A 62,066-nucleotide genomic window follows, 5' to 3' on the forward strand; every position below is an offset into this window, starting at 1 on the left:
ACTTGTATCAAACAAGGTATCGATACCTACTCGGTATTGGTAAGGTATCGAGTACTTGTACATAAACTACGATTTTGCATATTTTTCAAAGTAATTGTATTGTTTTTTTCCACAAAAAAATATGCATTTTTACAAGATTATTTATCTTTTAATCATTTTTCAGACAAAAATTTAAGACAAAAAATTATTTTTCTATAGTAGTTGACTTCAAAAAACAATAGAATACATTTTTTACAAGATTAAAAGATAAAGTTTTTTTCATATAAAATCAACTTAACAAAATAGCTCCTTTTTTGTTATATTTCCCAAAAACTTGAACTTTTCCAAGTGTTTTCCCGAAAGGCGGTTTCGAGATTTTAATATAGTTCTCTCTGTTTTTGTGAAAAGCCTCTCGAAAGGAACAGATGACCCAACAACCGTTATGTATAGACGCAGCGTTGCCATTGAGAATTTTCAGAAAGTCGAAAAAAGGGTCACCATATTATTTTTGCTTTTCTTTACTAGTAAAAGAATAAATTTTTTGAATTTAAAAAGAAAATAGTGGGACAAGCTTTTCACAAAACAAGGTTGCAAACATAATACACATAAATCGAAAAGACTTACATTTCCCTAAAAAGTTTTAAGTGATGCATTTTTTCATACTTACAGGAGTAAATATTTTTTGATAGCATGGTTCTGTTAATATTTCCTAAAAAAAAGTCTCTGAAATGGCAAAGGTCGAACATAATTTTGGAAAAGGGTAAAAAATCAAAGTTTTCAAAACGTTGGGTCAAAGGGTATTTTCGCTCAAAAAAGATCAAATTGCCCCTTTAATCGTACAACGGGAACACTGTATAGACGGGCTTGCTTATATAGCTGCGGAAATGTATTGCGCCTATCTTCCAGTTCCTCTAATGGGTTGCTTTTCAAAGAAGATGCTGAAGCACAATAAGTTTTGCGCTTCCGATACAAGTACTTTTTTTCGATACCTACTTGGATCGCAGTAAAAAGTATCGAGTACAAAAATACTTGGTAAATTGAGAAAGTATCGAGTATGTACTTGGATTTACTTGTATCGATTTATCCCTAATTAGGACTACTGGTGAAATCACATAAAAATAAACGCCCCAATAACTTTACCTCTGAGGTGGTGTGGAAAAAAGTTTTGAGTAGCTTCTTCTCTTTCCGTTGCATTGGCAGATTGTAAAAGGCATATGTACATAAAATATACTTAACCCTGGAAGGTCATCGTTATTTTTATAACGTCGATTCGACGACGGCATTTCTAAAAGGCGTTATTAAATTAACCTGTGTATCAAAACTTATTTTGCACAGGATGATTTGTTAAGCGTCGCTTAGAAGGGTGACAAATTGCGCAATTTTTTTGTTTCTTCATCGGTATAACTTTTGGTTGCAATCATCGTGTATTATAACTGCACAAGTAAAATATATAAACAAATAAAAAAAAAAAAAAACTTAAGAAAATTACTTTGAAAACATGAACGTAACACATACACAAAGTTCATCCTTCGTCGTTTTGACTACGCACATTTAAGAAATAAGTACAATACAAACAAAGGAAAACAGCGATAACGGTAAAATAAAAACTCGCGTCGTCGAAAGACGAACCATGACCTTCCAGGGTTAAATGAATATCATTAGAGTACCGAAGTTTATTTCTAAAAAACAAATTAAAGAGCCACTTAGAAAATATTAGAGTGTATACGAAGGATTTGCGTCTATTATTTAAAAGCTGAAATAGCTACCTTAGCGTAGCAAGGTTCAGCAGGAGCAGACTACAAAGTGTTGCAAAAAAGACTTCAATTTCTAACTGAATCTACCCATTGACCACTCGCTGACCAAGTGATGCAACAGCTCTCCTACAATGTGTTAAATAAATATTTGTCATTTGTCATTTGATGTTAATAAAAAATGTGTGAGCTTGTATTCAAACAGAGCCTTTGTAGTTTCATATGGCCATTGAAAATTCTACTTGCTCCTGCTGAGATCGTGGTGCTGCTAAAACTCGATCACTGCCTCGGCCACTATAATGGTCATTCTTGCGTAACTCAAACAAGAGCAACGAGAAAACCTGCTGATAAATAAATAAACAGCAACATTAATTAAAACAATAAACATAGAGCACACACGGGACCAGGTAGCCAGCCAGCCAACCAACCAACCAGCCAACCAGCTAGACCTTTCTACAATTTCCACAAGCCATTTATGCATTTTCAAGCGCTTTTGGTCAGTGCAATCAATGCTCAATAGCTTTAAAAGTTCATGCCTTTTTATGTACACAATGTATGTATGTTTGGATGCAAGTTTGTATGTTTCACACATTGTAGACCAGACGTAAGGGAACATTAATTTTTCAAGTGCCAAAGTGTGCATTTGTTTATTTGTTTGTGTCACGCTGCTGAAGCAGAGGCAGCAGAAGTAGCAGCCAGCCATGGCAGCCTCTCTGTTCGTAGCCCCGTGGTCATTGGCCTCCACCTGCTACAAAATGCAGGCGGTGCAAGCAGAAGACTGGCAACAACAATGCTGTTGCTTATTGTAAACAATGTGCTGAAGTAAATTTTTCATTATTTCTGAAATTATTTATTTTTGTAGGTAGTCAGTTGGCATGGATGCACTGTTGAGTGCGCCACAGCGTCTCCAATTTGGTCGAAAGGAATGTTCCTTTTACGATTCCCTGTGTTCGACTTTGTATTCGCTTTAAAAATATATATATGGTTTCTTCACGTATGATGTGATGCATTGTCGCTTTGGCAAATTTTTCTCAGAATTTACAGGCCAAGCGATTCGTGAAACCTTCTTGGTGACTAAAATCGACGACTACGATTTGTAATTGAAATAATTCTGGTGCTTTTCAGTCAACCGCCTGTCGAAGTGATGATTCTTGAACGGGTTTTCCTGGGTTCACATCCTCGCTTAAAGCTTACAAGTTTTGTTGATATCAAAAGGTTTCGCCCAATCTATCCTGATCAGGAACTTCTGGCTATATGCGTGGTCAACCATCTCAATGCTGATGCCAGAATTTGTGGCGACCTTAAGGGTTAACATATTAGGGATGGTAGGCACGGTAAAACCGGTTTTCCCATGGTAACGCTTTAAAATCTGTGCAACGTGCAAGTGCTTTGCAAGACTTCGAGAATCCCCCTATTTTTTTATATTGTTTTCTCTACAAAAGTCTGTTTGAACTGCCGGCTCGCTCCACTTACCAGCATATCGTATGCTAGTTTGACAGCATTTATTGCGGCTATTCATAAATTTTTAGCCGCATAACATTTACGAATATTTACTCATTTTATTGAGTCTCAAATGTACATACATGGGTGCATATCTATGTGCTCGTAAGTGCAATATGCCTCAAAGCGTTTTCTAAATTTTAATGGCAAACAAATATTTGGTCAGCTTCTTGAGCAGCCAATATTGAAATCATAAAAAATAAAAACCCAAAATGCAAAAAAAAAGATTTAAGTTATTCACAAATATGCATTTGGGAAAATATTTGTTAAACACATCGGTGTTTTTTTCTGTTGCGCTCACTTGCATCTCTAATGTGTGGTATGCCACATTAACGCTTACGCATAATTTGAAGTAATAGGCAAATATTTGGGAAAAATTGGAAAAATATTTTCCTTAAAATTTGCTTCGGTTTTCGGCTGACACAATTACTTAAATATTTGGAAGAGGCGCCTATGAGGGCAGTTCACTAAAGCAAATACATTGGGGGGGAAATTCTGAGTTACACCAGTTATAGTAAGACCTGTTGACCTATGGAATTCTCATCATTCCCACTATAGCCAATTTTACATTAGTAGATGGACCCGGAAAACCTTCCCACGGTCAGTTAAAAGCGCAGTTAGTCAACGACGTAGCGTAAACGTAGGTTGGCGTACGTAACAGCATATCAAATTTATTGTTGATAGAGAGAGAGAGAGAAGCAACGGCAACGTCACCGCCATGCGGTGGTGAGTTTTCGCTAACACGCGAATCCCATAAGGTAGATCGTGTCTGCGTCAACCTACGTCTACGTTACGTCGTTGACTGTTTGAGCTTTAACTCAGCACAACGTACGTCTACGTTTAAAGTTAAAGGCGGTGCTGGATTCTTCCTGCACTACACGTGAAACCAATATATGTTGAAAACTCTGGATAACAGTTAAAAGTCATACCTCCATATTGAAGAAAACATCTACATGCAGAACAATAACATCATAGAGATTACTTCTTCTATGGAAAAACTTTCTCCGAAGTGGGCTTAGAAAATTTCATGCCATTTTCCTTCAGCTACCTGCAAAGAAAACTAAACAAATTCCGGACCACAGATCTGTCTCTTTTCCTTTTAAAATTCGCCAGATTATGGTCTACAGGAAGACAGCGACTGAACAGAAATCTTTCGACGACAAGTGTGTGCGAGGAGAGACGCCTCGATAATCCATCACGAAAAAGTTCCTTTTATTTCGATACTTCCGGGTTTTCTATAATGAAAAGCTGAAAAAATGTCTATCATGGCTACCAACAGTACATGGAATATATATTCTGAGAATCCGGTAATCCCTGGGTTCACATCTCCGACAATTTACAATAATCTGGACGAAGTTGCGTTCAACGGTCATATCCTTACCTAATAAATATATATTCGATAGTGCGAAGGACGATGCACCTATATGTCAGAGGGTCTCAAAGCCATGTTCACTCGGACGCAACGAATGTGCTGCGTTATTATGAGACAGAATAGTATAGTACAGCGTAAGTTAGCTCTTTGGAGCAATTCAGCAATGAACCAAGGACGTTCCAAGGACCAGATACTCTATTCGGCTTTAGGAAGATAAATACAAATTGGAAAGCATGATCCATGATCCATGAAACCAGGGCTCCAGAAGTTTTTGTCTCTGCTAGACCATTGCAGACGCTTAATTTGAAGCAGTAGGTACTATAGCTAAGGGATTTTGTACGAGACTTTCAGCTAAGATTAAAATCTAACCATTCTGTACCAAGAACCGTAATTTGCCGTTTTGGAAGAGATTGGGCAAGTTGTTTGCCATCTGACAGCTCAATATGTACATTTATAGTATATAGATAAGGTTAAGCTCATTGTGACACCACTGAGGGAGCAATTTGTTTATTTTCCTCCTTTAATAGTTGAGCTACCGACTGAGAATCTTCGCCGAGTTCAGACAGTTTAAACAATCTAAAAAGTACTTGTTGAAGAAGCCGTTGCGCGTTTTGGTTAGTGCGGCAGTGGCAAACCACCTCTTCCTGGTCTCTGCAGATGTAGCAAAAATCGTTGGTTGGTAGCCCAACCATGATATGTGATAGCCAGGGAACGCTGTAAATACATTTTTGCCCGAATATGTCTGGTAGTATGGCTAGTGGTTGGCACAGTTCACCTGGTATTTAACTTCTCGATGAGTTCAGCATTTTATCTGTGTTTGCAGGAGGCTAGAGGTATGCTCGCATCTAGAACAGAATGGACTTCGGATGCTGCCGTCTCTCTCCTTGCCAGCTCGTTGGCTGCGCAGTTGCTCCTATGTATCTGTGCCTGGGGACACAGGAGTATTTTGATGCCAGCAGGTTTAAAATGCTTCCGCATTCTCTGGCTACTTTGGACGCTGGTCTGTTCGTCCGTTCGATGGGAGAGATATTTATTCTTATGGATATACTAGCACTTTTCGGAGTCCGCAGACTGCCTTGGTATGCCAGAATGACTTCTGCATGAGCTGCTAATAGAAAAAAATAATGCAAAAAATCATTCACTAAGGTTCATAGCCTTTATCCGCGACCTGAGCAGTACAAGGCAGATAAAAATACGGAATTTTTTTTTTAGCTCGACGAAATACTTGAAATTGGAGAATGAAGAGGGATCCGTCAGCTATAACAAATATTCCAGCCGTGCTGGTAAATTGGCTACCGCTTAAGCTTAAGGGAATTAGAGACTAAATAGAGTATCTTATGTATCGAGGGGATTTATAAACAACTGGGAATATCTCGTGGACATCACAATGACACTAGCTATGGTTAAATTAATTTGATGATTGCTACAGTGACAAAGCTTTTTAGAAAGATAAATATGATTCCATTTTGCGTTGTTGGTGTTTTCGAACAAATTCAGGGACTTTTTCAACATTTAAGAATAATAACCGTAGGTCAATGAAATTGTCACTTAATGCATATTGAATGAAATTTTGATTTTCAGTTGTTGCGCTGTAGAAAACAAACCATATTTAAAAATTTGTTTTTGTGAGCCTCCCTTCTTTGCAGTGTATTTCTGCAATTCCTCAGTAAATATACAATTTGCTGCACTTTCTAAAGCAAATTAGGTAGTTTGTTTTACTTTCAAACATAAAAAATTGCCACATACTTTTATGGCTAAATTTGCAAAATGTCTATAATAATTTTTTTTTTATCGTTATGGTTGTCAGCTAGTCGCAGAGTTCGGTAGCGGTGAAATTTTGTTGTAGAGAAATCATGAAAATTTCATTATGAAATCTAACAAAGTTTGTTTTGCACCGCTTAATATTTTAATTTTCATATTCGCTAAATTAAGTAATAACTTTGTTTTATAGTCTGTTGACAGATTCATGGCAACAAGTACTGAAACAAGTGCGTATGAAAGCAACACCGTTTTTAAAAATAATACTTGTCCACTAATAGTATTCCTCCGCACCTTCTATTCAAAATTAGTCTCTAGCAAAAAAGTGCCACCTTTTGACCGCAGTCACTAGAATTTGACTTTTTAAATTTTGCAAGCAAAATATCGAATTCCTTCAATACTTATTAACAAATATTTTTCATATTTAATGAGCTGCTATTACTTCCAAATTCCTTGCTGACTTTATTTATATTTACTTATATTTATTTTATTTTTTCGATTGCCAATAAAATGTCCATTAAAGGTAACCCGCTTCAACTATACACTTTGCTCTTGCTGGCCGGCTACCACTTGCAATGTTTGCCAGAGTCGTGATCGTGAACATTCACTCACATACGATCAACCAGCGAAACAAGCAACCATGCAACTAACCATTTTAGCTGACACTTATGACACTCTCATTAAAAATTACTAAACGTTGGTAACTAACTTAATGTGATATCAATTACGAGTAGATAGCTCGCCAAGCGCAGCACATTCATATTCAAGTTGGCCAACAGGCGAATATTGATCGCTTATTATTGTTAGCGTGACAGTGAGGTTGCTTGCATGGGAGCTGTGTCGCCGCTGCTGATCTTTGATGGCAGTTCAAGGAAAATGATTTCTGCACACAGATAAGGTGAATTTAATGCAGATCACTTCTGAGAAAATTTTATTTTGTTTATATTATTTTTTGCACACTTCGCTGTGAAGCGCTCCAATTAACTTATCATAAGCGGTGGGAGATGAAAGACTGGACATGTATGCATGTATGTATTCACACACACGTACTCGTATGATAAAAAATGATGAATGTCACATTAATGATCGAAAATTCCACAAAGCGAACAGGAAGCTGGCTGAGAGGAAATATTCTGAAGGTATAAATTAGACTCGGCAGGCACTGTGCGAAAGTATCGTTAAAAGATCGATGTAGAATACCGAACTTATTGGAATGTATATCTTCTGAGCAAGAATGATAGAATATACAAGATTGCGCCAATCGAGCTGAGCGCCACCGAATATAACGTCATATTAGTGAATTAGTGAGAGAATGAGAGAGTAAAGAATAATTTTGAAGAAGAAGAGAAAGAAGCGAACATGTGGTGCGAAATAGTGAAGTAGAACTAGGTACTCTTAAATTTGAACGTATTTTCGGTACAAGTGCATTATGTTAGGTACGTTAACGAAAGGGTGGATGCTGTCAAATCTACAAAGAGCGGATTAGCGGTCCGCGGAATGCACCACCTTGGTTTCGCTGCATCGTGTCTTCAGAGTGGATTGAAAAAAACACGATCTAGGCGAGGTGAGAAATATATATGAAAAATAAAAAAAAAAACATCAGGCGAACCCTTAAATTCGAGAAAGAAAAACTCGAAACTGGCAAACATTGTTTATAGAAAGATTGTCAGTTCAGCTAAAGTTTTGATATTTTCAACGTTTTTGAGATTTTTCCATTTAAGTATGTGGCCTCTTTGTTTTGTTGAAAGGTAGCCAGGTAGCACTCTGCAAAAATAGGAGTCGTGCTACTCACCAGAAGTAAGGACACTAATGAATAGGATCTTGGCGTGAGAACCCCCTTACTACTCAGCCGTCGATTTTAACAGCTACCACCACGGTTACGTTCCCATTCAATAGAGTAAAAGTTGGAAGTGAGGTAGTGCCATTTTATGCATTGAAGAACCATTTGAAAACACTTCACATAATGCCGCTGAAAAGGTATGTAGTAGAGATGGGCACGGGGCTATATATTTAAACCCGATCCCGCCCATCCCGAAATTAGATTTTTAAGTCCCGAACCCACCCATCCCGACGTTTTTCAGAATTGTACCGCGGGTCCCTTGGGTCCCGATATCTATCTCTAAAGCAGGCTACAAACGGACAACAAATTGGAACGATCGGTTGAGATTTCAACGTGCGTGGCCTTGTTTGCAAACCGATCGAAGGTTGACAAAAATGTTCATGTCTTTCAAATTAATTTTAAATAATGAAGATAATAATGAAATATCAGGCATCATCCGATTATTTAGTTTTGCTTTGCTGTTCGTTTTCGTCTCAATGAAACATTAAAAGTGCATATTTCAAACATCGTTTTTAAGGAAGATTTTGTGCGGTTTTATCGGGAGTGTCGGGAAAGGATTTCGGTCCCGCCCCACCCTCCATATTTTTACAGATCGTCCCGATACCGCCCATCCCGGCCAATTTTAAATCAGTACCGTGGGTCCCGCGGGTTCCGCGAGTCCCGCTATCCCGCGCCCATCTCTAGTATGTAGCTGCTCCAGTCCTCAGACATGAGAAGAAATTCTGCGAGCCAGGTTGAAAAAAATGGCATCTGGAACTAATTTGATTGAGCTAAAGACCAGAAGGAGTTGAAATGTCCCCTATCTTAGCTTTTTAACAGATAAAGTAGGAGGTGCGAGGAACGAAGCTAGGTGCAACTTCCAAAATTATTTCAAAACCTATGGAATGGTGGAATTAGGCGGCCATTTTTCCTTTTACCAGTAGGAAAATATTTCCCAGATATTCGACCTGTGTGTGTGCTCCAGAATGGAGGAAGCTTATAGAGTACGATGTCACAAAAGCCACATTAGCTTTAATGGTATGGAAACAGCTGGACGACTAGTCATGAGGATGCATTTTTTTTATCCTGCGGTGGATATAAAGAATTTTAATCAGGCCAATGCTAAAATATGGTGCAGTTGTATGGCCCAAAAGACCACCTTCAATAAAGATATGCCCTACCGGCTGCAGTACTCCAGCCTATCGAAGGTATGCGCACTTGTCCTACTGCCCACCATGGAGATCCTCATCCTCAACTTACATAGTGTTAGACACACAGACAAAGGCAGAGTGATCTCAGGAAGATTGGGTTCCAAAGAAATGAAATGACCAGCAAAACAAGTTTCGAGATCGAACTAGAAAGCAGGGAAGCTTAGAAGCAGAAATTTACAGAAATCACATTTCGATCTTCCCACGTGCTACGGCATGCTAAGAAAATACGAAGCTAATAACTCTCCCAAAGAAAAACTTGAAAGTGTTGACATATAGGGGATTCACAAGATTTGTTAACCATCGTAAAATCTTAAGCTTAAGGTTTTTTTATGTAAAATAACGGTTAAAATGGATTTAGAGTATTTCTTACTAGACCGAAATGTTTTTAATCTGATAAAAAAATATAATTTGGAGGTGAGAGGATCCTAAATTTAAATGAACGTCAGGCGGCACTCAAAGCTCTCTCATCCTTCGAGGTCAAATCTACCGCTATCAGCTACTGTGATGGGTACCATGAGCAAGCGGATAAGTTAGTCAGATGGGCTGCTACTTCGACCCCGTTAGGGGCTAAGGTTCCTTTCAGTATGTTCCAGCACTATAAAGGATGAGCTCAGTAAGGAAAATACCAAACTAAGGGAACAGCACTGGCACAACATCACGGTTCTTTGTCAATCTAAAAGCTTACCAGGACGGTGAGGCCATTTTGCATAGAAAGGAGAGGAACGTGCGGCATATATGGCCCAGCTATGCGCACATAAACTCCTTACTCCCGGGATATTTTCTGAAACTTGTGGAATCTCTAAGGCTAGCTGAGGTGTTATGATGAGCTAAGACCACAATAGACCTACTGACCCCATTACTTTATCTATCAGTCTAACCCGGAATCTATTTGGTTTCATGAGGGGTATACAAGGTTCTGCGTTTGAGGGCACAATAGGCCTAAGGTCGCAGTGAACAACCTTGTTTCTCTATGATTAAATCAGTGAGAGGCGATCATCAGGACGAATTTATTTACACAAAACTCATTCAATCAAAAAATGTTTGGGTACACGCTGTGACCATTGGTAACCATCAGTTGTTACCACCTTTCCATGGTTGTAAGTGGCTTTGCCAATTAGAAAACCCCACACTCACACAAATGGTTTCACAAAAAACGGCCAACAGAAGAAACTTATTAATCATGTTTAAAACAAATTCAATTAAGACAATTAATACATTAATAGCTGCATAATGCAAATCCATTTAGAATTAGTAATGTACACTCATACACTCGTTTGAACATATGTACGTCTACGTGCTTCCTTAATGAATAGCTATTCATCATTGTTCACCATTTACGAGTAGACTTCGCATTGATTTGTTGCATTTGCATGTCAACTGTCAATTTGGCTTTGAGGCATGTCAAACAAGCTGCTTGCATACAAAAAAAAAATTACAACACAACATACACACATGCATATATAATACACATGTGTGTATGTATGTATGTATGTATGTATATACATATTTGCATATGTAGGACGCTTTAATCATGCACTTAACAATCGTTGATTGGTGAATGAACCAAAGTCAAAGTGGCTGGTGTAGACTTCCGGCCGTTCGTCGGGTTTACTAGAAAAAATTGCATAAGTATTGGCAAGGAGGAGGAGACGCTTGGAGGTGAATTTTTCATACTGCACATGTATGTATGTACTATATTCTCCTGCAGTGCTTCTAAACATTTTTTTGTCATTTCGTTTTTCTCCTATCCCACACCACNTCGTTGATTGGTGAATGAACCAAAGTCAAAGTGGCTGGTGTAGACTTCCGTCCGTTCGTCGGGTTTACTAGAAAAAATTGCATAAGTATTGGCAAGGAGGAGGAGGAGACGCTTGGAGGTGAATTTTTCATACTGCAGTGCTTCTAAACATTTGTTTGTCATTTCTTTTTTCTCCTATCCCACACCATGCCACCTGCACTTTCCCCCAAAACTTCGCGTGTGGTTTGTCTATTTGTCGCACAATGGTAATTTCTTATTTATTGCATTACTGCTGCTGCCGCTTCTGCTGCTGTTGAGGCAATGCCGCTGTATCTGCATAACTGTCAATGTCAAACGAGCTGTCATTGACAGCACACAACAGCTGAGTGCGTGCAAGCGATCATGCGTGCATGCGTAAATGCGCTGAGTGCGTACCCCGCAGAGATGCAACGTCAGCGTCAGCAAAGTGCAGCAAGCATTAGTTAGTGTACGTATGTATGTGAGTGCAACTGTATTTATGAACCAGACGAATTCTTACGTCAGCAGCGCCTTCTTAGCTAAATTTCTCTATGAACTTTAGCAGATTTTGTAAGAGGAACTTTGTAAAGAACTTTAAAAAATTACATAAAAATTCAATGGCTAATTCAGCTCTCATGCAACTCCATCTGCTAACATTTTGACGCACATATGTATGTATGTACATACTATATATATTTATGTTCGATATGTAAGTTTATACACTTCACACCTGCCATCCACTTTTGGGATAAACTCCGCCAATTAGGAAAAAGTCACGTTCAAAGCAAATGTGGCGCGAAAATAAACTACTATTTTGAAAATACTTACTAAGAATCACTTAATAGCTTTTTCGAATTTCTGATGCTATTTTATTTGAAAATTTTTACAGCATGTGCGGTTATCCAAAAGGCAGCATGATAACAGCCATCGGGAGTTAAGAAAATGTACTTCACGTAGAGTATAAAGTGGCGATGCTTAAGGTGAGTCATGAAAGACTTTTTTCAATTAAATGAAATCGAATTAATCATATGTAGACTTCAAAAGATTGTAAATAAAACAACTCTGTTTAAGTATAAGGCAAAGAGATTTAACAATCGACCTCTTTGTATTTATTTAACAAGCAATTAAATATAGGAAATATATCCGGTAGCTTATGACTTTCGTGGTTGAAGGTGTTGAATATGGTTTTCCAGGAATTTTGAAAATAATCATGAAAGAAACTCATCAAATAAAACTACTGATCAAAGATCAAAGGAAAAATATCGCTAGCTGACGTCCATGTTGTGATACATATTCCAATTATCAAATTCCTTTAATTCAAGAAGAATTTGATTTTCCAAACAGGTGGCAACCCTCCTACATGTAGTTGAGAACTAAGACCCTTATCAAAAACCTTCCGATTTATACCCATATTGTAGTAATTCATTTAAATTAAATTAATTTAATTTTTAAACGGGGGGCAACATTTGTAAAACAACTTAATAATATTTTAAATGTTCAGTCTGAAGGTTTGTTAGCAATCTTTCATTTGATACACATATATTCATTTCTCAGTTAGCTTGCGAATAATTAATTTAAATTTGGCTTTTCGAACAGGTGGTAACCCTTTCCAAAATACTTTCCAACTACAAATTTTTTTAAGCCTCTTGCCATCCATTCTTTAATATAATTTTCAAATAAATAATTCTCTTAATTCAAGTCGAATTTGATTTTTTAAACAGGTGGCAGCCCTCCTCCATGAATATGGAATTGATTTTATATACATATGTACATATTCATATGTATCTATACCAAGCTCGGTATGCGGTATGAAAATTCCATTTTATGGGAGGTGCCTTTCATATAATATAAACGGGAAGCTATGAAGCAAGAACTTACCGCATTATTGGAAACGAAGTATTTGTAATTTCCCTTGCTTCCTATATCAAAATATGATTTTTCACTACAAGCTAGCGATATATGTACATATTTATGTATGTTGTATTATTATTTTTTTATATATCTAACTCATGTAAGATCGCATCCATTTATTTAGTTTCTACCTGCTTTGACCTTAGGCAGCATACACAAAAAGTTTTTACATCATTTGAATGGAGTTAAAACAGAAACGACACGGAATGTGTTTGTACTAGAAAATTATAATTTAAAAAGTGAAAGTATTTAATCAAACTCATGTTTACTTTATTAAAAACGTGTCTTTTAGAGAATTTCTTTGTATACTTAAGTTCAAGTTGTAAATTTGATTTGTTATTCAATTTAAATTTCAACATACTTTTCAATAATTTGGATTTTTACTGTCCATTAGCATACACATTTTTCGAGCTTTCAAGTATTATCTACCACACCTCAAGAGATACTCTTGATTTAACTTTTGTTATGGTAAATACTTATAACTTAGCGGCTTTTAAGTGTTAAAAATAAACTAAATCAAATTAAATACGTTAATATGTACGATAATAGGAAAAAAATAAAAATGGCAAACACTGAAAAAAGGGCTTATGGGAATTTGATGTTAAAAGTATCATCATTCGACTCTTGTTTTCTATTTTATCGTTAGCGTCAAAAGGCAAATTTTACAGGAAAGACGTCCGTCACGCTAGCTGATCCACTTTTACAAACATTAATTTAGGGGCTCACTTGGGTTCCAAGAAAATCGCAAAAATGTATGGTTCAGTCAGCGTGACGTCACACTAACTACCCATCCAATAAAATTTCTTGGAATACTGGTAAATATTCTTCAGGAATTAGGTGCTATTTAAGTGCGTTTTAGGACCACCAAAAACACCAGCGAGACAACACGCCAGCTGACCCAAAACACATTTCGGTACCCATAGAAAGCACATAATTCCTCAATAATATGTATTTATCAGTAAATTTGTCATGGAATACCCCNGCGAGAATTTTTCGGAAATCGAGTGAGTACCTAAATTCATTTCGGTACCCATAGAAAGCACCTAATTCCTCAATAATATGTATTTATCAGTAAATTTGTCATGGAATACCCCAGGCCTCTTTTAATGGTTTATACGTTAATCTATATAGGAGTGCATAAGTAAATCACTGCTAACTATAACCATCTTATAAAGGAGTTTATTTTCCTCACATTTTCATTTGAAACTAAATTTTCCCAGAATTTCTCTAAGTGCTGTCGATGCGCACTTCCTTCAGAATTGAAGAAATTATTGATCAAGTTTCCACAATCTTTTGTTTGTGCTATAAGACAAAGTGCATTATTGATAACATACGAAGAGGAATAAACAATTTCATTTATTTATGAGAAGATGTGATTTTTTTGTGTGCTTTTTTTTGCCTATAACACTAATTTATTGCCACATAAACAGCAAGTAAAAGAGCTGCAGCAGCAGCAGCAGTAAAAGACGCAGGAAAACAAAACTTCAAAGTGACAACAACAGGTAAATTCTCAAGCGATCTGGCGCATCGTTGCAGCGCTTTGCTGTGCGTTTTCTCCTCTTATTTTGTGGTGTGGCAGGTTTTGGCAGCAGCGTATGATTATTAAAGTCAACGTACTATGTACATGTGTAGGTACAAGGTTCATATCTTAATTGTCTCGGTTGGCCAGTTAAAATAGCAATTAACAATAAATTTATTCACAAATTTTTATCTAAACTGGCCGCTTGATATGCATCATCATCTCAGCGTCATAATACGCACAAACTCACAAGAACAATAACATAAGTGAGCTCATGCAAATGCTTACGCCTTTGAAAGCGCTGAGCCATGCATTCACTGTTCACCGTTGCAGTACAAGTTGAGTGAATAGTGGAGTTTTGGTTGTGCTTTCGTGTTTGTGTTGCCAGAGGCGCAAAAGTGGCAGACGTCGTCACTACATCATCACTCAAACGCTTCACGGCAGCGCCCCTCTTTGGCTACTAGGCGGTCTTTTTCTTTTTTTGCTGCTGCTGCTATTGCATTCACCTTAAAAGAGGGCTTGTGCACTTGTAGCGCACCAAAATGTACAGTATTGAGGTAAACTAAAGTTTGTGGCGCGGGATATTAAGACAAATGATGATGGAGGTCCGGAAATTTTCCCCTTTGAAGGAGTAAAGGAAATTAAAGGATACTAATACTTTGCCACGATTGCCTTGGGTATCTACATTCATTTATTGCTGTCTACTTTTAAGTTAGTTTTAGTTAGTTTATATTCACAAAATGGGAAATACCCCGTACGAGTTCCTACGATGATTTTCTACCAAACTTCTTTTTTCGATATGAAATAAAAGATTTCGACTTCGGTTACAGCCCTGAACATCCTGACACGGGATAATAGTATAGGGACATATGACTTTTGCAGAAGATCCCTAAAATACCAATACCGCATTAAGAATCTTATCGATGATTCTTTTTAGCCTACGCGAATGTACTAGTCTTCCTTATGGTTAATCTTGACTTTAAAGTTCTCGCATTTACCGGCCACGGATATTCGAGAATTTGTCTTTAGTCCACCATCCTTTTAATACTCTATTAGATGCCAGCGATTTATGACATTTCTTTACATTTCATTGGTGATTTTCATCTGCATAGACCTCAGTTTCGAAGACATGCTGACGTGTGGTAGAGGATTTTACAGCCTGGTCCACATGATACTCGAATACAGGTCAAAACCTAGTTCTTCTCTCATTATTTGAAATATCGCTTGTCGGGTGATATATCTGACTACTCCGCGGGTTGATGGGACCTGCCTTTCATTCTGCCGTTCACTTGTACACCGCATCGCGCGTATGCCTCGGAACTTATAAAATATATAAAAAGTTTTGCTCATCACTGTGAATATGATTCTTGCGCTAAAAATATTTGTTTCTTTGTTGAAGTTTTGTTGCCATATTTATTTGTTTTGTTTTTTTTTTTATCTCCATAGGTTATTTTATTTACATACCAACACACATACCCCGTTTTGTACTTGTAACATTTCAGCCTTTTCGTCCACATTTGTGTACATCTGAATATTTGTGTGTGTATGCAATCATAGAAGACACTGTGGAATCTGCATAAGAATGCAGTCGTCCGCAGTTGGGCAGCCATTGATGACATTCGAGATTCGAAAAGTTGGAAAGAATCGCCTCATTCCCGTCTCATACCTTGCTGAAGTGGCTTTGTTTGATTGCTTATCGATCGTTGCACGTTGTCGTCGATGGCATGGCGCTGAGGTATGAGTATGTTTACAAGTCTACATACATATATGCATGAGTAGAAAGATGTTCCATCCATCCCATTGTTTATTTACAAATGTTGCTGTATTATATTTTCACTTCAAGATATTTATTGCTGCGGCAAATGTTTACAAGAAACATTTGAATTTTTGTTAGCCAATGTGCATTGAATGAAGTGACCATTATGATGTTGAGCTTAAATAAAATTTTCAACTTTCCACATTACAAACATATATTGTCAGCTAGTTGCATGTTATTATAGTCATTTACATACACTTCAAAATGCTTCCAAAAACATTTCACTTAATTACTGGCTTACAACGATGACGAAGGTAGATGATCTTCTTGACACATATGTATGTATATACATACGTAAAAATTGAGCCCTAACCGCCAAAAAAAAAACGGCAGCGACATATTTTTTAAAATTACTAGATGAATTTCTGCATCAAAAATAAAATTTTGAAAAAATGTCTTTTACGTATTTTTGGCAGTTAGGGCTCGATAATGTATGTATGTAAATATGTATACTCTATGAATATGGGCGAACTGTGATAAAATGTTGATTTTTGTTTTAAGGTTATTTGTTGAGGCTTAAGACTTATTCACTTTTAGTTTCTTTAAATTTGTGGATTCATCCTCATACAGTGCTGCATGGATCCTAACTAATGTGACCAACCGTACTTCTTGCGGAAGCACAGTACTTCTTTTTGAGCCGTTGCACTTCATACTTCCCAGTGTACTTTTTTGCAATTTTTTGTAAATGATTTACTCTTAAATATATGTATGTGTAAACATGCAACCCCATAAACTCTAGGTTTCCCCTTTTCAAAAATGCATAAAAAAGAAACTTTAATGGAGATTTAAGTAAACGTCATAAAATTTTTATATGTATTTCACAGAGAAGTTTGACCTGTAATTTACAAAAAAAAAAAGAAGAAAGAAAGCAAGAAGAAAACAAATACTTATTTCCCGAATAATTAATTTTTACGACTTGTGAACTATTTATTAAAAGAAAATAATAAAAAATATTTGAATTAAAAATTTAGCAAATTTTATTGAAGTTTTAGTCGTTAAACTACACTAAAAGAATTTTTATACAGATTATAAAAATTGTATATCAACCCTTCTGCTGACTAGGTAAAAGAAAAAGCATGAACTTGGTTTTAAAATCATTCCTGTTAATGCTAATAAGAAGGGATGTCGGAGTCCGGCAACTCTGGCAACAGTCTTTCAACTCACTACATAGCGTTTTTGTGTCTGTCTTTTAACAATATTTTTTCTAAAAATTAAATTAAATAAAAAAAACTTTATTTTTAAAGCAAAAAAATCTTAAAATTAAAAGAAAATTAAATTAACAACGAAAAAAGAAGTCCATGATAATTAAAAGAAAAGTAAATAAAATAAAATCAAATTAAAAAAAAGAGTAAATAAAACAAGTTCCTAAAAATTGAAATAAATTAAAAATAAAATATTTTTCTTTTTAAAATATAATTTAAAAATTAAAAGAAAATTAAATTAAAAAAATGTTTCTAAATTTTAAATTAAATTAAAAAGACTTTCTTATTTTTAAAGCAAAATCTAAAAATTATTGGAATATTATAAAAAAAAAGATTTCACCAAAATAAATTTTTTTTTTTTTTAGTTTTTGGAAAAATTTTGGATTGTGGTACAATAAAGTGCCAGTTGCAAGTGGCTAAGAGTTTTTGTTGATTTTTAATAATTTTTTTCGCTAATATTTCGAGCACATCTGCATGCTAAATGGGAAATAAAAGCGATCTCTTTGTTTCGGGTAGTTTAGTGAACACGTTGCTAAAATGCATAATGGCCTGAGCTTATGTGACGATTTCTTTCCCTATTGTCGGTTCATTGATAGTACAGTTCCTGGTCATTAGGCCTTTCAAAACGTGTACTTTTTCATATCAACTGGGATACGTTCTCTCTTCAGTAGTTTTGATGAAACATGAGCCGAGGTGCTTAAACATTAGCTGAGGAAAAAATGCTGAGATAATTTCATTCCGTGACTCTGCAAACAGTTACCTCAATAAGGGCCATGCCCAGGACCGAGGGTTGGCGCTTAGCCAACTTAGAAGGATCCTTCAACAGCCTACAGTCCGTCCGCTAGCGGTAAGTAGGATCTTGCTATTTTTTCCCTGGGCAAGAGAGAAAAAAGTGGTTTTTTAAACAATTTTCTGGAGCTTAATGACTGTTTTTGTTGTTGTAAATTGTGTTTTACCTAGTCTTCTGCGTACTCAAAGTTGAACATTTACTTATACACAAAGTGTGTTCGACCACTTTATTATTTTAACGTTGGAGCTTTAGTACGAGCGGTAATTTTTTTTTTTTTTACACTTAACAACAGTTAAGTCACAAGTAGCTGCATTAAAATTCGGCAGCGCTTGAAAAAGTTCAGATTAACTTCTTTTGTTTGCGCAAATAATTCATAGCCGAGTGAGAATTTTCCATTAAATATTAAAATCTCACACTCTTACCATTGCTGGCAATAAAGCCAATCTCATTTCCTTTCCGCTGCTACTTGTTTAACTGTGTATTTTGTGTGAAGCAACGAAAAGTTAATAACCCAAAAAGGTAATGCATCTAAATGCGGTCTAATAAGTACTGTAGCTGTTAGTTAACGCATTGACTGCCAGCTCAGCCGGTTATTGATTGCTTCTATTTCGACTTGGGGGAGCAACCAGCTCAGTGCATAGAATATTTTGTGCATTCTCAAACACTTTAGTTGGTTTTCGATATTTTCTTTCTTCTCTTTCCTTGAACTTACAAATATTTACACACAATTTTTAAGTGTTTCGTTGATTTTTCACTGCACAAAGGTATTTTCAGTTAGTTTTTACTATTTTTTTTTTATTTTGGTTTTTTGTTTTTATTTGTATTTGTTTGTTTACACAGAGTTCAAGCGCGATTATTGAAGTAAATATTTCTGCGTGTAGTTCAAACAAAACAGTCAATAAGGTATGAGCGGCGTGTGAAGAGGGCCGCTCTATGGCCATTGCACTGCTTTCGAGTGGTTAAATAATAATTTGAGCGGAGCAATTTCCTAGAAACTTGACATACTGTTGGCGCTGGCTTGGATAAAATTTTTGTTAACAATAGCCAGCAGTGGAATGCAGGTGAATCTATCATTTGGCGTTTGTTAATATTTGAAGGCCGGTGACTTAGTTAGTCAAAGTGTTAGACGGTTAGTTGGATAATGTGTCAGGCTTTTGAACTCACCTCTTCATTGTGTAAAGGGGGCGCCTTGTAATTTGAGGCTCGTTGTTTGGAGTTACTTAAACGTTTACATTGCGTTCAATTCGTTATCAGTCAAATTCTTAATTGATTTTTCCTTGTATTTTCGCTGAAGTTCATTGACAGTTTTTATGAAGAAATGATATTGTTTGTTAAGATAAGATAAGTTACTAAAAATAGTGTTTGAACAAAAAAAAAATGTAAAATAAATTCTTGGTACGTACAAATTTTGCTCGGTCAGTAGCCGAGCTTCCTGTTCACTTTGCGATGTGTATCTTAAACTTGCCGCATAAAACGAGAGATCTAACGCCACCTGCGAACGACCGATGGTTTGCTTAAGAAGCTTTTTCATGGCCAAAATTCACTTTGAGCTTCGCTTTTGCTCGCTGAGAGCAATCGCTCTTTGAAATAAAACACTTTGGATGTTGCTTCGATGCTGCCGGAAGGTAGTGGACACCTCTTAATACTAGATTAACCCAGCCGATGAATAAACAAAATGAATAAAACATATTTTTTTCTATTGATTTCGATCCATCGAGCCAAACATTATTGACCAGCTCATCAAAAAAAAGTTATGGTTCGGAATTCAAAATGAAGCCTAATGAGCTTAACAATAATTTGGTTTTGGCTAATGCCAGTCTCAAATAAAAACTTAAGCCTCGCGCTGGTGTAGGCTCGGCAGATGGGAACAATATTATAGGGTTTTTTCACTTAATTATTCTATAAACAGCACAACAGAGAAGATCAAAAGAGATTCTAAACCTAACACCGAAGTAGGGAGTCTAAACTTATCTAACCAATTTTGAGAACATCTTCAGAGAGCGCAAGGCCTTGATTTTCGCTTGGCACTATTTGAAGAAGACAGCTGCCTCAACCTAAGCTGAGCTTGAGTGTTTAGGTTAGTTTAAATTTTTTTTTTCACGATCCAGCCTAATGCACATATTGTATCATAAAATCCAGCCGTTTAATAAATATCTGAAGTTTAAAAAAAAAATCAAGAAATTTCTTAATTAAAAATTACCCAATNTTTAGTTTAAATTTTTTTTTTCACGATCCAGCCTAATGCAAATATTGAATCATAAAATCCAGCCGTTTAATAAATATTTGAAGTTTAAAAAAAAAATCAAGAAATTTCTTAATTAAAAATTACCCAATAATTGAGCATCCATTTAAAAAAAAAAAGTCGGGGCCATGTATTATTCAAATTGTATCGATTGAAATCCGATAAGGATTTTTACGATGTCGATACAGAAGAAGAAAGTTACGAGATACTTGTAGATATAAAAAAAAATAAAAATAAAATACCGGTAAAATAAATTTAATATTGATTAGCCACAACAATTTTTGTGCTGTAAGCTTTCATTGAAGAGTTATTAAAAAAAGCTTAAAATATCTAAGAAATATTCTCCCACTTCCACCAACAAAGCACACCTATTGTATGCAACAATAACAATAAAAATCAGTTCCTAAGAGTATTAACACCCATATATTAACACATTTCTCAACTGCCTCATCGTAAACCGCAAATTAGTTTTGATGCTTTTGTTATAACTCAAGCAATTAACTAATCTCTGAAAAGCATGAAAACTCAAGTCACAAACAAAAACAAAACAACGAAAGAAAGGGACTATGGAAAGCGTTTTATGATTACGCATTAAAATTTTATTGGAATTTAATGCAAATGCTATAAAATGCATTCTAAATAATATGAAAACAAGCTCGAGCTTGCAAAGAGCAAACGAAGACGTTGGCGAAGCTTCAGCAGAAGCAGGAAAGGCGGCTGAGTTTAAAAGAAAAAATATTCTAAAGACAAAATTTATGTGTATGTACCTAAGTAAGTGTCTGCTGAAGATGAAAAGTTACTTTCCCACAAATCTATAATTCCGTAACGAATTGCTTCACCGAATGCCAGCAATGGCAGCTGCTACTACAACAACACAGAAATGAGCAACACACAATTGCAGTGGACATTAGGGCGGGTCGAACAACACAAGCCTCAGAAGGAGATATTTTAATGTAGCAAAAAATAAATTTAGCAAATTAAAAGCAAGTAGCATCAATATTTTAATCAATCAATAAATTAAGTAGGAAATAAGGTTTAATTGATTAAAATATATTACTTACTTTCAATTTGCCAAATTTCTTTGTTTATGATTTTAGGAAGGGGAATAAGTTCCGAATTTGATCTACACAAATCGTTGTAAAAATTCGAAAATTGGTATTCCAGCTCTTATTTTCAATTTTTCAAGCTCATACCGCAGACTGAAGATATTGTCGTAGAGAAAGAGGATTTATTTTCTAGAACAAGGGATTAAAATAGCACCTTTTAAGACCTACATACAAAACTTTCGTATCAAACATTTTGTGTTTTTCGACCCGCCCTACTGAACATACACAAGTGCATGCGACTGTAGACTGCTTGTTGTTGTAGTTGTTTTCTGGTGTTAACAGTCGGAATCGTTGACGCATGCAAAAGGAAAAGTAAATAGGTATGTATGTAAACTTGAAAATGTGCAAGCGGTAAAAAGTGTCGGCATCGAGCTAAGTAAGTACATATGTGTTGCATGTAGGGTTGCCAGATTTTTTATGCGCGAAATCAGTACATTAGACTTTTTCATGCTAAAAAAGTACTTTTAAGTACATTTTTATTCAAAGAAAAATTATGATTGTACGTAACAGAAAATAATTTAAAACGCCTGAGTTCTTGTTTTTAGCAATATTTTGGTATATAAATAAAAAATATGTAGTTCATAAAAAAAAAGTGTTGTTCATTTTAAATGAGTGTACACATCATTATGCACAGGAGCCAATAAATTATTTTATATTTGGGTCATTCCATTGAAAAGAGGAAAACGAAATAAATTTTACAAAATCAGTAAATTGAGAAAAAGGAGTTGTAAGTTATAGGCAAAAGCCATTCGAATATTCAAATTTGTTGTTATTAAACTGAAAGTCAGTTTCGAGATAATTAAAAACACTCGAGAAAAATGTAAGCCTTCTTTTTAAATAATTTAAGCTACATCATATTATCGCAACTGGTACGTAACGACCCGGCGATGTGCCCATAAAACGATTGATCTTTTTGTTGTATTAATTTCTTGGGCATATCAAACATTATCTAAAACATGTCAACTATAATTCAATTTATTCTTCTTATTTTTAACAGTACAGTTTAAGGAAGTTCCAACGTTATGTAAAAACCTTTAAAATACTAAAGTATTTTGTTTGAATAGAAAATTCAGTACAAATCAGTACAAATTTTGAAAAAATCAGGACATTAGCGTACTGATTGAAGAAACGAATAAAATCAGTACAAGAGTTGAAAAATCAGTACTGTATGATAAAATCAGTACGTACTGATAAAATCAGTACGTCTGGCAACCGTAGTTGCATGCAGTAAGAGTGTCTTGGAATGTAGGAAAAACGTCTGCCGATACTGAAAGATATAGTTTGCAAGCGAAAAAGATTATTTCAGGGAAAGCGAAAAATATTGCAATAACGAACACCTAAGTTGTATGGCAGCTATATATGAAACTTTTTCTTGGTAGAGACTAATTAAAACCGGTAATCTTAGAAGGAATTTGTTGTATCTATTTTCAGGGCACTGTTCCAAAAGATCTTTGCTGAGGGTATGAGGGCCATCAGACCATTATTCCTATCGTCAACTAACAGATTATTACGCTCTGAACTTTGTTTGAATAAATTCTCGTTTTAACCAGTTCAAAACTGATAGATGACAGACTAAATGAAAAGTAAATTTTTAAAGTTTTTCTCAAAACTAATGAACATTTTTGAAGGATCTACATTAGAATTTTTGATCATATGTATTTTACCATACCTAAACAGCAATAAAATTTCAAAAATTTTACTGCCAATAATTTCTCTAAAAGCGGTACCGTTGCGAATTCCTGATACTTTCGGAATGCAACATGACTTCTGTGACAGTCTCCAATGGCTTTTATATAAATAAATTGAAAATGCAAGCGTCATACATACATATGCCTACAGTGAGTTTGAAATTAAGCGCAACAATTTTGCTCAAGTCATTTGTCAGACAACATTAGATAGATACTAGTAGTTGACGAGCAACAGCGCATGCGCACAGCGAGGTGCGAGAGTAATTGACTTGTTGCACCATGCAAAAGAAGTTGGACAACCAAGTATGAAATGAAATGAAAAAATAAAAATTAAAATTAGCCTTTTGGTATTTCCATTATAGAGAGCATACTACAGGCTTCCAGGAGGCCTACTAGGTCTGCATAAGGTGGTCAAGGATCCTAAGAGCACACTAAACCGTATAGCGGAATAGGTGTTTTCAGTAACCTCCATGTCCTGTTTGGAACCGGGTTAGATTCAGTTCCACAATCAGTGCGAATGTCCAACGTCCTTTTGATGCATTCTCTTAGTGATCATGTTTTTTTTTGGAGAAGCAGCCTTTTCATGGTTTTCGCATTACCTTCAAACTCTAATCTTCGTTGCTCAACGTCGAATATAGATGTTACTACCCCTGCCTTCTACTACATACCTACGTGATCCGCCAAGAGTGCATCCTCTATGCTTTTTCTGTTGCGTATTAAGCATGCGGATCGAAGCTTCATTTGTCGTCTGTTTTTACGCCCGGGAAATTTGGGTTCCACGTGAAAGTGAATTAGTTTGATTGCTGCTGCTGTTGGCGACTTTCCTAGTTTATTTGACCAAAGCTTCTGCTCTAATTTCCATCGAGAAATAACTCAATAATAGTTAGGATTTCAGATCATTTCAATAAACCTGNTTTGGGTTCCACGTGAAAGTGAATTAGTTTGATTGCTGCTGCTGTTGGCGCCTTTCCTAGTTTATTTGACCAAAGCTTCTGCTCTAATTTCCATCGAGAAATAACTCAATAATAGTTAGGATTTCAGATCATTTCAATAAACCTTAGGATATTCGCCTTCATTCATCTAAATGAGGCGCCTACTTACTTAACCGATTTCTTCGGAATTTTGTCGGGATGCGGAAGCAGGAAGTGCCACATAGACGCAGGATATAGGAATTTTACTATCCCATGTTTGGGAAGAAAGATGCAGTCGAAACTAATGAGATTGCGGCGTTCGGGTAGTTTGCGGAGTTTTTCTAACTTTGAAGTAGTGAAGGAACCAGTATAAACACTACCAACAACGTCAGCCTGGAGATCAAGCGAAGAACAACTTTAGCCAACAGGTGCTACTTTAGCTTTTAGCTTTAAGGACATGGGCATAGAGAGGATGCTCCGGTGAAAAGATCCTTCGACTCCGAACGACAACGAAAGAAAAGGGCACGGACCAACAAAATGGAATGACCAAGTGCAGAAGGACCTGTTTGCACTCGGAATGAGTAACTGGCGCAAATTCGCATAGGAAATAGGCAATTGGAGAAGCATTACGCTCTCGGCCCAAACCGACAAACGGTTGTCGTGCCAAATAAGAAGAGAAGAAGAAGAAGTAGCTGATAGTATGCCCGACACTATTTCAGATATAAAAATTTGTGTGCATTAGCCAAACCGCCAAAAGCACATATACTTACACACATAAATTAATCAATCAATTTACTGACAGCCTAAAATTGGCAATAGCATTTAACTGCCTGCAGCTGATAGATAAATTAAAGAGCTGACAAAGCGATACTCGCTACCGATTGCCAATTCGAGAAGATCTGCCTCTAGCATCCTCCACCGCACAGCAGCTAATCTCAATTGTTTGATTTAAGTGGAATTGGTGATAACTGAAATTCATTGCTTTTTAAACTTTATTGACGAAAAGCAAGAATAAAAAAATGAACAGTAATAGCTTTTTTTTGATTAACACATAAATTAATTAATTTATCGATGATGCGCCGTAAAGCAATAACGAATAATTTCTTCTATAATGAAGTTAGGCTATGCTGTAGAAGTGGCTGGCGGAGGTGAGTATGCTTGAGCGTGGCGCAATGGTTATTGGGACGGGGCTTGTGGGCTGAAAGCCAATATTTAAGGAGTGACAAATACTTTTTTTTTTTGTTTGGGAGAACAATTTACCTTGGATAGTCAGTGGAAATCTGTCGACCAAAGAAAATATAGTAATAAAAAATCCGGCCGTTTTCCATAACTAGGGGAAAAAAGTTCGGCCTAAAACTGACATGTATGTTACAAGTATGCATTTATATCGCTAAGTGTGATCACTAAAACTGTTGTTAATAGCTAACAATCAGCATGAGTAGACAACGGACAGCAAGCAGCGACGATAAGCAACAGTCAACAGTTGGTGAAAAGTCAATTGAATATCGATTTTTTATGATGCAGTGGGTTGTGCATACATATGTACATATGTACGCGTCTACATAGATAGTTTTATTTGAGGTATTTATGTTTGTATGTACTTCGAGGGGAGACAGGCAAAAACGCCGATAGTTTGGCGGCAAATAAAGTTGTTTACAACGTAGATTTATGAAGCTGTTTGCCAGGCCTACCAAGCTTCCAAGTATCTCAAATAGGCAGCACACAAAGTACAACAAAAAATTGACCAGCTGAGCGCTTTTTTCGGACACTAACCAATCATGATGAAACTGCATGTCAGGGGTTAGGTAGAGGGCGCTGAAGAAAGTTTTGTTCCAAATTGGGTTACAGCATTGCAGTACATTTACGTTCATAGGTGAACATATATGTACATATGTACATTACGGTGCATCACTCTCCATACAAAAAAAAAAAAATCGGTACTTTTTATTATATTTTAAAACTTCCGCAAAAATATTACGCACTTCGGAAAAATATTAAGCTAAACTTAATTGAAAATACGTCCTAAAATCGCTATAAAATGAATAAAAACTAGTCTTTAATAAAATTAGTTTTTAATAATATTGCTATTTTTTTTAATCACCCGCAGATTGAAGATGGCTAAAAGGTCTGCATACAAATGTTTAAAAATTTTATCAATGGAATCAAAATAATTAGATTTTTGGAGGTATTTTCAAATTGGTCTGACTTCCGTAGATTTTAGTATTTTTTTGAAATATTTTGGCGTAGGTCTTAAAATGTGACAAATTTTATATTTTTTTTTGTGATGTATCCTAATGTGCATACATAAGCACATGCAAGCTTATGCATATGCAGCGAACTCTTAAAACTCGTTAATAGATAAATCCATTGCACGTTTGACCCATTAAACTGGTCAATATTCGTTTCGCTCTGTCACAATAAAAGCAAAGAAAAAAAAATTGGGCACATATGCGCCAAAAGAAAAACTTTGAATTGGGATGAGAAGCACAGCTGGAGCGCATTTTATTTGATATTTTTTAGTTAATTAACAACATATCGGCGATTGTGTAAGGAAGCATTGCTGTAGATTCGGATGCCAGATATTTTTACCCTGTTATCTATCATCTAGGTATCTTATTACAAATTAAAAATGAATTTGTTGTCTTAATTTTGTTGGATAATAAATTAATGTCTGCATCTAAAGCAGTATTTTTTTTATTTTCAGTGTTGACTAAAATTCTCGCCCAGCTTATGAATACTATAAAGAAACAAACTGCCATGCAAGCAAATACCTATGACCACCAAAGACTTGAGCGCGAGTTCTATAGGTCCGTGTGTTATCTTATTGAACGTTGGCCTTAAAGCCACTGTTACCGTTGTGCGACTAAAGTCGAAATTTCGCTCTTTTTGAGAGTCGAAGTGAAAACAGATCAGGTACTCTTCCCCAGCTAATAAAAGATTCCGAACTGGCTCAAGGCTAAGCTGGATGGGATGACCCCTCAGATGAAGCGCAGTACCAAGTATCTATAGTAAGGCCCACACGGCCTTACGGCCGGCGAGGTATTGGTTTGGTGGAGAGTATTGGAGAATACAACATTTCTTAATAGTATAGGACTACAACAAAGGCAGGCAGTGCTCTACACCTTTGGTGCATCTATTGCCGGCGGACCTATCGGCCAAGAATATAGCGTACAAAACTGCTACCAGACTTACAGCTACGGGCCAGTTTGTGTGCAGGCCTTACGTCCAAAGTAATATAGGGCCAACTTTAAATGGCCCGATTGACTATGTGACCCCGGATCTGCACTTTGTAACGAACTTCGAAGCCACCATAGAGGTCGAAGGCTGGCGTAAAAGCATGAGGAGTGTTGGGTCAGTGAATGTGTATACAGACCTGTCCATGATCCGAAAGGCGCAGCATTCGTGGAACAAAACGCAAGGTGTCCAGGGTTATGTGCAGAACGTATGACATGAAGCTGACGAAGTGCCTCGTTTCCCTCAAGAGAGTGGACGTCACTGGTGGATGTTCTAACTGGTCATTGCCTGCTGGCATCGCACGCCTTTAAGCAGGCTCTGACTAACGATAAGATATGTAGAAGATTCCGAACGAGGGAAGAGGCAGTGGAGAATATACTCTGCAAGTGTCCTGTCCTTATCAGACTGCAGACTGCAGACTGTTCTTATCAGAATGGAGCAGGTTTTCTACCTTATCTGGAAACCGCCATGTAGGGTATAAAAAGGTGTTCCAGTTTGCCAAGGCGACTGCGATATTCTTCAACAGTGCTCCTGGTAAGCAGTGATTAGCAGCATGTTCCACTCTCAAATATTTATTTAATTATTTTAAAGGCGGAGGAAGAGAACATACTATTAAAGAGATACATAGCATTTTCAATGTATCAGATCATAAATTATTGCCACTTTGTGACACGATATGGAAGCGGAAATATCATCTTTTGAATTAGACATTTCTCATTCAGTATGGTAGGCATTTTGAGATTAGAATCAAAAAATTAACCAAACTTTGAACGCGGACTTCAGATTGTGGTTGGGTGACCCGAAACAAGTTTAATAGTTTCATGTGGCAGAGAGAGAAAAAATTTGTTGTAGGAATGGTTTACTGTTGTACTCCTAAAAGATCTCCTATAAATATTCTGCCATTGAAGATCGTAAATGAATGCTATTTAAAGCATATCTGTAAACATTTTCCAGAACAAACATATAAAACGATATAACATATTGCCATTTTGCATGTCTAGAAACTACACATGTATGACCCACTCTCCCCTCACAAAACACACCTCTGCAGCTACGTAGGCGACAAAGGCACCGATCGTATGTTCGAAAGTGCAAAAGTCGTTGTAATCGTTCGGACATTCGACGACACAATGGACAATTGTGTTAAAGTACTAAACAGCAAAAAGAAGGGAAACAAACAAGCAGAAGACAAAAAAAAGAAAAAATTTACCCAATGGTCTTGTTAAACCAACAATAGTAAAAAAACAAACAAAACAAAGAACGAAGCATACTTGTGTAACGTTCTCGCCTCGAGAAGAGAGGGGCTGTTTTTTTTTTTCACTTAATGGCAACAAATGGCGGCAACACTTGAAGTGTTCAACTGTTTCGCCCATTCCCGCGCAGCCTATGGGGAAGTGGGCAGTTTTTTGTAGTGATCGTTTATTATGCGAGTAGTAATAGTAGTAGGTACCGAGTTGTTCTTATTATTTTAGTTATTGTCGGATTTTATGGTAATGCTCGTAAATATGGGCACGCGCGCTAATAAGGACTTGTACACACGCGTTCAACATGCATGCTGGGGTTGTGTTTCCTCCTCATCGACGATGCTTTTGTTTTAATGGAAAGGCATGGGAAGCCAGCCAGCGTTGCACGATGGTTTGCGAGTGGTTAAATATTGCAAGTGGAAAACTAAGTAGAGGTATGTATTCTTAAATACGAGTATAATAAAGATATGCGTTATATTTTGAGTGCAATTTAACTTTTGCATATTTATCGAAACAATAGAATCGAGTGATCTCATGAAACTAGCTCTATAGTTTTTTCAGATTTTTTTTAGTCTGTTGAATCTTTGAAAAGCCCACTGTTCGGCGCTTGATCGGCATAGTATATTTATTAAAAAAAAAAAAAACAAAATTGATTTTACAAAGGAGTTATGAAGTATATTTACATATACATACGTAAGTGTTTCAGAAGAGCTTATTGGCAATTGACTTCCCCGCTATTTATGATCGTTAAAGGTAAGCATGTGTTGTGAGTGTTTATAAGCGAACGCCGATGGTGCTGTAGATTAGCATTTGCATACATATTTATGTATGTATAGATGTACATAGTATTTACATATGTATTTTCTACTGGCTGTACAAACATGCGGACCTTTTAATGGAATAGGAGTCCTCTCAATTGCAAACTCGGGGGGAAATAAGTTTATTTCTTTATGAATTATAACCAATTCACAAAAGCAACTTAAGTGAAAAATGACTTTTACTTTTTTTTTAAATTTAATACGAAAATTCTCAGAAAGGAAAAACCATTTTTCACTTAAGGCGCTCGTAAACGTTGAGAGTAAATGCCTTGAGAATAGGAATTCACTCTCATTCACTTGAAATCCCTTGAGAATAGAAATTCATGCTCACCGTCTATTTTATTCTCAGCTGTACACATTTTGAGATGCCTAATAACGCAATTACAGGGTTGTGTGATTTTGAATTAGTCAAATCACAAATCCATAAATCAAATTTATTTCTGAATTGGAAGTTGCAGCAAAGCCTAAATAAATTTTATTTGTGACTTCATTCGTCAACAATAAAGAAAAAAAATTTATTTCGGGATTTTCGAGACTTCGGATTTTCAGGATTTTCTGAACTAATTCGGGATTTTTGGGACTATTACGGGGTTTTCAAGATTTTATGGATTTATGAAACTACCTCGAGATTTCGTGAATTTTTTGAACTATTTCGGGATACCTCGGGATATTTGGACTATTTTGAGATTTTTGGGGCTAATTCGGAAATATTGGGACTTTTGAGAGTACTTCGACATTTTATGATTCTGGGGCCTGAATAACCAACATTTCGAGGTAATTTCGTAAATCCCGAAATAGTCCCGAAATTCTCGAAGTAGTCTCAAAGAACCCTAGAACCTATAGTCCCTAAAACCCTTAAAATTTCGAAGTGTCGAAAATCCCAAAGAAGTCTCAGAAATCCACAAGTGCTCTTGTAAATTCCGAAATAGTCCCGAGAATCCCGAAAATCTTGAAGTCGTCTCGCAAAAGCCGAAATATAAATATCGTACAGCGCTGAAACCGGCGTGTCTCTAAAGCAAACTTAACAAGGAACGATGGAAATTCATTCCAAAATAAACCATCTTAGAAGAAGTATTTGACAAAATTTTCCGAGCCCGATAAGGTTAGTAAAAGTAATTAAGCAGCCGACAAAAATTAAACGCTACTACCAACGTTTCCTTGCAGCTGGAATCGTTTTTTCATTTGTGTAGAAGGACCCCTTTTTCCTCATCACGTCTGATATCCACTTATCCCTATCTGGCCGACCGGTCGTGGATTTGTTGTTAGAAGGCGAGATAGGAGCATAATAATCAGCTTCGATGGGAAAGGCGCTGATCACAGTTAATTTGTTTCAATTGATTGGTACTACAGGCTTTGGCAAACTTCGTCAATTGAACAAAGCGCAAAAGCGGTCCAAACTTTGAAAATGGTCGTTCTGCAAGATGCATTTAGCGTATTACGTATTTTTTTCCAGTCAACATAACCGGTCATTTGAGTCAACAATCAGCCCTTTGGTGCGAAAATTCGAAGAAACTGGGTCGGTGCATAGCGCGACGAGTGAACCAGGTCGCGTCAACCTAACAACAAAAGACCTACATATGTATGTTTATACGCCTAAAAATTGAATTGACACAGAACTGAAGCCTAGAGACCGCTTTTAGGACCGAATAAGTGCCAATTGGCCGCTTGAACAACGAGCAGTTGATATCTAAACGGATATGTTAACAAGCAAAACTGCCGCATTTGGGATACCGAAAATCCAGGGGTCATTCGAGAAGAAACTATGTACCCAAAACGAATCAGTGTTTGGTGTAGTTTTTGGGCTGGCGGAGTCATCTGCCACATAGCGCATAAAACAATGGTCTCAGGATGTATTATCTCACGAAACAACGAGTTCAAATGTCCGCCGAGATCTTGTGATTTGACATCGTTGAACTTCTTTCTCTAGGGTGGTTTCTCATTCATTTTAACCTTAGCCACTTTGCCTGCTTACTTTCCACTAAAGGGACGGCGGTTTAGGTGATATGTATTTGTTGCTTCTCAAGAAAAACAATTAGCGCTTCATAAATTAGAATTGCAATAGATTTTTCCCAGCCAATTTAATACTGCGAAATTGATTTGTTTCACTTCAGAAACCCAACCGTCCACACTTCCGTAAATTATGCATTCTAATGAAATGCAGCCAATTTCTATGTGCTCTTCACATGCTATGTCCGCCAGGCCGCCATGCTACATCGCAAGCACGTTGGGCACGTTTAGCAATTTTAAAAATTTCTTCCTGCCCTGGCAAAAGAAGAAGCTGTATGTAAGTAACTATTTATTCGTAACTAGCCGACTTGACTGCCGGAATTTATGTATATACGAGTAGTTGCACCAGAAGCTGCAAAGACTTTCACATGGAAAGTTCTTTCAACTTCAACCAGCTAACTAGCGAAGTGGAAATCGATCCATATTTGGTGCTGGTCAACGATCTGACTGAACTGTTAGTTGGTGAGGCGTGCACATCAGTTCAGTGCCGCGGATCACTGACAGATCGATCGCACATTTGACGCGCTCACACGTCACTGAGCATATGTTGTACTTTGGAATGGTGATGGGAACGGGAATGGGAATGAGAGAGTGTATGTGATTGCGTGTGTATGCACTTCTCACTGCGATCGATCATTTTGTTGGTTACCGCGAAGTTGTTGGCTGGCAGGCAGGTAGGCACCATATTTAGCAGCAATGCTGCCAACAACTATATACTTACTTCCACCGACACCACCCCAATCAACGGTATAAACAATATCATCTTTGGCGTGCACGACTGGTAAGAATTGCATTGCCATAAAACACCGACAACAACAAAAGTGGGAATAAGTAAAAATGAAATAAAAAACCAACGAAAGAGAAGCAAAAAACCAACGAGTAATAAACAAGGAATTGTAACAGTTGCGGAAGACGTATGCAATTTTATAAAAAGTAAAAGAATAAATTGAAGAATGTGTTTGGAAAAATGCACTTTGGTTGGAGATAAAAAGCGGATGAACTCTGCACAGTAGAGCGTTATATGAAATTAGTAAATCAAAAGAAGAGTTTAGCTTTAATTTAAAAAGGCATAGAGTGAAGTGGTCTATGAACTGGGTTGTAAGTTCTCTTCCTACCTTAAGAGCAGATGGATGTTACCCTGAACTGGAATGCCTATTAAAACATATAGCGGCTTTAGAACCCTGGTAGGCCGATATAAAAATTAGAAATTTATTAAGATACGCTTTTTGCATGTCGCTTACGCCGTTCCGGCTACGAAACGCTACCAATGAAGGAACCATTTTTTTTTTGTGTAGGCAGGAGTCCGAAATGACATTTAATCTTACGATGTAGGTTCTTACCGCGCAATGCGCATGCAAGCTCCCTTTCGAAGTCGACGGTTTCTGCATTGCTAGGATGTGAAGATTTTTAGAACACCCACGTTGCAAGAACTCACCAGAGTACTTCTTCCTGGAACCGTGAACGATCCCAAAAACGATGTGGAGTTTTACTTATCCTTTCTAACGCAACGTGGATAGGTGCAGGAAGTGTCGTGAGCGGAAGATCAGGGAAACTTTACAGCATATTCTGTGCCGATGTCCCGCAATATCAAAAACACGACTAAAATGTTTAGCAGCCCACAAANGTTCCGGCTACGAAACGCTACCAATGAAGGAACCATTTTTTTTTTGTGTAGGCAGGAGTCCGAAATGACATTTAATCTTACGATGTAGGTTCTTACCGCGCAATGCGCATGCAAGCTCCCTTTCGAAGTCGACGGTTTCCGCATTGCTAGGATGTGAAGCTTTTTAGAACACCCACGTTGCAAGAACTCACCAGAGTACTTCTTCCGGGAACCGTGAACGATCCCAAAAACGATGTGGAGTTTTACTTATCCTTTCTAACGCAACGTGGATAGGTGCAGGAAGTGTCGTGAGCGAAAGATCAGGGAAACTTTACAGCATATTCTATGCCGATGTCCCGCAATATCAAAAACACGACTAAAATGTTTAGCAGCCCACAAATTTGAGAAGTTAGCAGACATCTCAAAAGTAGAGCTGAAATTACTACTGAAATTCGCGAAAATTGTTGATGTCTACTTTAACGTTTAAAATCGAAATCCAATTAACAACGCTTAGGACCTAACGGCCTGTGTGTGGCTAAGCGCGGTCCAGATAAACCTAACCAGCATTAACACCGATAATTCTTGCCAACAAGTGCTACTTTGGCCTGAGTAGGCAATTAAGGAGTAAAGTCGTATTTCGACGTACGAAAACCACACTCTATATATCACTCATTATGCCCATGTTCGTATATGGCGCCGAAGTATGGGTAATGACAACATCCGATGAGGCGGATCTTGGAGTATTCGATAGAAATATTTTGGAAAAGATTTACGGGCCCTTACACGCTGGCCACGACGAGTATCGCAGATGATGGAACGATGAGCTTTAATTTAATTAATTTAATGATGAACTTTACAACGATATATAAATAGTGCAGCGAAGTAAAATAAAGCGGCTACGCTTGATTGGCCATGTCTCCGATGCTTCACCTCTGAAGGTATTCAACTCGGAACCCGCTGATGGTAGCAAAGGAAAAGGGTGGCCCTACTGCGATGGAAAGACCAAGTTGAGAAGGTCTTGGATTCACTTGGCATTTATAATTGGCGTTAGTTGGCATAGAAGAGAAATGACTGGCGTGCTTTGTTGAACTCGGCAAAAATCGCTTAGGCGGTTACAGCGCCAAATAAGAAGAAGAAGCACCTAGAGCAAGCCTCAGTTTGTCGAAAAAAATCTGTACTCTCCCTTTCACTAGTCAGTTTATCAGTCGTGCGGTTCTCTAATTTTTCAGTGTACCCAGATAAAAAAAACTGTCAACCAAAGTTTAAAGCAGCTAAATGATAAAATCCGTTATCCATCATCTGCTTGTAAACTGGACAATAGCCTGCCAACCTAACTTTGTGGTTTACGATAATTTCCTAAGGTATGCGCTCAAAAATATAGCAACCATCACCACACCTGTACCAGTCCTTAACCCATTCTCTGAAGCCTGTCATGGAGTAAACGAGTGTCGCAGTAGCAGCCTAATCTAGTTAATTCACTCAGATGGCAGAACGCCGTACCCACGACCTTAAGTTAAAAAGGAGAACGTCTAACCCATTTTTCAAAGACATCACGTTGAAAGTTCGTCCATGCCTTCTTCAGTGGATAATAACGATAGTAGAACCTCGAAACATAGGAGTTGCCTGTAAAAGCTTTCAAAATATTGGCCTCACCCATTTCATCATTCCTTTCCCACTGTTCTGCCAAACTGACCAATTGTTGTCTTTCCCATTGTTTGCTATGGGAAAACTTGTGCGGCTAACTTGTTGTCGGCACAAATTGGCAGCAACCATAACAGACCATAAACATATGTATGTACCAGGTATTTATGTGAGTATTCACGATTAGTTAAAAATATTTAAAAACCTTTAGAAATGTTCACTTTGTTAGGTACTGACATAGAGGCACGACGCAAAGGGTAACTTACCGTTTCTGTGCAATTTCTGGCGTTGACCGCCGCCGACACCTCCAACATCTCTGATGCCATGTCCATTATGACTACCGCCATTGTAGTTGCCACCGCCACCACCACCACCACCACCGTTGCCGTTGCCGTTGCCGTTACGGCCATTTTTCTTCTTCTGCTGTTGCGTCGACGTGCCACGTTTGTTTGTGTTGACAGCGAATGCCGATGTTGTTGCCTTGACTGCTGCAGCATTTGTGGCATCTGCCAGCGCAATATTGTCCGCAACAAATTCATTACTATTTATGTTGCTCTCGATGGCCAGACCACTTTTGGTTTTACGACGTGTTGCTTGATGATGTGTTTGTCTATGTTGCTTTCGTTGTTGTTGTGTTTGGTGGTGTTCGCGTTGTTTACGCGATTTTTCATGCTTGTGTGATTTGTTTGGCTGCGAGTGCTGTTGCTGTTGCTGTTGCTGTTGCTGTTGCATTTGCTGCTGCTGCTGCTCCTCCTGCTGCTTCTTGCGCTTTTGTGCGCGATGTTGCTGACGCAGTGCCTGTTGCTGCTGCTGCTGTTCGAGCCGCTGTAACTTCTTCGCCGCAACTAGAGTGCGCGCTGTCCAAGAGTCGATGCTGGACTCGATAAAATCGGCTCGACTTGTATTGGCCGGCATTAGGGTCTCGGAGTATTCTCTGAGCAGCTGCGCGGGGGATAGGCTGCGCAGCTGTTGGTGCATGAGTTGTGTACGTGCAGTTGTAGCTGCATGTGTGGGTGTGGCGGTGAGGAATATAAAGTTTATGCTCACTAGCTGCAGATAGCGCAGTAAAAGCGGCAACCGAAGTCTTTTAGTTTTTATTCTCTCGTTAGCGATTTGTTTTTTCACAGAACGCATAGTGGAGGGCTTTTCCTTAGAACGTCTAGAGCGCAACATTTTCGAAACGTTCGTTTCCTTCACTTTATTGGGAGTTGTGATTTTCAAAATTCACTACTTCACACTTCACGATTTGTGTTATTGTGATTTCCTTTTTATTTTTATCTTATTTTTCTTAATTATTCACACCTGTAGTAGCATAAATATTTTCTTACACTTCACAAATTTATACTCTGTCGTAGTTTTCTTCACGATCATTTTTGTTTAGGCACCAACTAAATGGAAAAAAACTCATATAATGAATGCTCACAACATATTTCCTAATCCATAAAATTTTCTTAATAACTGTGGACTGTGAAATCTTAGCATTTCCTTTGATTATGAAATTTAAGCAAAAAATTAAATTTCACTTCAGCACGATAAAGAACTGTTAAATCGGTGACTAAATTTTTAGTGTTTATATTTCTGCTTTTTGATTTTCACAACAGCTACTGCACGAAGTTTCAAATAGGGATTAGATGAGAAATATACTAATTTGAGAAGTATTTAGAATTGTTTCTTGAAATACATATATCATTTCGGTAAATATTCGAGAGATCGTTAGTAAGCCATTGAGCCAAAAAATTGACAAGAGATTACGGAAATTCGTTCCAAAACACATCATACTCATACCCTGCCGGAAGCCTCAACAATCAAAGCGAAACCACAGATTATACAGCTATTAAGCTCAGAGCTACGAAAAACTTTTTAACGAGAGGTGAAGATAGAGACTAAAAGTTTAAACAGATGGCAGCGTTGATCCGGACTAACTCGGATTTAATCCGGATCAACTGCAGTTAATTCCCGAGTTGATCCGGATCAACGCCGCCGTATGTTTCTGCTTTAAGATAAGATTCGCCATGCCCGATTCTGCCTACTGCATTGACATCAATGCTGTGCGGAGAGATGTTATAGCGTACGTTGGTAAAGCAACAAAACTTCATTATTATCACAGTTCGAAGTCATTGTGAGGTGAAACCACATCTATTTTTGAAGGTTGGCTAGGCTAATCACTTCTAGAAAAACCTTTGGATAATGCGCGCTTAACATTTTAGGTGGTTAATGTATATTTCAGAGAGTTCTTCTGGAGTCTTTAGAAAATGCGACATAAGATGCTTAAATTTCAGCGCCGCGAAGGCTGAACAGGTAATCATAAAGTGTGTAGTTGATAATACTCCATACACAAAGTAGCAACAGTATTGACAAGAATCCCAAACTTAACTGGAACCCAAGCATTGAAGAGCGTACAAGGAAGGCCACGATGGCTCTATATGGAGCCAAGAGAATGTTAGGCAACAGATGGGGTTTGAAGCCGAGGATTGCNTCCGGATCAACGCCGCCGTATGTTTCTGCTTTAAGATAAGATTCGCCATGTCCGATTCTGCCTACTGCATTGACATCAATGCTGTGCGGAGAGATGTTATAGCTTACGTTGGTAAAGCAACAAAACTTCATTATTATCACAGTACCAAGTCATTGTGAGATGAAATCACATCTATTTTTGATGGTTGGCTAGGCTAATCACTACTAGAAAAACCTTTGGATAATGCGCGCTTAACATTTTAGGTGGTTAATGTATATTTCAGAGTTCTTCTGGAGTCTTTAGAAAATGCGGGATAAGATGCTTAAAACCCAGCGCCGCGAAGGCTGAACAGGTAATCATAAAGTGTGTAGTTGATAATACTCCATACACAAAGTAGCAACAGTATTGACAAGGATCCCAAACTTAACTGGAACCCAAGCATTGAAGAGCGTACAAGGAAGGCCACGATGGCAACAGATGGGGATTGAAACCGAGGATTGTGTACTGAATACACTCTTATGGAGCGCTCGTCTGGTGGCTAGCCCTTACTAAGGATTACATAAATAAAAAGCTTAGCGGAATTCAAAGGTCAGCAGCCGCTGGCGTAACAGATGCAATGAGATCCTGTCCGAAGGATGTTTTGAACGTTCGTTTTGATTTATTACCGATAGATATCTTTATCGAAAACTCAGCTGCTAACAGCGCCATCAGACCGCGTACCATGGGTCTCTGGAAGCAAAGACCGTTCCGGTACGGTTCTATCTCAGACGCATTACCGCCTGAAATTAAAGCGCTGCCCACTGAATATATCAGTAAGGTACATCAAAGAGAATATCCCGCAAGAACGCAGGTGAATATCTTCTCGTGTAGCCAAGCGGCTATTCAGGCACTCTCTTCTACTTCTGTTAGATCTCAACTAGGGGATGACTGTAGGAGAGAGCTGGTCTATATCTGGTCTGATCAATATGAAATTACCATTCGAACATTTCCTGTGCGAGTGTCCATCCCTCGCAAAGATATGGCTAAGGACACTCGGCAAACCATACCTGCAAAATGTTTCAGAGTGCAGCTGCCTGTCTCTGTATGACGTACTGCCCAGCACAAAGATCGCTCAACTGGCACTTGGCCTATATCTATAGAAAGTCAAAGGTAAAGTAAAGAAGTTTTCTGCACTAGCACTATAGCCTGATATCTTTACCAATTGGGTCATAAAATATGCCGACGCGACCGAAAGGGAAGTCAGGTATGTCCCTGACCTATTTCGAGCATTCCGTGAGGATGAGGAAATGCTTTGTTCTAACAGAGTATATGCTATTCATAATAGAGGTCCGCAATTGAGCAGTGAATCTAGTCCACCTTTCCAATAGCTTACTCTGTCTAAGAGGTTAAAGAAGAGTGCTTATAGAAATTCTTATATCTCTCGATTTCTTTAAACACTATATTGCATTCCTAGTAACCGTACTTTTGACAAACTAATAAGAATATAGCAAAAATTATTGTCGGGGACACCGCCCTTAAGGTGACCGTCTTTCTTACTTTTCGATCTGCATTCCTACATATGTATGTAGATAAATTTTCACTGGGGAGGAGGATGATAGATTACGAAAACGGCTTAAGTCGTTAATGTACATCCTTTGAGGTGTGTTAGTAGGTAAAGTTATCCACGTGACGGTCCCGTCCTAGTCAAGGCCTTTCGTCGATCGTGCTCGGCGAATATGATTAGGAGGCTTCGCTTTATAGACCCCGCCCATGTGATTAAGTTTTAATGAAGCTTCAATGGTTTTACAATTAGCTAAATCGTCGTGAAACCGGTGTCAAGGTTTTTTTTTCTCAGAAGGGCAGCCATTTTAAGTTCGCAACCAAACTTTGCCTCTACGTTGGTATCCATACGTGCGAACGGATTTTTCTCTAGCTCTCGTCACAATTATTTTTGCAGTACTCAAAATTTAAACTTTTTGATTAAAAATCAAATTTTAAAACATGCCATTTTATTTTCAAAGCGAGTTTTAATGTTTCAGATGTGCCTTAGTAGACCTGTAGTAGAATTTGGGAACCCTTTTTTTTTGAGCATTTTAACTCATTAACTTCTAGTAGAACTGGTCTTTTTCTGACAATTTTGAAAAAATATGGCAGTTAGAGGGTTAAAATATTACACAAAAATGGAGCACATTTTACTAGGGATTACAGAAAACGAAAATCGCGTATCAAGGGGGAAGAGTAAATATATAATCAGCCTTGTTGTCAACTTATAAGTCGTTCCCATAATTTAACACGCGAAATGAAAATAGCTACATTAGGAAAAATTATTTTTGTTTTTTTTTTATAATTTTTGAGAATAATTGTTAACATAGAATTCGCAATAAGGCCCAATTTTTCAAGAAAGATCAGAATTTTTCGCCAAAGCAAAATAACCTTTAATCTTCTCTAAATAACTGACTTGAATTTTTGGAAAATTTAGTCTTGTACCTATAAAAGATGGAATGCACCGTGATCCTATTGGGGTTCGGTTATAATTCAGTTCAGACCCTAAAATAATAGTTCCCCAGAGTAAGAACAAACGCTTAACACTCTCTTTTTAAAAAGGGCGGCGCTATCGTAAGCACTTTGAGTCCCGAAAATAAAATTTTACACTACCTGCGATTAGCCCTACAGTATTCTAAAAGAATTTGAATATGTAAAAATCGCAAGTTTAGAAATTTTCAAGCCAAATTTAACTGAACTTATAGGGAATTTCAAAATATTTCATCAAAAAAAATTTATTAATTTGATAGCACTTTCTTACACGTCAGGCGATACATTCGAGTTCAATTAATTTTTCTGTTGAATACAATTTTTAATGTTATAAAATGAGTTAAATTTTTTTTTTTAATTTGTAAACGTTTTTTCTTTTTGAATCACATGTGAGCACGCACAATCAGTTTTTGTCCAATTTATAACTAACTAATATATTTGTTTCATATTTCTCCGTTAAAAACTTTATACGCGCAATAAAAGATTTTAATTTTTTAAGTTACTAGCGGCTTTCTTTCCACACGCAGAGACGCTTATTGAAATTAAAAATTTTTTAGTGCATCTCATCACAAATTAGTATTCCCATCGCCAGCAATTTTATTTATAAGTTACCCAATTTCCGAGAATTACAAGCAATCTGCTGACGCTTTACAATGCTATTGGCACTAGCACTATGAATTATTACCATTGAAATTTCAAATATTATTAACAGCAAAGTAAATTACTAACATGAACGGAACTGCTGTCATTCACTTTGCCATCAACACGCAACAACAATTCTTGCGGCGATACAAGAATCGGAACTGCTTCGCGTAGCACAAACACGCTTACATACGCAAGTATGAACAACTTCCGGTTGGACGCGACGGCGTCGTTGTTGTTTTTGCTTACTTCCTTTCGCGTGCCGCACTTATGGACATACTCGTACATGAACTTTGAAAAGGGCTAAAAAGTGTTGATTGTATTTGTGTGCTTGCGACTATTTTTACACCTTCTTATTGCACTTTGGCTTGCTGCACAGGCTGGCTATTGTTGTTGGAAGACGCTACTCCAGTGCTTTTATTACGTTTCTTGTTTAACTTTAATTGCACATGTAGAAATGTTTGCGACACACTGGAGCATTTTTTGCAACAAAAATGCATTTAGTTTTTACTTTTTCCCCGTACTCAGCTTTTGAAGGACTGCTCGCGGCAAAAGGGGTCGCGTGCGATTTGAAATGGGGCCGCACGTACCATCGCGAAAATACTCGTATAGCATACATACATATGTACATGTAAAGCAAGCATCAACGAGTACTACGACAGCGACAGCCAAAATTAAAACGAACAAGCAGACGATGCGAATTGCCGTGACGATGACTCTGACGATGCAGACGAAGTTGCGTACGGCGACAAAATTTCTATTTTCGTATATCCTCAGAAAAAGGGCCAAGAAAACACCGATCTCTTGGTAGCCTTCATTATTTGTGCGATTTATCGCGAACGGATGGCGGCGCTTTTGTAGCACCGAATGTTTTGATGCATTTAATTTCTTATTTTTTCATTTCAAGCTCCATATTTTCCGTTCTCAAGTGAATATCTATTAAGGAAACCAATTAGGCATTTTAACACTCCTGGCACACTCACACTGTAAAATATTCACATCTCTTAATTGCTTTTACCACACGCATCATTTTCTTTATGCCCGTTACTAAACCACCGTTATACATATGTACGCATTTTCATTTAACACCATAACCCCGTCGTAAACAAGCACTTATCACCATAACTTACATTGCGTAATTGCCTTACTTATTTTCATATTTTTTCTCACTATTTTTCAAAAACACAAAACAAAAAAATAATTGTAATTTAATGCGCGTTTACTCGCCCGCTTTCCGTTTTTATGTCCATTCACGTTGAGCCACCACGAAGAACTGAATCGATATTCACCAACCTTCGACGCCAGCGCCTTCGATTTCGTTTATTCCTTTGATGATCTTCGGCAAAGCGGCGCACTTTGCTTATCAATGCTAGGCAGTGCTGCACTTTGGTGAGTTTTCCCCATTGCATTGCGGGTGTTTGAATGCACCGCTTGCGCATGGGTTTGTATGTGTGTGTGTGTGTGTGTGTGTGTGTGTGTGTGTGTGTGTGTGTGCTTAGTGCATTGCGCTAAAACTTTACTAGCGGAAACTCACCACATTTAGTGCGATGCGACAACGAACATGTTCGTGGTTACTGTTTGGTGTTGGGTGCGGTGCTTTTTTATTTTGTTTAACCTTCACCGTGGTACTATTTACATACAAATGTAAAGATTTTAATTTTGAAATGTTTTTTTTTTTTTACTTTTTCTCCCAATGCGGCACATTTACATACATACATCTGTAAATATTACATTATTTTGGCGAAATATTTTACGTAGTTTATGTTTTTTTTACCTAAATAACATTTAAAACATCTAGTTTGCCAGCATGTATATTAGGACGGGTCGAAAATTTAATTTTTCTCAAATCTCTTGGCAATAGTGAAAATGTGTTTTATCATGATCGTTTATTTCAATTGTAAGAGCCCCGACCCCCAACGAAATATACTAACCNTTTTTTCCATATCTATATATACCTTTATAATGCCAGCTGTTTAAAAATTTAAACTCAAATTATTTAATAAAGAATGCCACCAGATCCGCTCGTTCGTTCGATTTTCAAAAATGAGGTGTCAATTTAAAGATTTTGGACTGTAAAAGTGCAAAAGAGTTGCCACCTTTAAAAAAACTTAATTCAAATTATTAAAAATCCATAAAAATATTGCATCAATCGAAATGGGTTTGAAAAGCCTTCTTTATTAACTTAACTGTAGGAGGGTTGCCACCTGTTAAAAAATCAAATGCAATTTGAGTTAAGGGAATATGGTAATAGAAATATGTATCACCATATGAGCGCAGACGAAAAAAATTTGAGAAAGAAATAGTTCGTAAATATTTTGAATAGGGTTACCACCTGTTCGAAAGGTCGACTTCAGTTAATTTATACACAATGAAATATAAAAATATGTGAAACAAAAGAGTGTTAGGAAATCTTTAGTTTGGACATTAGTGTTCAAACCGTTAAAAAGTTAAATTCACATTATTTAAGAATTTTAATGAATTATTAAAATATTGGTATCAATCGAATTGGGTTTGACAAGGCTTTATTTCTGAAATATATTCCGAGGGTTGCCACATATTTGGAAAATAAAAGTCAACTTATTTCATCAGTTAGGTAAAATATGTGTTGAAACCTCTTTTGAAGGGGGTTGCCACCTGTTTAAAAAGTCGAATTTAATTAACTTACACGGAAACTATTTGAAATATGAAGAAAACGGGTGTCAAGCTAAAGAATGTTGAAAAAACTTTTGTTTGAACATTAGGAACATTTGAAGAAGGTTGCCACATTTTTAAAAAGTGGCCATAAAATGATTTATTAAGTTTGAGGAATTACTAAAATGTGGGCATCAATGGAAATGAGTTTGAAAATCCTTATTTGTCAAATTTAGTTAGGAGAGTTGCCACCTGTTTAAAAAAATCCAACTCAACTTAAATTAACGCAATTAGGCAATTGAAATATGTATCACACGTTGGGTATACATAGACGAAAGAAATTTAAGAATAGTTTAGTTTGAAAATACTTTTGAAAAGGATTTTGAATAGTCGTAGTATTTACTTAACTTATACGCAAGTTTCATGAAATATTAAAATATCGGTGTCAAGGTCATTAGAGTTGCACCGTTCTTTCGAATTTAAATATGAGAGGTCGAACTAAAGGTCTTGGACTGCAGATGTGCGCTTTTCTAGGTTTTTGAATAAAAATTTTGGGCGTTTTAATGCCATGAGGGTTCACTAGTTTCTATAGTTTGCAAATTTGGGCACAATTTTGGGAGCTATAACATGGAAATATTTATTTTCCGTTACCGTGGAAAAATTTTTGTTTATACAATTGAGTATGGAAACACCGATAGCAATGACAGCTCACGAAACGCGTAACCATGTAAACCTCGTAGACATTACCAATATTTTGCATGGAAAATCGGCTTATTTACGCGATTTACGCGGTTATCAGACATTTATGCCTTTAGATGAACTGCTGCTGGACGTTGGGAGGGGGGTACTGGGAGTAGGGATCTTGCTGGAGTTGTTTGAACGGTAGGTTAGTGCCGGTTGTACAGATCTTGCTGGCTGTGAGCGGTGGGGTTGCGCTGGTTGTCGGCGCTATAAGGCAACCGGGGTTGTCGACGGATCCTAAATAATTTTTGTTTGTGGTTTATATTTCTACAATCGAAAAATATACTTCAAACTTACGGTAAACCTTGGGCCACTATGTCTTCCAATACCTATCGATATTTTTTTTCATGGAGGAACTCCTCCTTTCTTGCCAAGTAGCATTTCAGCCATTCCTGGGCTTCAACTGCCGTCCACACCTTGCGTTTTCCGCAAAAGACTTTTATTATTTTGTAGTAATAAATACTTATGTATATCAAAATATGCAATTTGTTACTTACGATTTGTCCTTCGTTGAGTTATAGAGCATGATGCTCGAGATGATTTGTTGTTATTAAGTCTCTTCTTCGATATCGTATCTTTTCATGAAACACTTTTGGCATTCCCGACTTTTGCAAGCTGGTATTTCGCACACGGCATGAAGAAGGATTCCATCTGTGATTGGGCTCATGGCTATTTTACTATGCCTGGGTACTTGTTTTAAGGCCAATGATGGTTCCTTGAGAAATATTTTTCGTTTTCATTGCTCATTTCATCTGTAAATTCAATAACGAGCGGATCTTCAATAGCTATGTTCCTGTCTGCCTCCTCAAGATTATAATCCTCAAGTGGTTGTTCTTCATTATCCACTGGGACCATCGATCTAGTCACTCGAGTCTATAATCTTAAAAGTCATTATATTTCCTCTTCCGCCAATCAATTCTTGACGGTGATTAGCTTAAATAATATAAAAAAATTGGGATTCAATCTCACTCCAACTAAATTTGCACAAAATAAAACGCAATAAGTCAAAGCACCTGAACAACTGATAAATATCGCGATTATTTCTATTCTATATGTAGATACATATGTACATGAATTCATGCACAAATCGAGAAACATCAAAAGATAAGATGCCAGAGCACATAATAAAATCCCCTTATGCATATAGATACAAATTATATGTGATAGAGATAAATAAGATACAACAAAAATAATTAATGAAAACTAGTCCATCATACAAAATGTGTGACAGAATTACACATATCGTCCTGTTTATTATCATTTTAATCAGCTGTTCAACATGCAATAACAATTATCTACATAATTATCTTTTAGCTTTTCTCACACAACCAAAATTGTGCAATACTCTCTACTATTGCTCTTAGAAGTGATAAGACGATAGCTGATAACATGCAACTAACTACGGGTACTACATATGTATGTACAAAGCTTATAGCTAGACATTAAACTGTAAATTATCANGGATTCAATCTCACTCCAACTAAATTTGCACAAAATAAAACGCGATAAGTCTGATAAGTCAAAGCCCCTCAACAACTGATAAATATCGCGATTATTTCTATTCTATATGTAGATACATATGTACATGAATTCATGCACAAATCGAGAAACAACAAAAGATAAGATGCCAGAGCACATAATAAAATCCCCTTATGCATATATGTAGATACAAATTATATGTGATAGAGATAAATAAGATACAACAAAAATAATTAATGAAAACTAGTCCATCATACAAAATGTGTGACAGAATTACACATATCGTCCTGTTTATTATCATTTTAATCAGCTGTTCAACATGCACTAACAATTATCTACATAATTATCTTTTAGCTTTTCTCACACAACCAAAATTGTGCAATACTCTCTACTATTGCTCTTAGAAGTGATAAGACGATAGCTGATAACATGCAACTAACTACGGGTACTACATATGTATGTACAAAGCTTATAGCTAGACATTAAACTGTAAATTATCAGTCTTCACGCGTCGACCAACAAAAACAGGTTGTTTAGAATTGCAAAGTGCCAAAGTGAATGTGTTTGTAATTGTAGTTGGACGAGATNCTAACAATTATCTACATAATTATCTTTTAGCTTTTCTCACACAACTAAATTTGTGCAATACTCTCTACTATTGCTCTTAGAAGTGATAAGACGATAGCTGATAACATGCAACTAACTACGGGTACTACATATGTACAAAGCTTATAGCTAGACATTAAACTGTAAATTATCAGTCTTCACGCGTCGACCAACAAAACAAGTTGTTTGAAATTGCAAAGTGCCAAAGTGAATGTGTTTGTAATTGTAGTTGGACGAGATATATTTGCATACATTTTTAAAGATAGCTTGCTTTTATTAATTGATTAACATTCTCACAATGAATGTATCTGAATATGTGATTGGTGGTTTGGCTAATGTGGGTGCAACGCTTTTTACAAATCCCATTGATGTGAGTAGAGGAGCAAAAAATTAATGAGAGCTCTAATGCAGCAACTTTTTTCTCACAAAGGTCATCAAGACGCGCATACAACTGCAAGGCGAACTGGCGGCGCGTGGCACATACGTAGAGCCATATAAAGGCATCTTCCATGGACTTGTAACAATAGCGCGTAACGATGGTTTATTGGGCTTGCAGAAAGGTCTGGTGCCGACTATGTACTTTCAGTTTGTCGTAAATGCCTTTAGGTAGGTTCAAGAAGTTTGGAAATAATTTATTTACTATTGTTTTGATTTGTTACATCTGTATTTTCTACCAACCCCAATATTTATTTTTTGCTCAGACTGGGCATTTATAGCACCGCGAACAATATGCAATGGACACGCGACAAAAATGGTGATGAATCTTTCGGTTTGGGTCTCTTTTGGGGTGCTGGTGGCGGCGCTGTGGGCGCATACTTTTCCAGCCCGTTTTTTATGGTAAGTGTTAATGTACATGCATATGTGTATTAAGGTGTATCACTCTGTATGCAAAAAAACCGCTACTGCTTTTCCTTTGAAATATACAATTTTGCTATATTTGAAGACTTCCATAAAATATTTTGGAAAAATATTAACATTTATTATTTGTATTTGGCCTTTAATTGAAAAGTACTTTAACTTTGTTGATCTCAAGGCCGGATTCAAGTTAATATAAGAAAAAATATTAAGAATTGCGTGAGCTGGACCTGCTCCAGTTAATAAATGTTACATAATAAAAACTATTTAAAAACAATTGTAGGGTTCCCCTATAAAGGAAAAAATATTCACAAGAAAATTTTGGAATGTTATAAAAAGTTATTTTTTTAGGTTTTGCAAAAATATAATAAATGCTACATAATAAAGACTTTAAAATTTAATTTTCGTGAACATTTTTTGTAACATTTCAAAATATTTTTGGATTTTTTTTTTTTGTTTTGGGAAACCCTACAATTGTTTTCAGTCAGTTTCAATTATGTAACATTTATTAACTGGAACAGGAGAATAGATATTTTTTTTAATTGCTACTTTTTCTACACTTTCCACTAAAAAATTTAACACAAGGAAATGTTGCTTGCTATTTTTTAAAAGACTTCACAAAAAGAAGGAAGAAGGTTTTCAATTTGTCGGAATAAATTTTTTTTTTTTTTTTGTTACTACATACCTTTGGACCATGTTCTATAATTCTTTTTTTAAAGCAAAGGTGTTACGTCACAGGTGGTCCCATACTAATTTGGTTTACATCCGATCATTGGATCGTGAAGAAATTAACGATAATCTCAAATTTATATGCGAGAATTGAAGTCGATTTTGTTTTTTACTTAAAAATTACTTGTGTAAGTTTTTTTTTGAATTAATCAAATTCAGTTAAAAACGAAGACTCCAGTGAATTAAGAACAGTAAATGCCAGTTTTGAAGCACTGTGCGATAGTTCGGTGCTCATGATACACCATATAGGGTAAAAAGTTTAGTTAAGCTAAGAAAAATCAGTCAGGACACTTTAATTCGACCCTGAAATCAGGACATGTCCTGATAAATCACGTCGTCTGGTCACCCTATACGAGGCCATTTGTTTGGTTCTGAAATAAAGGCACTTACGCAAATTTCTATATTTTAAACAAATGTTTAGGGACCACATCAGGGTTCGAACAAATTTTAGTTTCTTTTAAATCACAACTGTTTGACTTTCTCCAGCTATAATTTATCGTATTGAAACTCAATCATATAAACGCATAAGCTGAGTTTTGAATTTTTGTGATTCAAAAAAAAAAATGTTTTTTTTTTCAAACCGTAAATATTTTTTTAGAGATTTTGAAAGTTTTATATATGTTTTTATTTTGAACGTAGAACAAAATAAATGTGTGCCCCATACAAAAATTTTGTTGTTGATATTTTTAAGGACCACCCTAATGTATATTCCAATGGAGCTCTATTACGATCTTATATTATAGCTCTCAAAAAAATTTGTGAGGCGAACGAATTATAAATCTGGACCGATTTTTCTTTCTAACCTCAAAAAGTCCTATTTCGGTCCATTTTGGGACGCTTTTGAGGCATGAAAAAAACGAGCATTGTGTAGACGTAAGTTTCGGCTTCAGATACCCAAAATGTGCATATAAGAGTTTATTATTCACTAGACAGACAAAAAACATTTTTTTTTTTTTTTTTTTTTTGTTTTAGCTGTGTCGGTAATTATTTATCACTTACTATGAAAGAAATATTTACATTTTAATTACTAACAACCACCATCTAATTTTGTTTACAAGAAGTCATAAACCAAAGTTAGCAGCTCCGTCTGAGGCTCATAAAAATTTAATAACTCAATACAGATAAGAACCATTGTTAGACAGGAAGTCGCTCTTTTATGGGATATTGCAAAAACACCTTAACATAAACAATAATGCCTTACGCCTGATTTATTTATCTAAAATTTAATTATCTTATTTTGCGTACCAAGTGTTTATAAATATCTAATGACTCTATATACTCGTATGTGTATTAACTTATTTCCGGCAGATAAAAACACAACTTCAAGCTCGTGCACCCAAACAAGTCGCTGTCGGCTATCAGCACGAACATACCGGCATGTTGTCGGCGCTGCGGCACATCTATCGGCAAGGTGGCATTTTTGGATTATGGCGTGGTTCGGCAGCATCCATTGTGCGCACCTCTATTGGTTCTGGCGCGCAGTTGGCAACATTTGGACCGGCGAAAGCTTGGCTGCGTGATCATAACGTAGTGGTGCAGCCGGCGTTAAATTCACTTTGTGCTGGCTTCATTGCCGGCTGTGTGTCTGCGGTGGCTATGACGCCGCCAGATGTCATAATGACACGTCTCTACAATCAGGGCTTGGATGCGAATGGCAAGGGTTTAATGTATCGAGGCTGGTTGGATTGTTTTGCGAAAACTGCACGCGCTGAGGGTTTATATGGACTCTACAAAGGCTTTTGGGGAATCTATTTGCGATTTGTACCTCATTCTGCGCTGTCGTTAGTCTTTTTCGACGAACTATTGGCACTCAAAAATAAATATAACATTGATTTTTAGGAGTTTAAGAAAGTAGTTATTTAAATAAAATTATCTCAAAATTAACAGTGGTTAATAATTTTAATGAGCTGCCATCTTTGGACCAGCGAATAAAAGAGTATAAAACTTTGCGCTCTTGTAACAAAAAGCCGAATTAAATGAGTACGTTTCTACAAAAAAGTTTTAAGACAGAAGTTGCTGGGGCTTTACATCTTTAGTTGTGTTCATTTTTTTAAGTTATAGATAAAAAATAATGAATTCGACGTAGACGTAACAAATTAGATGATGACAAAACCAGCAGGATATTGGTGGATATTTCAGGAACGATGTTCAGCACTGCGTGGTGGGATTATTGCCCGAGGCGGACCTCNCCCCCGACACATGGTTACTCGGCACTTGTTGGTGCCGAACCGTAAACGGGAGTTTTACTTCGTTTTCGGAGGCAATGGTGGTTCTGGTTTCGTGTGTTGCAGGTGTGGCTGCTGCTTGTGCGTCGGCTGCGCAAGCGGCGGTTGCGTCTGGCGATCGTGTTGCTCCTAAGTTCAGCCACTGTAGCCATCCTGCCCGTTTTTCCATAACTCTGGAGTTTCATCTTTATGATTAGTGTGGCGTGTTTCGGGGAATTGTGTTCGCCGTCCTGTGCACTCAGACATCCACGACTAGTCTCTTTAATCCTGTCGTCTGCGGTCCTACTTTACTTGCTATGCCTCCTCTTGATGCCTAGCGCGCCTGGACCAATTATGACATCATCATTGGCGCCAGGAACGATGTTCAGCACTGCGTGGTGGGATTATTGCCCGAGGCGGACCTCAGCTATCACGGCGTCGACGATCTCGTCTGGTGGTGCCATCGGCCATTAATACTTCGATGGCCGCTGCTACCTTCTCCCCACTACCAGAGTTCATTATGCGTTGCGCCAAGTCGATGATGGTCCACGGATCGGTTCGGCCGCACTCCTAGAACAATAACTTTCGTGCGTTACGACACCTCCTGGCGTAGCCGCACCTTCGGCATACATGGCTTAGGTTAAAAACCTCAGCTGCAGGTGTGGGATGATGCCGTATGTGCAGTGTAACTGGGAGGTCGTCGGACGAAAACATTGCTGATTGTTGATGACGAGGTCGGTCCGACCTCTTGAAACCCATAAAATGTTTTTCGGGTTAAGGTTAACATGAGGGAACTTCTTCCGGCAATCACTGACAATTAAAAGGTAGAAATTAATATATGAGGGTCTCTATCCCTCCACAACTGATCTCTAAAACGCATAAAGGTAGTCCAATCTTCCAAGTGCAAAATTTTAGTCTAACTTCTTAAAGTAATTAGAAATACTTTAATAGGTTAATCCTTAAGGCGCGAGTTTAAAAGTTAACGTTTTTTCACTAGTATCATTTTGTGAGTAGTAGAATTAAGCAAATAAAACTTCATTTTCGAAACTTTGGATAACTTTTCGATAAAAGAATTTTCGTACTTTTTGCGGTCATGAGTTTATTCTTTTTACATTTATAGAAAATCGAATTTTAAGTAACGGTGTCCAATACCGTGCGGCTTAACGGTTAAGACTTCCTCGGTAAAAGACATTGAAACCATTCCTATTTTGTTGTCCCTGGGGTTGTGTCACGTATTGAACTCTTCTCTCTTTGACTTGATGGGCCTGATACCGAGCGAACGGGCCACATCGGGGCACGTAGTCTCCTAATGATTAGATGAGCACTACGATGAACAGTGTTGAGCTCTGTATCTTGTATCTTGGCTCGCAGCATGGATACCTACTCTTCATAAGTCTCCTTTCTTTAGTCAAGCAAGTGCTCTCTGACTTATCGGGTGGCTGATCGTTTCGAGGCAGAACGTTATTCGGGTGGTTCTCCCGAGGACACCCGGTGAGGAAGTGCTTCGATAATATAATATTAGCTCTCTCACTGCAATCATTTAGCATGGTGGTTTATGTATTGATTGGACGACATGAGATGACAGTCTTTAGTAGCACCTCTAGTTCCTGCCGTTATATTGGTGCTGTATAATTTACCATTGACCGACAGATTGCTAAATTTTTCACGCACTAAACAGCCGACGAAAACTTTAACTTAAGATTCACTGATATGCAATTGAGATCGCTTTCTCGTGGAGTCCTTTAGGCAACTTCAAAGGACCAAATTAATGTTTTAATTTCTGACGTTGGGTAACTAGTAGATGACACCAAATCGGAAGATCTGAAGAAGTCAGCACCCGGCGACGCCTCAGACTTTGGAACATGAGGCAAGGCATTTTCCAAATATTAATGCCTCCAAGCATGTATATATCTGCGAAAAGAGGTTTAGAGCAGATCGACGCTTCAGAGAAGGTGACATAAACCTCAAACAAATCAATTTAAATACTGAAAGGACTACATAAATCGTATGCTTAATTGTGCACGCAGCTATGAAAATTTTATCGTATATCGTCGGTGATACTGCAAAACGTTTTATGTCGCTTACTACCTCTGGTGCTTAATTTATCTGTTATNTAGCACCTCTAGTTCCTGCCGTTATATTGGTGCTGTATAATTTACCATTGACCGACAGATTGCTAAATTTTTCACGCACTAAACAGCCGACGAAAACTTTAACTTAAGATTCACTGATATGCAATTGAGATCGCTTTCTCGTGGAGTCCTTTAGGCAACTTCAAAGGACCAAATTAATGTTTTAATTTCTGACGTTGGGTAACTAGTAGATGACACCAAATCGGAAGATCTGAAGAAGTCAGCACCCGGCGACGCCTCAGACTTTGGAACATGAGGCAAGGCATTTTCCAAATATTAATGCCTCCAAGCATGTATATATCTGCGAAAAGAGGTTTAGAGCAGATCGACGCTTCAGAGAAGGTGACATAAACCTCAAACAAATCAATTGAAATACTGAAAGGACTACATAAATCGTATGCTTAATTGTGCACGCAGGTATGAAAATTGTATCGTATATCGTCGGTGATACTGTAAAACGTTCTATGTCACTTACTACCTCTGGTGCTTAATTTATCTGTTATCTGTATCTGATCGCTTCTGGCAATCGTTTATCTTCATCAGCCAAAGGTAGACAGTTTTGGCATTCGTTTATTACGGTGTAAGGATTTGCATTCCGGTGCAAGTAAAATACCATCTAAGTATCAAGGGTACTAATAGACATATACCGTTTTGCAGTATCACCGACGATATATGCAAATGTAAGATCGAACATGTTTCAACTAACTTCGAACAAGCAACATGTTGCTGCTGAATCAAAAAAAAATAGCTAGCCGGCATTTTAGGGAAAACATACCAACTGCTGAACTTGTTTTGTTTACATTTTAATAGACGCTGCTTTGTCAAATTTAGCGCACAAATACGACAAGCTGGTGTGGTGAGTTTCGTACCCATATTCATCTACACACGGCACATTCCGCACATACAAGTTTACCTGTTGAATGTAGAGCGGCGAATATGAACTGAGGAGGCATGACAGGTACCTACTCGGCGCCGTTGGACAATATTGATAAGTTGCATTTTCACGAGCTCTTGTTGAGCTCTGCATCCTATGGATAACACCTACACACAGCCTTTCCTAGAGTTACACTGTACGCTGTGCCCGAGAATTCACGGTCAGTCAATTGGGATTTTCCCACATTTCAAGAAGCGGCACTGGCATTTGTACACGTGTTGTGTACCACAACAACAACAACAAAAACAAAGTATGGAATGTCAACCAAACAAAGCAGGCTCTTTGTCGTCCTTTGTGCATTTCACGCTTATCACCCCCAATGCCTTTTTTCGTGTTTTGTCCTCAACGTTTTAGAAGGCACAGTAACTGCGTTAATTTCATTTTCGTTTTTGTTTTTTTCAAATTTATTACCATTTAAAATCAGTTGTGCCCATTTTTTTTGTGTAGCATTTGGCGTGTGTTTGTTCTTTGTAATTTTTTATATTTTTTCTCTTTGGCATTTTTCGACCTAAACTATTTTTCGTTCGTTCGTATGTAACTCCGATTATCCTTTTTCGCTGCGCTTAATCTTTTTTTGTTTTGTTTGGCATATGCCTGTGACGTTCCGAAGAGGAATCTACTTGAATTACTTGAAGGCTCATTGTTCAAATTCAATGCGCCTGTCATTTTTGGCTGGAAACAAAGCAAACCACACAAGTGCCCATTTGATCGTCCAACTTATGTACTTACATATCTACATACTATTCAATTTATGTCCATATGCATCTCAGCATGTGTGCTCATAAGTAGTATTGCGTGATGCTTTAGAGCAAATGACAAAAAGGCTGTTTTGTCTTGCGAATATCCTTTTAGCAGTTCGGCTTATTTTAAAAGGATTCCTAGTAATCGGTAAGTTGAAAGGGGTTTGAACAGTGATTCACACTTTGAGCAGAAGAGTGAGTAAGATATTTGTACTTGAGAGTCTGGGTTTGGGCGTACTTTCGCCTAACTTTATAAAACAATTATAGAATATTATATATTCGGAGAGCGAGAATCCATCGCCGGCATCTTCTTGGAGAGCCTGCAGATTAGTATTTTTGTCTGCCAAATGACTGCAGTGGCTTCCAAGCTGGCATGCATATATGCGATAGAGAAGCCATGTACTCTTATATGGTCACCTTTTTCATCACTCTGTCAAGGCTACAGAACGATTAGGAGAGTGGACTCACGCTCAATAGTACAACGAACAGCTAGTTTCCGGGTGAAAGCATGAATCGAATATTTTAGAGTTTAATTGGTTAGGATTAGTCAGATCAAAATAAGATAGAGGTATTGTTTAAGGGAAGATCTCCCTCAAGTGACGCCTTCCACACAATACTTCCTCTAAGCCTACATCCCTCACGTACAGCAGCAACGCCTTTGGGGGTAGGGAGTAAGTGCGCTCTAGCTGTGGTCATATCGAGCCTAGTCTTCTGTCACGTCATCTGCAGATGGCATCACACTCGGTAAGAATATGTAATGGTGTCTACCCTGTCGATTCGCAGATTCTAAATAGGTACTTGACTATATTCCTAGCCGATACAGATGCCTTCTTAGTCTGCAGGTCTGCAGTGTCGGGTAAGGAAACCTGTTAGTATTCTAAGCTTCTCCGTTGGAAGGTTAATCAGGTTTTGAAATATTTTATTGCTGTACCCTCCCAGTAGACCCTTTGCCTGCCACAGTCCTACTGAGCCACGCCAACTTAGGTACCTTAGTGCGTTCCTCTCCTTCCTAAGCTATTCCCTAAGATTATTAGGGCCTACCCCCAGGAACGGCTCGGGTCCAGCTGAAGTGATGGCGGCCACCTCTCTCGCGAGACAGTCCGCCGTCTGATTACCTTCTATTCCCTTATACTCGGCCATACTCATGCTAACTGAATGTTGTTTTACCTGCCAAGGGAATTAACTTTCTCGACGCACTTAAGGACTAGTGACCTGATTTCATATGAAAATTGAGACTTGAGTACTGCCCAGCTGTCGCTTAAGAGTGTGATCTTCCCGTTCCGTATCCTCTCTATATCATAAACTCCGGAGTCCCGAGTCTTTGACCCGGAGTCTTCGAGCCGGGCTGGGAATGAGTCACACAATGTCAGCCTGGAAAAGGGTCGAGGAGAAATTCTAGTCAGCTTCGAAAGTATGGACGAAATGTTATGCTTAGCTATACCAAATGGGCAGTTGCTTTTATTATACATAAATTGTTAATGGTTTGTAGGACTATAAAGCTGCCCTGACCCTCCCGAAGAACCTGACCTCGTTTTCGTACCACCTTCAAAAGATCCAAGAGTAATTTGTGACTGTTTTTTCAAAGAAAGGGGGAAAATTACGTTTGGGAGAGTATATTTCGCCGAGATAAAGAATTAAGGATAGTATCTCCTGCAATCTAGACAGACGGGGTCGATTACGAATTAAAACAAAACTACCCAAGAGTACTGAAAATAAGTTGCTCAAAGTAAGTACCTGAGATTGCAAGGAGTTAGTTCAGCATTTCGCATTACTCGCTTTGAGAAATATACCAAAATTTCCATTCTTCGCTATTCAAAAATGAAATCATCTCCATAATGTTACACAATACCACACGCTGTTCCTTCTGGTACATCCTCTATTTACATTGCACGTACCTGTGGCTCATTTCATTCAAAAGGGAAAAAAATAACATTTTCACATTGCATTTCCTTCCACTCATTCATTCATTATTTATTCACATGTAAGATTCTTTTTCATTTTTGGAAACGTACAATGCAAATGTGTAATCCTTTCATACAATTATCACACAGCCCTTTAAATAAGTTTTGTGCTGGAATGATGTTTTTATTATTTGTCTGTGAGCAGTATTTCCAGAAAATTTGAATGGCACGATCAGCAAAACACGATCAGTGGTTGCCAGACCGCTTTATTCCAGTGCGTCGCTAATGCCAGAGTGGAGTTAAGTATTTAATAGATGAACGTTCTTTTACATTGTAATTTGATAGGTTTTCACAAGCATATTTATGTACATACTTAAAAGTATGTATAAATACTTAAGTAACACTTTGTGTTGCACAAATCCTTTTTACCTTGCCATCTCATTCAATTTGCTACATCAGCCAGCTGCCGTGCATTTGCATAATTTTGATTTGTATTCCATTGGCACCAGCACAAATTGCGCCACTGCATCCGAACCATTAATAATTGGACTGCCTTCACTGAGTTTCTCATTCTTCTATGATACATAGTTATCGAGTAGGTACGAGCATTTCATGTTGTATCGGGTTTTCTTTTACGCCTCATTTTTCTTAAGAATGCTTTGGCTGTGATTTGCAAATTGAAGCAAAGAGATGCTATCGGGAAATTGGCGATCAACAGCAGCGCTAGCCCGGTTATTAAAGCAAAAAGGAGGTGTGTCTTGAATAGCACATTCTAAATTATTGAAAGTAGCGCAGACAAATGGTGGTAGGATATCGAAGTATGCTAATAGAATATCGTAGAGTAGTGTAGTATTTTGTACCGAGGAAATAAAAAAGGTGTATTGGTGGAAAGAATAGAGGCTTAGGAGTGCATTTAAATCAGTGATGCTCAAACTGAACTTTTACCCTGTTCGCGTCCGATATAAAATCTACTAGAGGGCTTCGAAGAATTCCGCCCGCGGGCGTAACAGAAGCAAAATCTACAATTTTAAGAATTTTTTTCTGTCTGTCTTTATGTTTGTACGCGCATTACTCGGAAAACTAATGCAATTAAATGCGGTTCTCACCGATGCATTGGGTCTAACTTAATATATAGAGAAAAAACAAATCAGAGAGTTGCCACCTGTTTGAAAATTACAGTTTAAGTAAATTGATAAGATAAAGTAAATATTGCAATATGCCTGCCAAAAGAAAGATGTGTAAGACGAAGAGATTATGCCGAAAATATTTTTTGTAGGTTGCCACCTGTTTGAAAATTTTAATTCAATTTAATTGATAAGATAAATTTAATATTAGCAAACATCGGGTATCAAACTGAAGAAGTTTAAAAAGTTTAATGAGGAAAATATTTTTTTTCAAAAAGTAAAAGCTTTCTTTCGCAGTCTCTGCTTTATTGAAACAATGAGCCGCTCTGAAACCCCCGCGAACTACTGCTCCTGTACTCTACTTTTTGTTCTTTGTTTTGCCATACACAGAACAAAGCGAGCAGAAAACAGCACTCAGGCAACATGTCGCCCTTGTATTGCTTTCATATTCCTTTTAATCGGTTTTAAATATATTATAGATTTACGAAGCAAATTGTTGGGTGTCAAAGAGAATAGTTGTTCGTCTCTCACCACATCGCTGCCAAAAACCCCTACCCAATTCTTTCTAAGTGGGGGTAGATCCACAAAGTGTTCCGCCGTCTCATCCTCTTGAAGGCAGGAAGGGCAAGTGGGGTTGCCATCCATGCCGATCGCAGTCAGCTGTTTGTGCCACTTAAAGTGTCTAGTCAGCAGTCGCAGAAGTTGTCTGCAGTGCAGTCTGTTCAATGAAACGAAATACCTAGCACGACCCTCCCGAAACCTCCCAGTCATTTCTGAGTGAAATATTCATACAGTTTCTGACGAGGGCTCCTTAAAATACCTGATCGGATCAGCCTCTGGACAAATGGTCAGATGCCTTATAAACAGGCACTTCCGAGTGACCTGACACCTACTCTGATAGCCAAACGGCTGTCAGGGCACTGAACACTATGATGGTGCGCTCGAGATCGTTGACGGAATGTTTGACCTCTGTATCAACCGCATCGAAGTACTTCATTATCAGGCTGATTGCTGATTTGGGTCCTGGGCCACAGCATTGAAATTAGATTGATAGTGTCCGTTCAGTTTACGTGATATCACAAAGGACAATCACCTAATTGTCGAAGTGTGTCCCTTGTCTGGAGCAACCACTAGAACCTAACCTAACCTGGCACCCAGAGTATTCCAACATAAGTTTTAGTTGGGTTTTGCATTGCCGAACCAGTCTGGAAATAGTTTTAGGGCTTTCCAAAGCCTTGCGTGCAGTTTGGCTGTGACTGCGGACACGTAAACTCCTGCACCTACACCCATTTGCTTTGATAATTGCAAATACCTCGCCGTGGAGTACCGAGGCATGTTCCTCAACAGAAAAGTGAAGCTAATCCCTATTTTCGTTGGCTAAAACACCAAATCGTGACTCAGTGTCAGTTTTGTAACCATCAGTAAAGATTCGACAGTGAGTGAGCCCGGGATCAGTGTTGAAATTAAGGCAGCAGGGAACTCAGTGGAATCTCCTTAGCAAAGGCAGTGGTGGCACACTGAAAGGACGCTTGGGTTTAGATCTCTGCCGCCAGCAATCTTCGCCTCGTCCGACTCAGTATCTACTCCACACTACGAAGTTATTATTTTCCCTACATGATGATGGCGTATAAGTGTTGCAATCTCATGACTCAACGACCTCGACAAGAGGCCATTATCAAAATCGCCAAATTGAGCAACAACATGATCATTAAATATAGACTCTCTTACACTATATCACCTCGGGCGACATTTAACAAAAACAGCACTTAGTATAAACGAAAAGCGAAATCACTCAGAAGCGTTCAAATAACCAGAAAATTGTCAATTAGCGTGCAATTCTTACATAAATCCAACGCAGTGCAATTTTGGCGCAACTCCACTGGGAAATGTAATCATCTATGGAATTGAGAATTGTAAGAAACAAAAAAAATTCGCTACCAAAAGTAGTAGCAGACAACAGTGACCAGACCANTCCACTGGGAAATGTAATCATCTATGGAATTGAGAATTGTAAGAAACAAAAAAAATTCGCTACCAACAGTAGTAGCAGACAACAGTGACCAGACCACTGGCGCTTATTGGTGCCAATCAAATAAATATTTTTACAAAAAAAAAAAACCTGTTTNCAGTGACCAGACCACTGGCGCTTATTGGTGCCAATCAAATAAATATTTTTACAAAAAAAAAAACGTGTTCAAACCCGTTTCGAGAGCTTGTCAACGCATGCGCTCGTAATCCGTCAAAATCATGTTTCAGGCGACAGTGAGTAGAGAAAAAAGGTGGATTGAAATAACAAAAAATGGATGAAGAAAAAAATCAAAAATAAGCCAAAGCAGGAGAAGGAAGCATTGCGGGCGCGTTGGTGGCAACCAACAGCAGTGGCGGCGGCTGCTGTGGCGGTACGAGTATTAGTAGCCATAAAAATCTAGCCGGCGGCGATCTAAATCAATTTACTTGGTGGGCAAGTCGATCTAACTAGCACTTTATTTATGTATATAAAAATATATTTTCGCTTACGCTTCGCATACATTCATATGAGGAGCTGTGTAAGTGTAGTAGTTTGCCAGTATGATGGCNTCAATTTACTTGGTGGGCAAGTCGATCTAACTAGCACTTTATTTATGTATGTATATAAAAATATATTTTCGCTTACGCTTCGCATACATTCATATGAGGAGCTGTGTAAGTGTAGTAGTTTGCCAGTATGATGGTTCAGTTACACGTTGCTGTTGTTGCTATTGTCGGCGTGCCGCAGTTGCAATATTCCTGTGCCCCTTAATTGGGCATAATTTAAATTCCGCTCGTGAGGCGGCGATTTCGTTGGTTTCTAACGCGTTTTTGTTTTGGCGGCGGCGGCACTGTTGCTGTTTTTTGTTGACGAACAGACGTTTTGATCGTGTTATTTTTTTGCTTGCTGTTCTTTGTACTTGGCTTTGCGGCATAAAGTCTTGATTTTATTTTACTTTTAAAACTTATTCGATTTTAGTTTTTATTCAATCTATTTTTGGTGGGCTGCAGTAGCGCCTGCCTTCCACATTTTTGGCAGTTTGGTAAGTTCGCAGTGCGATAGCCAAAATTGCGCGCCTATCAACACCATCCACCGATCCGCTGGACCATCGTCGTGTAGCCACTTCCTTATTTGCAGACGAATGCTTCGACTGTATCGACTGCAACTTCGCTGGCACTTAGCATTAGCATTGCACTTTGGTATCGGTGTGGCCATTGGTATTCGTATTTGTATTGATAACGCTGCTGTTTGTCTATGCAGGGAGGTATTTTTGGTTTGTGCCTTTTAATTGCTAATTGGTATGCCAACTGATTTGCTAAGCGAGATTAGCATAACAGCTTGCAAGGCATTATTGGAATTCGATAGAGAAAATACTTAGATTTTAGGCTAAGTAAGCGGCGGAAGAAAGGAGACGAACACAAAGGGAAATCGTAAAAACGGAACTTCTATTAAAAAGGCTATTTATGTTCAATAAATATTTTTTTTTAATATTAACAAGGAATCAGGTGGCTCACCTAGAGAGCTCCACCAATTCTCAAGAAAAATCCACAAAATACGATATAAAAGTTTTTTATAAAATTAAAATGGAAGGAGCTGCGATATTTTGCTAGTTTGTTCCTTTGCTTTCTCCTATTTCCATAACTATTTTGTTAGACAGTTTTTTGAGCGACCCATTGGGGTATAACGAAACTTTTGCGTCTTCAGTTACATTAAAACGTCTATACTTACTTCATGTTAGCCTTCCGTCATTTAAGCTAGAGAGAGAGGGATCAATCTCCAACAGATTCGGTTTATGGACTCACTGAAAGTAGCAGCATTCCTTCATCAACAGTTGTTACTGCATTTGGACGTCTGGCGGGGAACAAGAGCCAGACATCGAAGACCTATAATTTTGTTGTAGATGGAAGGCGTTTCCATCAACACACACGTCAATTGACGACTACTCGTAATCTTAACTGCCCATGGAATATACTGCAGCAGTGCGTAAGCCTGAACGTAGACCCCACCACCCAGTTTCTATCTATCGGTGAAGAAGTTAACTGCTTCCCCTTTCTAGAAGTCCCCCTGCCTGAGGGAAAGTTGGCAGAGATGTAGCTACTAGCCATTTCGGTGGCGCAGTAATCTGTGCGATCAGGAATGAAATCGAAGCCCTCTAGAACTGATGATTGTCAAGTCTTTAAGTCGGTCAACCAATCTGTTTCCCTGAGTCTAAGTAATAGCTGTTCGCGCCACAGCAATTTTGTCTGCAATGTCGACTGGCACTTTGGGCGAAATACCCCATCTCTTTCCAATAGCTCCCCAACAGCAGTATAAGGCCACTGGTGTCTTTCTTGCTCTTTCCTCGAGGTTTGGCCTCTACAATAACTTCCTGTCATGGAACAAGCCCATGTACTCGACCTTGTTAGATAGCTGTAAGCACTGACCTCCAACTGAGGAAAGAACAGCGTCGGGGATGTTATACTTTTTTAGTAAATAAGCCCAGTTCTGTCTTACTGGGATTGACGGCGAGACCACTTTTGGCCGCCTAGTTCGTAACCATATTAAGATACCGTTGGGTCAGTTCATAAAGCGTGTCCAAGTATTTACCTTAAACCATAAGTGCAACATCGTCTGCGTAAGCAATTACCCGATAGCCGTTTTTCTCCAGCTCCTCTAGTAGATCATTCACCACTACGATCCAGCGCAAGGGTGAGAGATTACCACCTTGCGGGGTGCGCCTATACTACATGAAATGCAAGCAAGCACTGCCCCTTATGGCCCTGTTCTGTGACGCAGCTTGTTTTGGTTAAGCCGATTGAGACTGACATCAACCCCAGCCTCCGACAGGATATGACAAAAAAACCCACTCGTATCGAGTAAGGTTCCTACCGCAAACGATACGTGATTGTTCTATTTAAACTTTCTAGGCAGAGGCCACCAGAAAGTGAAGAAGTCCGCATTTCATTTGCTTTACTTTAATCTCTCTTTTCAGTATTATGGAAAAATGTCGAAATTAAATTGCCTTTATTGTAGATCAAGGGCTCAATATTTAATGGCGAGAAAAGGATTTCCCTACAATTTCAAGAAACCCTGGCCGTGAGCCACAGAAAGCTTGAATGTCAGAAATCAAAAAACAGAACTGAACAAAACCTAAACGCGGAATTAGGACACTAAAGGCCTCTTGTACCCCAAACATCTGACTCCGCCTTGAAACATATTTAGCAACTTTTAATAATAGCCCACTCTATACTTCAGCAACACCTCATCTTCCATTCACGACACACTGTGCCGACTCCTTCGCCTGATATGCATCCAGTCAAATTTGTAAAACGCCTTGTTAGCCACGCTCACCGAAAAGGCAGCAATGAGTCGCCCATAGAAATGAGAACAACACCAAACAGCAGCTGCTGCATTCGAAGCAACAGCAGCAACATCACATTGATTGCTAATCAAAACATTTAAAATAGCCCTCAGGGTCCGCACATAAAGCGAGATAGCGCTGGTAACTGAGACCAAA

The 62,066-nt window shown here is 37.8% G+C and overlaps 2 protein-coding genes across 2 annotated transcripts; one reads left to right on the top strand and one right to left on the bottom strand.

Annotated features, from left to right (window-relative positions):
* Window positions 1-35,144: 35,144 nt before the first annotated feature.
* LOC108368873 (ras guanine nucleotide exchange factor B-like) lies at window positions 35,145-41,741 on the bottom strand (the record flags this gene model as incomplete). Its single annotated transcript, XM_017623817.1, has 3 exons — window positions 41,617-41,741; window positions 40,574-41,470; window positions 35,145-36,266 (listed from the first exon to the last, which is right to left on the bottom strand). A coding segment is annotated over exon 3 (907 nt), but the record flags the coding sequence as incomplete, so codon positions are not given.
* A 4,372-nt stretch (window positions 41,742-46,113) lies between these two features.
* Window positions 46,114-49,366, top strand: LOC108368874 (solute carrier family 25 member 35-like). The gene is made up of 4 exons (XM_017623818.1): window positions 46,114-46,313; window positions 46,374-46,549; window positions 46,645-46,780; window positions 48,836-49,366. The coding sequence occupies exons 1-4, from the start codon at window positions 46,242-46,244 to the stop codon at window positions 49,364-49,366; spliced, it is 915 nt and encodes a 304-aa protein (XP_017479307.1). The 5' UTR covers window positions 46,114-46,241.
* Window positions 49,367-62,066: the final 12,700 nt, after the last annotated feature.

This window comes from Rhagoletis zephyria, unplaced genomic scaffold (genome assembly GCF_001687245.7).
Source record: "Rhagoletis zephyria isolate East Lansing unplaced genomic scaffold, Rhagoletis_zephyria_1.1 Rzeph_scaffold_03370, whole genome shotgun sequence".
Lineage (NCBI taxonomy): Eukaryota > Metazoa > Arthropoda > Insecta > Diptera > Tephritidae > Rhagoletis > Rhagoletis zephyria.

Coding starts and splice junctions, on each gene's coding strand:
- LOC108368874 (XM_017623818.1), top strand. CDS start 46,242: ATGAATGTATCTGAATATGTGATTGGTGGTTTGGCTAATGTGGGTGCA. Junction 46,550..46,644: donor TTTGTCGTAAATGCCTTTAG/GTAGGTTCAAGA, acceptor TTTTTTGCTCAG/ACTGGGCATTTATAGCACCG. Junction 46,781..48,835: donor TTTCCAGCCCGTTTTTTATG/GTAAGTGTTAAT, acceptor TATTTCCGGCAG/ATAAAAACACAACTTCAAGC.